This window comes from Lacerta agilis, chromosome 2 (assembly GCF_009819535.1).
Source record: "Lacerta agilis isolate rLacAgi1 chromosome 2, rLacAgi1.pri, whole genome shotgun sequence".
Lineage (NCBI taxonomy): Eukaryota > Metazoa > Chordata > Lepidosauria > Squamata > Lacertidae > Lacerta > Lacerta agilis.
The window spans coordinates 70,762,910-70,834,998 of record NC_046313.1 but is presented as its reverse complement, the minus strand read 5'-3'; the positions used below and the strand labels follow the sequence as shown (position 1 = coordinate 70,834,998).

The following is a 72,089-nucleotide window of genomic DNA, read 5'->3' as shown; positions in this document are numbered from 1 at the left end:
GCGCCACCCGCGTCCCTTCCTATGTTCCTAAGCCAGGGCAAATGTCATGGGGCAAGTTAGCGGGGAGAGAGATACTGCACCATTGTTCTGCTCAGCGAACCACTACTGAAAATCTGTCCTAAATTCAGTATATAAGCAAGAGTGTTTTTAAAAGAAAACTGGCTTATATTTATAACAGGATCCACCTCTTCAAATGGGAGCATTTCCATTTTAAGTAAACAGTGCTGTTGTAGCCAAGCTGTTCTGCCATGTAATGTGGAGAGATTATCATCTCTCCAAGGTATTATTCATCCTGGTAGCTGATGGAGATAATCAAAGTGGATTAAGGGGCAATCAGCTGCAGCAAGATCGCTTCAGCCTTCTTTGGATGCCCTAGTTACACCTAGAATGTGCTTGGCATGTGTCTCTCCTCTCCCTAGAAGCAATGGGTAAAGGGATGTGTGTAAAAACCACACTACGGAGAGACCGTCTGGGCTTGTGCTGGAGACTTTGCCATTGTTTATGCCAGAATTGCTGTGCTTATGCTCTTTCTGTTTGCGTTTCCATAATTTGCAACCTGCTTGATCTGTAGATTAAAAATAAAAAAAGATCATCCTAAAGGTACCATCATTCGGGGTACTTACTCCTCCAATGGCAATTGGTGCCACACAGAGTGCACTGAAATTCCCTGTTGTAATAGGAGGACCATCGATCAGATTGGTAGTAAAAGCAGCAGCAGGACCCAAGTCTTGCAGCTGTCCTGAGTTACTCTTATCAAGAACAGAGATCTGAAATGTAAGAAGAAGACACTTAGAGTCCTCCCCTTTAAAAAGGTCACCCGTCCCTAGTGTTCCTCTCCCTCCCTCTGCTTCATTGCAAGTTGTATTGTCAAAATCTCCTCTTCAGTATAGAGGTGGGTGCTATCTGTCTCATCCAGGGAAGATAATATCTGCAGATACTGATGCTGCCAGATTGAAGTGCTTCAAACAAGCAGCTTGGGGGTGGAATCCCAATTGAGTTTATATCAACTTTTAATGACTTTGGAAATCTTGTGCAGTTTGGCAACAGCTTGGTCTACTGTGATTGCAGGAGGGAGCCTGGCCGCTGCTTATTTCATGGATGCTACTAAAATTGAGAATGAACAGAAATAGGAAGAAAATGCAAATCTCTTGCCGCTTGCATTCTCTACGTTGCCTAGAAGCTGCTAAATCCCCAAGAGCAAAAAAAAAATCAGCAATCATTGTGCAAACCCCGTAAGACAGAACTGACTAAGAGATTGAGCTGTGAATCAGGAAGAGCCTGGTTTGAGTCTTATCTCTTCCATGAACTCACTAGGTAGCCTTAGGCAAGCGGCTCTCTTTCAGCCCCAGTTCTCCCTCACCCCAGCATGCAATCATGGGGAGACAAATATTAATATAGACTTACTGCTGGATTGTTGCAAGGATTACAACTGGATAATGCACATGGAGTCCTTTGGAACTGTGAAAGCGCTGTATGGGCAATATGGTGATGGTGGTTACTATCGTTAGGGGAAACATGGTTTTAACTGGGTATAGTACACACACTGTTAACATTTTCCATGGAATGTAGGACAAATATAGGCTTTCATGGCATGTCAGGACTGTGGTCATCTACCATTTCCACTCAGGCAGGAATTCAGTGCTCCACATCTTTGCCATGTCACTCAGTTTAAAATGCACTCTGATTGGCCAGAGTTTGGTGGTGGTGGGTTAATTCTCATGATTTGAGCAAGACTTCCATTTTCTGAAGAGATCCTTCTTTTCAACTATGTCTTCCTTGACTCTGCTCGTTAACTATGCTTGCATCCTCCTGTATTTGTTGGTAGGTTGTGGATTTGATGTGTACCTAATTTGTGGCATACATGGTAGCTGAACATATAATACTATGGTTTCATATCACTTCAGTTCTTGGAATTGCCCCCTCAACTTCCTTTTGACGAATCCATTCATTTTAGAAGTTTCCTATTTTGAAACCAAACGTTACTGCATTGGACATTCTTGGCAACTTTTCGCTCACATAAAGGTAAAGGTACCCCTGACCGTTAGGTCCAGTCGCAGACAACTCTGGGGTTCTATAGGCCGAGGGAGCTGGTGTTTGTCCGCAGACAGCTTCCAGGTCATGTGGCCAGCATGACTAAGCTGCTTCTGGCGAACTAGAGCAGTACATGGAAATGCCGTTTACCTTCCCGCTGGAGCAGTACCTATTTATCTACTTGCACTTTGACGTGCTTTTGAACTGCTAGGTTGGCAGGAGCAGGGACCGAACAACAGGAGCTCACCCTGTTGCGGGGATTCGAACAGCCGACCTTCTGATCGGCAAGCCTTAGGCTCTGTGGTTTAGACCACAGCACCACCCGCTTCGCTTACATAGACGCTGAATTTTCACAGCACCAGAGTCGCCGTTCCCAATCAGTTCAGCAACATTTACACTTAGGGCTTCTCCTCGCTCACTCTTGGCCTGTCCCTAGAAAGTGTGGGTCTGAGAGGTTTTCTGATTGCCCCATGCTTTCCAGGCACTGGTCTGAGTGGGTTTCATTTTCCATTTGCAAGAAAACATGCTCTTTACCATTGAATCGGAGCAAATGTCAGTTGGGTTTCCTGCAGGTTGATGTTTGCTCCAGTTCAGCGCTAGAGCATGGGCTTTCAGAGGGAAAGTAGTGGGGCAAACAGAAAACTGCTTGGACCCATGCCCAGAAAGCATGGGCAAGTGGAAAACCTCTCAGACCTATGCTTCTAGGCATGGGAAAAGCACAGTAGATGAGCTGTTAGTGATGGAATTACCTGCTTCCAAGAACCCCCTGCATGATATCTGTTTGTTATGTGAGGAATGAGTCCCTACTAAAGTATTATTTCCTGCTTCCCTAAAATGTCAGCCTGCCTTGAGACCTACTTCCCTATGACAACATGACTGTCTCCAGTCCTTGTTAGAGTAAAGACCACATTGTAGTAGCAAATGAGCTAGGGATTAACCCAAGGATGGGACTGTGGTTCCATATCCTCCAACATTTTTCCAATGAAAATAGGGACATCCTATTCCATAGTGATCATAATTTTATTATTTATACCATGCCCATCTGATTGGGTTTCCCCAGCCACTCTGGGCAGCTTCCAACATAAAACATAATAAAACATTAAACATTAAAAGACTTCTCTATACAGATCTGCCTTCAGATGTCTTCTAAAGGTTGTATAGTTACTTATCTCCGTGGCTCAGGGATCGCAAGACTCCATACCCTCCGACATTTCTCTGAATAAAATAGTAACATCCTAAGGAAAAGCAGGGCATTCTGGAATCAAATCAGAAACTGGGACAGCTTCTGTGAATCTGGGACTGTCCCTGGAAAATGGGGACACTTGGAGGGTCTGCAGTTCAGTGCTAGAACATGTGCACTGAATACTGAAGGTATTCGATTCAACCCTAGCATCTCTTTTTAGAAGGATAAGTTAGCGAATGTTGTCAAAGACCTTTGCCTGAGAGTCACTGAGCTGGAAGAGACAACACTAGGCAAGTGGAACAAATAGGCTGAACTGGTATTAAGGCAAATTCCTAAGAGGTTCCTGGTTTCCAGCACAGCCCTTTCATATTGAAATAGGAAAGCCCAACCTACATATTTAATTCGAATGTTTAATTGGATATACATTTTCTACCATGGCTGAAGGGGCCAGATCTTGCCTAGGTTAGTATCATTAGTGTGCCCAGTTTTCTCTCTCCCCCACCCCTCTCCTTTTAGAGGGTGATGAGATATTGGAAGTATGAAAAAAAAAAACCTATGGTATGAATCTTAATGAAAGCGCTTATGCTGTCACCAGGGAGATGTGTGAAATTTGGAAACCTAATTCCATCTGGTGAAACACCCAGCATCAGAACACAGAGGACTAAGCCCACAGACAGCTAGTGGGGCTCTGCACAGAAGCAGCACTGTAGGTGATAGCAGCGGGGTGGGGGATTCCTGGCTCCTGCAATCCCCAGACCAGGTCCTCCCTATTGTCAGCTAGCCAAGCTCCCTGATTAAGGATGCAGGAAAGTTGAAACTGCCTGGCTGGGTGGAAGGAGCCAGGCACAGGCGCTCCATCCATCAGGGCTCTCGCTTTCTGCCAAGCACATTAGGGGATAATTAAGTAAAAATAGGCCTTCCGACCAGTGTAGCTCATTAAGGGCTAATTAAGTTAATTAGTGCCAGGTGTGGATTGCGGCTCTCGCTTTCGCTTGGCTGTTGTTTGCTGTAATTGCATTTTCTCAGAAGCTTCCTCCCTTCGGCTGGAATACTGCCAAAGGGAAAGGTATTCAATGCCTCACACTGTTGATGCAACAGTGACTAGCTAATGGCTGCCTAATGACGGCCACATGGGAAATGGGGACACTTAACCCTTTCAGCTATGTAATCTGCCACACACACACACACACACACACACACACACACACAGAGTGAGAGAGAGACCTGGGGCCTAAGCCAAAGCACTGAGTCCAGTCCAAAATGCAGCTCCCAGTCGCTGTCATATATCCACACAGCTCAGACTTTTGCACACAAGTTTAAGGAGGTCATTATCCCTGACCACTGGTCCTGCTAGCTAGGAATGATAGGAGTTGTGGTCCAACAACATCTGGGGACCCAAGGTTGAGCATGGCTCCCCTAGAGTGATTAAGATGGAAGATGGCAACCTTAATGTGTTGGCGCAATATGAATTTAGATAGGTACGGTATCTTCCTCCAATGAGCTAGCCATTAAGGCAAACAGCTGGGCACGGGATTCCCTTAAAAGATGTGGGGACTGAGGGACAATTAATTATTCAAGATGCATTCTACAAGAAAGGAGATTCTGACCAAACATCAGGAAGAGCTTTCTGATGGTAAGAGCTCTTCAACACTGCAACAAACTCCCTCAGGAGCCTGTGGACTCTCCTTCCTTGGAGGTTTTTAAACAGAGGTTAGGCGACCATCTGTCACGGATGCTTCTGTTGAGATTCCTGCATTGCAGGGGGTTGGACTAGATGACCCTTGGGGTCCCTTCCAACTCTACGATTCTATGGTTCTATGCTCATTTTAATATGAAATGTTGGCCAGAGATACAACAATGGGGTAGAGAGGGTTAAGCAAGATTTTAGAACACATCATTACCTGCGTTCATCAGATTTTTAAAACTTTTTTTTTAATGCTACAAAAGAGTGTTTGTTAGGTTGCTTGTTTTAGTTATGCATTTCTTATTCCTGGTGATAAGAAGGTATTGCTTTGGGTGTTGCTTGATAAGTTCCTTGGCAGAGATCTTTCTATGACATATAGATGCCTTCCAGATTGCACCCCTTTCCTTCCTTGCAGCATGCTGAGTGGCAGAGTTGGCTTTGTAGGTGATATGGGGAGGGGGGCGCTAGCCCTCCCCCCTCATTGTCCCTGCCTGTTCACCTCCTGCTCTTTCTGAGTCAGCAGGCAGTGACAGGGGTAAGTAGGAGTAGCAGCTTCTGCTCATCTCAGCCTCTTCCTCTGGGTAGCCATGCAAAGGAAGAGGGCAAGGAATGGGCTCGTGTGACAGTTGCATGGAGGATGATGCTTTCTGAGGGAGCCTGCAACCAGCACTGCTAACTGACCCCATAGCTGCCATCACATGAGCTGTGTGTGTGTGTATGAATTAAGGCAGGCAAGAAAAGAAAGCCAACCCTCCGCTCCATTCTGCCTTCCTTCCACTCTCTATTGGCAATGAGCAATTGTGGGTGGCCACTTTGAAGGACCAAGGCCAACAAATGCGGATAGAACATGGCACCAGTACACTGCCTTGTAATTAGTTATATTTATTCTTGTCCACTCTTGTCCACTGCTCTCCCCACTTTTTTTGTATTTGCTCAGGGGAAGACCAGATGTCAGCGGCAGCAGGACTCTCAATTTAGATGCCCCTAGAAAATAACCAGCTGGTGGTCTGTGCTAATACATCATATTGGCTCCGTGTGCATTCATCTGGGACTCAAGCGGATCTCTGTGTCCAGCTATATGGAATCGTAGCAAGCGCTTAGGACACTGCGGAGCAGAAGAAAAACCTGTATCTCACTGGCATGTTCTCAGCAATCCCAGCTTAACTTTGTGGCTTTGACACGAAACCACTGGAGGATAAGCCCTGCCAGTCTAGACTGTTGGAATCTGCTCAGCTCACTTCACAGCAGAGATACAATCTTCCATCCGGGAGCCGGTCGTGGCACTGCTCAAAATGTCACATCAGATGCCTCCCTTTATCTGCCAGGAATCATCCAGCAAATGTCACCAGCCACATGATGACATTGGGAAGGTTCTGGGGAAGGAGGAAGAGGGAGATGGGTGCTCAAGACTAAAAGGAATGCATCTGTGGTGGGCATGGGATCCTCTGGGAATTTGATTTCTACGTAGGTATGTTGTTTGTGGGTCCTGTGTCAACATCAAGTGAAGGCTTGTCTGTGGGAAAGAGGTGAACCATCACAGGCAGTGGTTTCCCATTAGCTCAAAATCATTTCATTGAAAGCCGTTCGCATGTTCAGCCAGGAGCCATCAAGTGGAGCATATGCATGTGCAATAGTTAACTGGCCCCTACTTTCTTTCAAGGAAAGAAGGCAAATATCAGCATATGGGTCCTTGAAATATGTTTTGCACCTATATGTGGGTCAGCATGCAAGAATGGATTGCAGCACTGGACATAGCTCAGCTAAGAGCTGTCAAATAGATGAGCTATGCGCGCGCGCGCGCACACACACACACAAACACAATATCTGTTCCTTTCTCTTTCTTTTCCTTGCTCCACACTTTGTCCTATTTAGTGAGTGGGTGCCTGCCCAACATCTAGTTACCCACCTGCTGGTAAACATAAGGCTAGCAGCTTAATCAGGTCACAAGATGGGACTGTTTTCTGGCTCTGAAATCTCCGAATCCACTAGGAATATAACTGAAGGGTAACTTCTTATCAACAAGGGACTGTGGGTTTGCTATAGCAGAAAAGGGGCTGAGGTAGGAGAGACTTGCGCTTGATTAAAGCACAATAAATGACAATTATTTTAAAAAAGGTACAGGCACCTAAGCAATTAATATTCACAGGTAACAAGTGTTCTCTCACATGGGAACATAATGCATAAATTGGGGTTTATAGATCTGATTCTCCTCTCAACCTGAAAGAGTTTCTGGAATAGTTGAAGTCAGCAAAGTCGTCCTGGATCTATATTCCACTGATTGCAACGTCAAGTCTGGCATCTTAAATATTTTAACAGCTGTCAAGTGACCATTGTTTGTATACTTGATTGCTTGCAAATGTTCAGTGCTGAGCCACTGATACTTCCTCCATGGTTACTAATGGATGGAAGATGTTTCTTAGGGTGGCTGGTTTCCAACCAAGTTGTGGCTGAAACTGGTGCTCTGTTCTCTGTGTTTGTTTACATGTGTGTTAGGGTAGAACTTTCAATCTGTGACACTTCCTCCCTCCCCCCAGTGTGTGTGTGTGTGTGTGTGTGTGTGTGTTAACACAAACAAAAAAACAACATGGCTGCTGAGGGAGCAATTTGAGGAAGACTGATACAGAGCCTAGTGCCTGACCTAACATTTTCAGGAAGGAATTCTGAGGAACTGAGGCTGACAAAAGATGACGTTCTGGGCCTAACATACAAAACAAAAACTTACAAATTGCCAGGACTGGATGTCATCTATAAATGGCCCATCTAATCCAAAATCCTCTTCTCAAAGTGGCCAACCCACAAGCAAGACCCAAGCACAACAGCATTCTCCTCTTGTGTGGTTTCCAGCAATTGGTATCTTGGAAGCATTACTGCCTCTGCCTATGTAGGCAAAGCAGAGCCATTGTGGCTAGTGGCCATTGAGAGCCTTGTCTTCCAAGTTGGTGGTCATCATTTCCACCTGTGGGAGCAAGTTCTTTGTACAGTTTTAGTCGCCTCATCTCAAAAAGGATATTGCTGAGTTGGAAAAGGTTCAGAAAAGGGCAGCCAGATTAATCAAAGGGGTGGAGCGATAGAAGTTTATAAAATTATGCACGGCATGGGGAAAGTGGATGGAGAAAAGTTTTTCTCCCTCTCTCATAACTTGTGGATACGCAGTGAATAATGTTGGGAGATTCGGGACAGATAAAAGAATGGGCTTCTTTCTTTTATCCGTCCTGAATGGCACATAGTTAAACTTTCGAACTCCGTCTCACAGGACACAGCGATGGTCACCAACTTGGGCAACTTTAAAAGGGGATTAGACAAAATCATGGGGAATAAGGCTATCAAAGGATACTAGCCATGATGGCAATGTTCCACCTCCATGGTCAGGATTCTGCTGGAAATTGCAGGTAGGCAGAGTCCTGCTTGCAGGCTTCCCGTAGGCATCTGGTTGTATGCTGAACTTGATGAGCAATTTGGCCTGATCCAGGAGCCTCATCCTACATTCTTATGTTGCAGCCACAGTGGCTGCATTGTGTTTGAAATGGCGGCCGGGGGGGGGGGGGGTTTGGAGTCTGATAAATGTGAAGCTCCAGCCTCAGAGAGGAAACAGTTTAGGTTTGGGGTAGGAGACATGCAGTGTTGTCAGCTATTTTGAAGGTGGTTGGCAGGAGATGCAATATAGTTTGCTTGCACTTGGGGGAACTAAGAACTCCCCCCAGCCCCGTGAACTGCAAAATGTTTCTCTGGCGCTCCATTCCTGTCTGTTCCTGTTCCCTTTAACCTTTGGGGATGGAGGCGAGGATATGAAAGCTGAGCTTCTCCGAATTCAGCACCAAAGTATTCCCTTCCCTCTGCCTTTGCCCAGTGGACTGAGATCCTTTTAAAACATGCACATGCATCAGGGAGCCGATGAGTATTCAGCGCTAACTCCTGTTTCTGAAAATGAGTCTGGCTGACCTATCTGGAAAATCTGAAATAAAATTGGGTTCCATCCCCGTAATCTATATAAACTGCCCCTTTCAGCTTTAATGGCCCTCTCCAGGCACCACCCCAAAATTTGTCCTCATCTAGGGCGCAGCTTGTTAAAATGCAGCGAGCCAGGTATCGCCGACCACCAGCCCGTCCTCTTAAGTGGAGAGAATCGGGAAAAGGATCCTTTGAAATACTGGTGCGAGCCGCGGATGAGGCAGGCAAGGGTGCCACTTATTCATCAGCATTCTGCAGCTCTCTCCCCCATTATTCCTGCAATGAATCAGAGCGAGATGAGGCAGGAGTCTAGCCGAGAGCTTCATCCATAATCTGCACTCCGATGCCAGCACACACAATGGCATCCCAAAGGGACAACTAGTCTCCACATTTGGGCCAGTGGAAAGTTACTGCTTCTTTTGCAGGCATGGCAGTGACAGTCCTGTAAGATGGGGGGTGGGGGTGGGTGGGAGGCAGCTATGGAGTGAGCGGGGAGGGGGGCAGGGAGGAGAGGGGGAGGCCCTCATTGGATTGTTACACTTGCGGGCCGCTATTTCTCAGCAGCAAGATAATTGCCTTCCAGTGACAACCGAGGTCAGGCGTGACTGGCATCTCAGGGAGTATCTGTCTGCTACGGGGCTCTGACAGCCCTGCCTGTCATTGCTTTGTTTTACAGCTACAACAACTGGGGGAAGGGGAGGGGGGGAGGAACCCCACAAAGCCATTGCTTGATGGAAAACAACCCAGAAATTCGGTGTTATGTGAGCTCTTTAATTAGAACCCTACACAGATAAGACGCTGCTTCTGGTGTTCCGCTGGAGACACCTTTGGTGTGGGGCAGAACCCGCGATATTTTGGGGCAGGCCCCAGGGGGGGAGAGGGATACCTATCCTTCTCTGTACTCTTACCCCCCCTTCTCTTTTCTTCTGTGCACCGGACGTGGTTTAATTTGTGCCCCAAACTGCTTCCTACTACTGAGCCCTCGGGAGTAATGATAATGAAGAGGGGTGCCCCGGAGCATATGCAGATTGTTGGCATCCCTCTGTCTCGGGAGAAAATGGAGGAGCACACCTTGCGGGGTGAGGTCAAACTGCTGGAAGGTTGCAGCGCCTGCTGTGGCTGTAGAGACGGATGCGGACGAGACCTGTTTCATTGCAACTGGGGCAGATGAAGTCATGCAGTTGTGCTGCTGCAGATGCCCCATGGCGTTTCTTCTCTCTGCACTCCTCCCAGTGGTCATTTCTCCTCTGGCCACTGCTGTGATAATATCATAGGCACAAAGGAAGCTTCCTTATGCTGAGTCAGACCCTTCGGTCCATCTCACTCAAAATGGTTTACGCCAGCCACACCCAATTTAGAATCAGAGAATGGTAGAGTTGGGATGGACCCCCAAAGTTTGCCTAGTCCAAAACCCTGCAATGCAGGACTCACTCAGAGATTATGAAGCAGAGGTATAAGAGCAGCTTTCACAGCAAAGCGTAGGATGCATAGGGCTACTTGCGTCCCAATTTGTCCTTGAAAAAGAAAATCCACCCCATCACCCATATTGAGCAGGGATAGTTCAGTCAGGAGAACATAATCGAAAATTCTTTCTAGTAGCACCTTAGAGACCAACTGAGTTTGTTCCTGGTATGAGCTTTCGTGTGCATGCACACTTCTTCAGATACACGAAAGCTCATACCAGGAACAAACTCAGTTGGTCTCTAAGGTGCTACTAGAAAGAATTTTCGATTTTGTTTTGACTATGGCAGACCAACACGGCTACCCACCTGTATCAGGAGAACATGAGACTCTTAATCTCAGGGTCGTGGGTTCAAGCCCCACGTCGGGCAAAAGATTCCTGCATTGCAGGGGGTTGGACTAGATGACCCATGTGGTCCCTTCCAACTCTACAGCTCTATGATTGTATGATTCTATTCCTTTTCTGCCCGTCTCTACATACTGCTAAGATATGCACCAACTGTCCCTGTTTTCTGGTGTCTGCCACTCTTAAGACACTGTATCTGTCTTTCAGAAAGACGTTGGGGGTATCTGTTAAAACATTTTTGTCCACGCCCACATCTGGGGTGCTACATCAGTGGTTCTCAACCTTTACGAGTACGAAGAACCCTTTGTAACCTAATGTATGAGACCCCACACACTAATTGTCCTGGCCTCTCCAGTCACAGTTTAACACATAGCGGGGGGCGGGGGAGAGCCTTCAGCAGTGGGGCATCTCAGAAAGGAGCCCTTGGAGGGAGAATAGGGATGTTAAAAGAAAAAAACGCGCACCCCCACTTTTGTCTGAGGTTGGAGGGGGTGTGCTAGAAGAGCCATATCTCAGCTCTACGTAGTGACGTCTATTTGAGTCACAAGTGCATTTGTTGACTGCAGTGACCTCGTCTCCACTGTTCAGGGATGCAAAAGTCCTCTGCTGATTTGGGCTTTCTCTCCCCGCCCCCCCCCCCGCTCCAAATCTAAATGTACAAACTAGATGCAAAACCATGTCTGCCCCCAGCGATGTTTCTCCTCCAGGTCAGTTTCTTAGCTCTGTTGCAATCAATATACACCACCCCCCACCCACCCACCGACATCATCCTTGATTGCAGAAATACTTCAGTCACCATGAAAGGATAGTTGTGCATCCTTGCTGCGATCACCAGCACTTGCCCTACCACCAGCCCTGACCTCGAAAGGCCACCTCCTTTTCTCCCCTGGGTAGAAGGGGTTCATAGCTCAGTTGGAATCAATATTCTCTCTTGTTTGTGATTCTATACAAAGCCTCTCGTGAGGAGCAGCAGTGTGTGTGTGTGTGTGTGTGTGTGTGTGTGTGTGAGAGAGAGAGAGAGAGAGAGAGAGAGAGAGAGAGAGAGAGAGTTCGAATCTGCACTCATGGATTGATTTCTTGCTAACAATCAGAAGGAGGTTGCTACATATCCAACATCTGTTAGAAGCCTTCTTCCATATGGGGCAAGTGAGGGATGAGGCCTCACCCTACTCTTTTGCTGCTTGCATGTGCAGAGGTGAGCAGGTAACGCCAGCAAGGAGGGGCAGCAGTGCCAGAAGGCTGCAGGGGTCAGCAATGGATGCCCCACAGGAAGATGGGCCTCCTCAGTAAGTGCCCGATGATGCCGGCCCCTGGTGGCATGGGCTGAGTTTGTACAGGGATCTGGTGGGATTAAAGTCAGTCAACAGTTAGAATTACCGCCCCACCACTACGCCATGCGCAACTGTGGTGCTTGAAGGAAAGACAGAGTTCCCCGAAGTGCATCAGTCCAAAGGCTCCCAAGCCTTTTAAAATATCATGTGGAATTCCCAAGTCAAGGCCTAATGCTGGGTATGGAGTCAGTTCCTCCATACAGTTTATTTGGAGAAGCAGAATCCTTTCATCTTCCTGCTTCCCTATTGCAAACAGATAAGGACATTGGCAGGGTTATTGTAACAACCTGCAGTTTCATGAGAGTATATAATTAAAGCAGATGAATAAAAGAGTGAGTTATTTTAGAATATGCAGGAAATGATAAAAATAATTTTAAGGAACCACAGAAAGAGGAAGGAAGTTGAGTTTTGAAATGTTAAAATGACTATAAAACTATTGAATGGGGGGGATAGCAATGGTTTCTGTAAGTCCTCGCCCCTGAACAGCTCCGTTTCTGTTCAACCTTCATTCACCTTGAATTATGATCCAGTTCTTGTCCCATAACCCCAGTTTTACGAAAGGATTCCTGTGGGAAGCAGTAGCACTCTGCAGGCTGACTGATACAGCAGCTGAATGCCCTGCTTCTTTTACTGTAATAGCTGAATTCAGAAACTGGTCCATCTTTGAACAGATGGTCTTACCTCATGCTTCCTTCCTTCCATGCTAATGAAATCATGCACTTTTTGCAGCTATTAAAGGTAAATGTGAGCCGATCGACAAGAGAATTCCTTGTGTGGAGGAGATGGTTACAGGGCATATTGCCACAAAACTTTTTTTCGGGTGGAGGGAAGGATTTTGGCATGGAGATTCATTCCATCAGTTCTCTCTGACACAGGTTGAAATTGCAGCTTCCCATTTCCTGGCCTAAAGCCCATTTCAAAGTTATGTCCAGCTGCTGATTGGACATGTCAGAATACAGACTTGCATGGGTTAAGACAGATAGAGTTAAGGAACTCCAGATTCCCAAGACTATCCCTGCATCTTTAACCTCTTGAGCTGACCTCTATATCTCTCTGATGGTTAGGCTGATGCTTCTGAGGTTGCATCCTGCTTACAACTTCCTCCTCCTCCTCCTCCTCCTCCTCCTCCTCCTCCTCCTCCTCCTCACAGTTCTCTCTTGAAGCTCAAGATAAGAGGGCGCACTGGAACTGTTAATTAATAATTTCTACTCAGTATGATGGAGTTTTATTTCATACAGCTTAGTTTCAGATTTATGGGTATCTCTCCACGTTCCATCTAGGGAACTGTGGATGTCATGATCTTAGATTGGGTGTTATCATTTAATACGTTTAGGTTTTGTATGCCCTGTCTTTAGTTGGATATATTAAGAAATCTTTTGCTGTTGCTCGTTTGTCTTTGTGGTTCTATAATAATTTGAAAACCAATAAGAATAAACCAGTGCTTTTTTCTGGGGGGACGCAGGGGTACACATACCCCTAAACATTTTGTGAATCTAATGGGAGAAGAAACTTTAAAAAATAAAAATTTTAGTTTCTTCTCTAGCACGGTGAATCGTGAGTTCCATTGCTATCCCCGATGGCAGCCTCATTTTCTGTCATGGTGTTTCCTGAGTCTCAGATGGAAGCGAGCGCTTGATGTGTGATTTGGAGTTGGCCACATGATCTGGAAGCTGTCTGCAGACAAATGCCGGCTCCCTCGGCCTATAGAGCGAGATGACCGCCACAGCCCCAGAGTCATCTGTGACTGGACCTTACGGTCAGGGGTACCTTTACCTTTACATTTAGGAGTTGGAATCTAGCACGGTGATTGGTCAGTTTAGTTGTTACCACCTCCAACTGACACCAACAGCAAGCAAAGGAATCGGGAAACTGTTAGTACACACAACCTCATGCCAATGTGGAAGTTACTGTGAGCTGTCAGCTGTGTAATATGAGGTAATGCATGTTCTCTGTACTTTTGTCCATTTACTGTATTTATTTCCCCTGATTTGAACTATAAAATGGTGATTTTCCTGAGTCAAAATGAGAGTACCCCTAAACATTTTTTGTAGAAAAAAAGCACTGGAATAAACTAACTAACTAAATATGTGGATGCCCAGAGAAGGGTTGTTAGCATATGTTTCTCTCATAGAACATTGATCAGCTTGGGGTGGGGTGTGGACTTTCTCATGGCGCTGTTTTAATGCTGCACCACCACAAGAGAAAGCCTAGGAAACTACTTGTTGATACATGCCCTGAGTAGCCCTCACACCTGGCTTCCCTCGGTTGCCTTGACGCTCTGATTATCTCTTCTTTCACTGGCAGGGATATTCAGGGAAGACTCATAAGGAAGTCACTGTGGGATGGATTTACAGAGGGCCCACCATTAAATAGCGCTCCCCTGATTAATTACCTCAGACCAGCGGGAGAGCTCAGCCGCTGATCATACCACTATTATCTGCCATCATTCTTCACTGATCAAAGGCAGTCCTTTCTTCTCTTCATTCTTCTTTTAGACTCAAGTAATGAGATTTAGCTGCAGTGAAAGGATCCGAGCTGCATTCCTCGGCTTTCTCCTGTGATATAATGCTGAGGAGGAGTGAAGCTGCCCTGCCCTGCGTACCAGCTGGTATCAAGGAAACACCTGTCAGTGGCAATTCCCAGCTCTATGTCATCTCTGGATTTACCACTTTGCAACATCAGCACGGCATGTGCAGTGAGGCAGGGGCCACTGGGAGCTCACGTTGCTAGGCTAGCGCTGGGCAAAGTGAGCAGCAAATTTAATTGCATGGGGTTGGGCTGGGGGTGATGTTCCCTTCCTTCCATCACCGTCACGGCGGATGTCCCAGTTTCTCAAAATCTGCACGCAAGTATGCTGAGCTGGTGTATTTTCCAACACAGCTGGCAGTTGATATCGGCAGACGTTGGGAAATGATGGATGAATGCTATGCAGAGGGATGCCACTGGGAACCCGAGATGAGGGTGTTGAGGTGAGAATCAGCTGGAGCACAGGAGACCAACAGTTCTCCCACCATAAAAGTAGAACAGCTACCAAAAAGGCCTCTCTTCATCCCTGTGACATTCAGACCTAGTGCATGCTCATGGTTGACCTTAGCAACTGCAGAGGTACAGGAGAACCCAGAGGAATGGGCAGCAATGCTGTATAACTGCTACCAAGGTTATTGATTGAGGTTTGCTCAGTAACCTTTCCTGGACCTCAAGCAGCTGCAGTCTGGACGTTGTAGCCAATGTTAATTCTACTCAGGTTAGAGCTGTTGAAATGAATGGCCATGACTAACTTGGGTTCATTGGTTTTGATGGGTCTACTCTGAGTAGAACTTTGTTGCATACAACCCTGGATTCTTGAAGGCCTGGGAACTGCATGTTGCATAGATGAGACTGTGGTTGCTTCAAAAGAAGGTCTTAATATCATTCAGATAGTACAAATGGGTCATAGTTGTTGTTTTTTAAATCCACATACTGTACCCAAATTTCCTTCATAAAGAGTAAATGTAGATTAAATTGGGGCGGGGGGGATACAGGCTGGCATTTTGATGCTGCCAATGCCATGTAGACAATGCAAAAAAACTTGTATGCATGAGCAGCAATCGATTGCCATACATCTGGAATTTCCTGGACATATGTATGGCAACCCATGTCAGAAGTGGTGTAGATTTTGACGAAAAGAAACTCAACAACTTTAGCCCATACCCCACCCCCAAAAAACCACCAGCTTTGCCAAAAATAACTTTTGTGTCCGGATTCTCCCTTTCTGAAAAATGGCAACCCTAAGCAGCAATCATACAACAAACACCTGATTGGAAGTACCCTTGAGTTGGGGGATGTCCGTTATGAATCCAGTTTTTCAAGCTTGCATTAAAAAACAACAACACCCCAATGTCATCTTGTTTCTTCATTTACTGTGGAGTTGCTCACATATATTTAACAGTACAGGGGGAAGATTTTAAATGTTAGCTATGAAATATTGGAACACAGGCTGAAGTGAAGCTTTTTGAATTTATTAAAAGATATAACACTAGACCCAGAGATAGAATATGGCTGGGAAATGTACTGGTAGCTGTAATAAAACTAAACCCAGGAAGCTGCATGATCTTGCACCAGACTGTTGTTCTCCCTAGGCTAGTATTGTATAGTCTACTCCAGCCTTTCGAAGGACAAACCCCTCTTGGGATGTAAATGCTGTGAAGTCTGTCTCCATAAAACTTAATTGCATGGGGTTGGGCTGGGGGTGATGTTCCCTTCCTTCCATCACCGTCACGGCGGATGTCCCAGTTTCTCAAAATCTGCACGCAAGTATGCTGAGCTGGTGTATTTTCCAACACAGCTGGCAGTTGATATCGGCAGACGTTGGGAAATGATGGATGAATGCTATGCAGAGGGATGCCACTGGGAACCCGAGATGAGGGTGTTGAGGTGAGAATCAGCTGGAGCACAGGAGACCAACAGTTCTCCCACCATAAAAGTAGAACAGCTACCAAAAAGGCCTCTCTTCATCCCTGTGACATTCAGACCTAGTGCATGCTCATGGTTGACCTTAGCAACTGCAGAGGTACAGGAGAACCCAGAGGAATGGGCAGCAATGCTGTATAACTGCTACCAAGGTTATTGATTGAGGTTTGCTCAGTAACCTTTCCTGGACCTCAAGCAGCTGCAGTCTGGACGTTGTAGCCAATGTTAATTCTACTCAGGTTAGAGCCGTTGAAATGAATGGCCATGACTAACTTGGGTTCATTGGTTTTGATGGGTCTACTCTGAGTAGAACTTTGTTGCATACAACCCTGGATTCTTGAAGGCCTGGGAACTGCATGTTGCATAGATGAGACTGTGGTTGCTTCAAAAGAAGGTCTTAATATCATTCAGATAGTACAAATGGGTCATAGTTGTTGTTTTTTAAATCCACATACTGTACCCAAATTTCCTTCATAAAGAGTAAATGTAGATTAAATTGGGGCGGGGGGGATACAGGCTGGCATTTTGATGCTGCCAATGCCATGTAGACAATGCAAAAAAACTTGTATGCATGAGCAGCAATCGATTGCCATACATCTGGAATTTCCTGGACATATGTATGGCAACCCATGTCAGAAGTGGTGTAGATTTTGACGAAAAGAAACTCAACAACTTTAGCCCATACCCCACCCCCAAAAAACCACCAGCTTTGCCAAAAATAACTTTTGTGTCCGGATTCTCCCTTTCTGAAAAATGGCAACCCTAAGCAGCAATCATACAACAAACACCTGATTGGAAGTACCCTTGAGTTGGGGGATGTCCGTTATGAATCCAGTTTTTCAAGCTTGCATTAAAAAACAACAACACCCCAATGTCATCTTGTTTCTTCATTTACTGTGGAGTTGCTCACATATATTTAACAGTACAGGGGGAAGATTTTAAATGTTAGCTATGAAATATTGGAACACAGGCTGAAGTGAAGCTTTTTGAATTTATTAAAAGATATAACACTAGACCCAGAGATAGAATATGGCTGGGAAATGTACTGGTAGCTGTAATAAAACTAAACCCAGGAAGCTGCATGATCTTGCACCAGACTGTTGTTCTCCCTAGGCTAGTATTGTATAGTCTACTCCAGCCTTTCGAAGGACAAACCCCTCTTGGGATGTAAATGCTGTGAAGTCTGTCTCCATAAAACTCAGGTATAAATATATGTGAATAAACCACATTTCTTAAAGGAACACAAACCCTGGTTAAGTGCCAAGACCCCTGCAATCTTGCTACCGCTCGGCAGAGATTGGGGTGGCTTGTAACAATATATACCTAGTCATTAGTCTTTGGGCAGGAGATATAGAAACATGATAAGCCGCACCAACAGGTTAAAGAACAGTTTCTACCCATGAGCTGTGAGGCTGCTAAATGAAAGACAGCAACATTGCAGCTGACGTTTGGGGTTGGTGGTAGTACGACAGCACATAGAGTGTGACAAGGACTGAGATTGGGGGGGGGGGGGGCTCGTTTAAACTCACTGTAAACATGTGATACAGTGACAATAAAGTATTTCTATTTTGTCTGGCAGTTGACATCTTTCCTACCAAAGATGGTTACATGTATGTTGTCTATCTTGCAGTGAAAGCGCACTTTTTGGATGAGTTTGAAGCAGAGATACTGAGCAGGTAGCTCCAGTCGCTATCTAAACCGTAAAGGTAAAGGGACCCCTGACCGTTAGGTCCAGTCGCAGACGACTCTGGGGTTGCGGCGCTCATCTCGCTTTATTGGCCAAGGGAGCCGGCGTACAACTTCTGGGTCATGTGGCCAGCATGACTAAGCTGCTTCTGGTGAACCAGAGCATCACACAGAAATGACGTTTACCTTACTGCTGGAGCGGTACCTATTTATCTACTTGCACTTTGACGTGCTTTCTAACTGCTAGGTTGGCAGGAGCAGGGACCGAGCAACGGGAGCTCACCCCTTCGTGGGGATTCGAACCGCCGACCTTCTGATCGGCAAGCCCTAGGCTCTGTGGTTTAACCCACAGTGCCACCCGCGTCTAAACCTTACCCTCTACCAATCCATGACTCTGTAAATATTATGTCTCTTTCCATCCCAGTCTCCCTGGAACATGGATGCTGACAGGATTGTTACAGTCTCTAGCTGGGGTCCTTATCCTCCTGCCCATCCTTCCAACCCCCCCTCACTCTCTTCTCCTTTTGCATAATGGATCAGCTGTGAGTAATGGGAAATGGCAGGGCATCCGAGCTGGCTGGCAGGCCCTTAATGAAGAATATGGAAATCTCATCAGTCCAATCAGGCCAGCAAATGAAACTGCTTCCCCACCGCCGCCACTGATGTGAGCAGAAGGCTAAAGACATGCGCGTCTCTGCTCAGTTCCTCTCCTGGGGTGCTTCTGCCTTTTGTGTTGACAACTGAGCTGTGAACTTCATTTCTGGAACAAGCACAGCCTTTGCCCCTATTTCTCTCTCTTAGTGGTTCACCAGCAATTAGGGCAAGCGGGATACTTCTGCTACCCGCTCTCTTCCTAAGGCAACCGGGGGCTGCTTTTCCTGTTCCCTTTGTTGGGGTGGCTTCTTAACACAGATATTGTGAGGGAAGCTCACAGCCTTATAGCCCCCTCTGTCAAATTTACATGTGTTTTCCCCTCTGGACACAGGTAGTTCTAGTTGCTCCAGGAGAAAAAAGCAATATGAATACAGGTCTTTTGTCACCGAGGCAGCAGTTTACAAAATAGCAAGAAGCAGGCAAAGCTACAGAGTACATAGGTCTGAGCAAAAATGGCTCCCCAGATTTATCTGTGCTATTTGTGGGTGGCAGAATTGGAGGTCATTTATTTATTTTATTCTTTTACCAATTCTTTTTCCAAGGGGAGATCTGAAATTCTCACAAGGTCTCAGGAGAAACTTGGAAAATAAAATGAGCAGATTTCTACTTGTGCAATAGGACTTCACCTTCCTCCCCTTTTCCCGGCACTCCGCAATCCTGTTCCCAGAGGATCTCTCAACCTCCTGGATCAGATGTTGGCTGAAGTAGGCTAAAGCAGGTAGGAGATGGAGGTGAAGCAGGGGGCTAAGAGAGGAGGACTGGAAGGAGTAGAGGCCAAGCCCATGGCTTCCTTCAGCAATATCTGCTGCAATTTGTTGTATGTGGGGCTGCCTTTGAAGATGACTTGCAACATGGTGCAAAATGAGGCTGCCAGAGTCCTTATGGCGGTGAGGGAGTCAGTGGTAGTGCCATTGTCATATCGCTGGTTTCCTGTGTGTTTCTGGGCTCCGTTTAACGTGCTGCTTTTTACTTTTAAACCATTTGGGCTCAAGTGATTTATTGGACTTGGTGCACCTGTATACTTGTTTGAAGGTTTTTCATTTCGCTTGGGAAAATATGATGTAGGTGAATATAGGACAGCAGCTCTGAGCAGGGCATGGTATGATCGAAGATTATAAAATTAGGTGTGTTGTGAAGAAATTGGATAGAGATCTTCTCTTTCTTGTCAAAACACTACAATTTAGGGTCATCCGATGGAATTGAAAATTTGGCAGTAGATTCAGAACACACACACACACACACACACACACACACAATTAGCCTGTGGAATATACAGCCACAAGATAGGCCCCACAAATAACCCAGAAATGCATTTTAAATAAAAGGACACATTCTACTCATGTAAAAACACGCTGATTCCTGGAACGTCCGTGGGCCGGATTGAGAAGGCAATTGGGCAAGATCCGGCCCCTGGGCCTTAGTTTGCCTACCCATGCCCATGACAATCAATGGAATAGGCCTGTTGCCTTCACAAATTGCACACCACTCTCCCAGAAACAATTGGTTGACCATTGTAGGGGACAGGTCTAGACTGAAACTAGATTCCCCCCAGTCTACAATCCAACAGGACTCTTTGTATATTAGTTGGAGACGTGGTGAAACTCATTCCCACCAAGGGGCATATCTTTATTTTGTTGTTTGCAATATTTGTAGGCTGCCCTATAACAGAGTTCTGAGAGCAACTCACAAGAAATAAAACAATTTTAATATTTAATAATGAAAAATGAAAAATATAATACACCATAAAAATGCAAGGCATAGGGAAAGCTTTAACCTGCAGTTTCGTAATATGCAATTAATATTTCTGTCAGTTAAGTGCAAGATGAAGGCAGCAATCCCATGCACATTTACCTGGTTGGAAGTAAACATCCTTGTACTCCGAGGGGATTACTTACATAGGATTTGCATTGTACAGTAATTGATTAGAAAGTGTCCCCTTCTCTTTTATGTGGACATACACAAAAAGAATTACTTCCAAAGTTGGCAGAGTTTATTGCAATGTATGCTGCCTCCCAAAACTGCATACTGTATTTGTTAGATGTTAATTGGGTCACATGCAAAGTGGTTTCCTCTGCTTACACTGCAGCTAAGATTAGGGGGTGGCAAGCTTTGAGAGCCAGATTCCCTAAATATTGTTATCTAAACAGTATTCTGTATTCACACTTTAATTAAATTTAGGTTGAATAGGCGGCAAATAATTGTTAAATATTGTTTGCCTTTGTGCATTATTATTCTTGATTTTAATTTCCATCTGATTTTTTGCTTAATTAAAAAAAAAAGATTCATTTGGCATTTCATGTGAAACGTCTCTAATTGCTTAAAGCTCACAGTTCCAGCCACAATACAACTAGGATATATGACACAACAAAAAATAAGGAGGAGATATGGTCACCTGCAGTAGTATATACCGGTACATACACAATGTTGGAGTTACAGGGGAAGTAACAACTTTGTTTCTGAGGTGCAGGAGGTAACAGGCAGGTTGCAGCTTAGGCAAGGAGTTTTTGAATCGGCTGCAAATCTGGCAGAGTTTCCATTCAATCTAGTTGGGGGAGCTTTCTGGCCAGCATCACTTCACCTTGACCTCTATGGTTTGTCTGCCTGGGTTGAGGCTGGTGATGGCTTGCATAGTTCCCTGGTCTTCCTCTGAAAGGAAAGCCAGCCAGTCAGGTGATGCTGGGCAGTGCAGAGAATTTAATGTCAGACACCCATCCTATCTTTGGGGGGTAAAGCTGGGGGAGTGGGAAATAGAATTGCCCACAGGGTCAGCTGCAGAAACTAATCCAGAAACATTTCTACAAGAGGATTGCCCTGGCACATCTGTGGCTCAAGGAGGCTGTGTTGCCCTCCTCTGACTCTAGCTCAGAAGCCCTTGTGGAACCACAGCAGAGGTGGATATAGGGTGGTCGCGACTTGTGTGCCCTCACTGGGTGCCGAGCCAAGAGGGCGCCACAGGTGGCACCAGAACAATGATTTAGAACAGAAGGCAAAAGGCAGGAGTGCACTGAATTTTGGCATCACACAGGGCGCCACTGAAAAGGCCGCCACGGATCACAGTCTCCCCTGCGCCATCAGAATCGATGACTGGTTATGCACCCCTCATGGAAGGCAGAGCTAGCTACTCAGAGCTGCAACCAGGGCCGGCCCTATCATTAGGCTGAGGCAACCATCTTAGATGGATGATGGAGTGCAGGACAGCTACAGAAGCCCCCCAGCTCTTTCTCCTGAACCCCACCCCTACAGAGCTTTTAAAGGTGCTGAAGCTCTCTCCTTTTGTTTCGCCTGACTACCCTGAGATTTTTGGTATAAGCAGCCTGCTCCATTTTCAAGATGGTGGCGGGAGCTCCTCTTTGTTTTAACTGCTGAGCTATGGACAGAACCTCCTCCTCTTTTTAGTTGGGCCTAAATGATGCCTCCCCTTCATGTGTTTCCATGAATCTGTAGTCTGTACTTGATGCCGAGATAATAGCAAGCAACTCTATTAACACTGTCAGCAGACTCTACGGCTAGGTCACTGTTCCCATTTGAACCCTATTTCCAGAGGTCTGTAGCTCACTTTGGTGCATTTATGAATTGCAGCCCAATTGGGGAGTTTCTTTGTGTTTTGTAAAGGAAAAATGGAGGGTAAATCATGTTTTATTTTCCTTCCCATTATCTCTTGGTGATTGTGGCAACATAACCACCAAAGGGCTTGAATAGAAGCTAAATGGATCTAAATGGTTGACCCTGACCTGCGCAGGCCTTAACCTTTGCTTTGTGAATCTTCTCTTTGTCCCTTCCCAAAAGCCAGGGCTCTACCATTAGGCAGAGTACAGGAGTTGCCTCAGGCAGTATATGTTGAAAGTTATGAAAAGGCAACAAATGGTTAGCTGTTCAGCTTATTGTTGCATTTTTACTGCCAAGTGAGATGGTTGTAGGGTTGGTTTTTCTTTTTTTCCTTTCTTTTTGCCTCCAGTGCCAAAATAAATTTGAAGTTGTAGCTCTGTGAGGACATTTCCTACCAACTCTCAGCACACTTACCGGTAACTACAGGTTCCAGCCTGTTAAAGTGGTGCTTTAAATGTATGACCCTGGATGGCCTTAGATACCTCGCACCTTGATTCGGAGTGGGGGTGCCGTTTGCTACGCTTCCTCAAGCAGCAAAATGTTTTGGGGCTGGTCCTGTCACAAACTCATTTCTCGTTTATAGGTCTTCAAGGGGACGACACTTACAAATTTGACACTCTCAAGAGGACCAATTCTCATAACTTTGAAAACATGCTGACTTCACATGTGGCCTGTCATTGAGGGTAGACCTGTTCTGCTGACATGTATGTTCTACTGAATTTAATGTAACTTACCCCCAGGTAAATGGGTAAAGAACTGCAGCCTGAGTAAACGAATGTGCATGGGGTGCCGCAAAAGTGAGCAGCATGCATTGACAGACCCTTCTGGTTTTCCCAGTAAAATGTAGGGATGAATGGAATACCTGGAACTTAGGGTGCACTTCGAAGCAATTATATATAAACACTTTATTGCAGGGGTGGGGAACCTGGTGGCCCTCCGAATACCATTGGACTACAACTCCCATAATCCTTGACCATTGGACACGTAACACACATTGGCTGTGGCTGACGGGAGTTGGAGTCCAACAGCATCTGGAGGGGCACAGTTTTCTTGCCTCCACTTTAATGCATACCCAAAATGAGCCAACCCACCCTAGAAAATCAGCCCACAGTCCAGTGCATAAGGAGCAAGCGATCTGGATTGCCTTGCAGTTTAGCAGTGCCTTGCAGTCAGCACACACAAGTTCAGAATGTCAACTGTATGTTACCTTTGGGCCACCATGCATCTGCAAGAATCTTGATATTTCCAGTTTTAAAAGTAAGATTTTGGCTCTCATAGAACAATCTCTAGCTTGGCTGTCTATAATAAGCTTGAAATATCGAGGCCACAGTAAATGGATAATTAGCCCAGAAAGAAAAAATATGTTTCATTATATAATTTCCCAAAACAAATGGCTTCAAAAGCTTTATTGACTAAGTTTCGACCCATCCTCTTAAATTGTATAACTGCTGTCCCATCATCAGTTTCTCTGAAAACATTGCAGACTCACTGAGCCCAAAGGACTCCATACTCATCCACTCTTACTAGAACATTATTAAGCCAGCTTGCACATTGCCATACTGTTTCATAGCCATTGCTGCGGACTTGGAGAAGTCCTCATTTTCTTTGTCTTTATCAGAGTGATTCTGGCAATAATCAACAAGTGTTGTATTACAAGTTCAGTCCTGAGACTTCAGAGTGATGAAAATATGTGAGTGGTTGCTTAGGCATTGGTTCAGACTATATGTCCCACTGGGGACAGAACTGACATCCACCCACCTGTGGAAGTCAGTAAAGGGAAAACACTTTGGGGAGTGAATGGGAGCCGGGGGTCTGACCCTCACCTCTCCCCTAATGCTCCCAGGGGCTCTTGCGTGGGCCCTGGCCCCCAACCGGGGGATATGGACAAGCTTGACAAGCCCCTGGATTCCTTTAACAGAATTCCCCACGCAGCAGCAGCATTGGAGGGGCAACCACAGCCAACCCTGCCCCTTCACCAACCAATTAATAATAACCAATGCCTAACTGACAACCTTACAAGTTGTGATTAATTGCTATGCAGTAGGCGAAAACCAAATGGCACCAGCCAATCAGCCAAATGGAAAAATTCCTACCAGGCCCCTGCCCCAAAAGCAGACGACCCCATGACAGGCATAGCAAGGTCAAACGCAGAGGCCTAATAATAGGGTGGCGGGGGGGCGGGTGATCCAATGCACGCAGCAAAGAGGAAGCTCACTCTGTGTGCAAAGAAATATATAATCTCTGGGCTGTCCATCAACAATTGAAACATAGAAATCTCCCCAGCAACACCCAGAGCCCAATCACAGCAGTGGCCATCTATACAATCCCGCCCAGCAACAGAGGGGTGACTTGCTGGCCCCCACCGCAACACAGGCTCTCCATGAAGGAGAACCCGCTTTCCACAAGATATGAAGAAAGTCTTCCTCCCCACTCCCACCCCCCCAACTGCATCTCCAGTGCCTACGAGAGTGATTACACATCTTCTGCAATCTGTCTGGTATGTAATACCATTTAGATTCACACAGACCAGCTATCATGGGGCATGTTTACGTACAAATTTCCCATCTGTTATCCAAAGTGTTTCTATTTCTAGCATACTCCCACACCTTCCTAACTTTGTCTTTTTAGAGCTAACAGAATAGTTAAGTCAGCCACAGAACCGGGACCTATCGTTCGGCAGAACTCATGTTTTGCATAATATAAATCATGATTAATAAGAGGTCCCAGGTAAAATCCCTGGAGGCATCTCCAGTTAAAAGGATCAGGTAGCAGGTGGTGTTAAAGAGTGATGCCTGGCACCTTGGAGAGTGCGGCTGTGCACACACCATACATTCAAAGCACATGATTTCCCCTCCAAAAAATTCTGGGAGCTGTAGTTTGCACTTCACAGGGATACCATTCCAAGCACCCTCAACAAACTACAGTTCCCAGGATTCTTTGCAGGGCAAGTCGTATGCTTAAATGTACGGTGTGTATGCAGCCCCAGATTCAAATTCCTACCCAACTTACTGGATGATCTTGAGTAAGTCAAACTGTCCCAGCCTGACCTACCTTACAGGGCTGTTGTGAAGATAATGGAAGGGGGCACTAGATGGACAAACAATCTGACCTGGTTTAAGGTACTTTCCTACTCTCCTGTCTTAATCAGAGGAAAAGGCTACTTCACACCGCCTCTCTTGAGTTTTAGTTACAGGTGGGTAGCCGTGTTGGTCTGCCATAGTCGAAACAAAATAGAAAATTCTTTCCAGTAGCACCTTAGAGACCAACTGAGTTTGTTCTTGGTATGAGCTTTCGTGTGCATGCACACGAATCTGAAGAAGTGTGCATGCACACGAAAGCTCATACCAAGAACAAACTCAGTTGGTCTCTAAGGTGCTACTGGAAAGAATTTTCTATTTTGTTTCTCTGAGTTTTGTTTGCTACCAACTCAACTGCAATGTTAAGGGCAGTGCTTGTAGGAACATTATCCAATTTCAGACCTCAGTTGCATGAAATATATGGGGGAGGCCATTGCATACAGAGGAGCTTCATGGACACATTATAGCTGCTGTGTCTGCAGGAGTCCACTGAACAGGAGCTGGTGCTTTTATTGTCCGCAGCATATCTGCAATGTGGAAACAAATACTAATTTCAGTGGCTGACCACCGGTCTCGGGGGACGTGTGACCTGGCATTGCGCATTTTGGCACCTGAGCTAATCTGCCTCTTCTTTGGGTATCACTGTGTACCCAATAAACTGTGTCCTCCTGTTCCTGCATCTTCTGGCTTTAAAGAGAGGTTGCTGGTCCAGTCTGTACATTCAGGTCTTTTCCTGGGGAGAGGGAGAAGTAGGTGCCCAGCCCCCACAAGCTTCAAGAGTGTGTGTGTGTGCTCTGGCACAGTGCCTAACTGCCGGGTCTTGCTGCTGGCACATGTCTTCTAAATTTATGGTGTTTTTAAAGTTTCAAATTTGCCCAGAGCAACTGAGTTGGTATTTCCGAAATGTAATAAATACAGCCCTGCACAAAGATCACAGCTGAGTCAAACTCGTACATCCATGCATGCTCTCCTTTTTCTGTAGGGTACAATGTAGGCTCAGGCTTGGGGAGGCCATTTATCTTCATGAGTTCTAAGATCGAAACGTAAGCCACCTCTAACAAGCAAGGACCCATGCCCTCGCTTGAGGCTCAGCTGCTCCCCTGCACATGTTGTTTATACACAACAGTAATGACAAAAATCAGGCTGCCACTCAACATGCTGATCAAAAGAAAACGATAGAAATTAAAGGCCGAGGGAGGCACAGAGGATTTCGATAAATGCTTATGGCATGCGACGCTGTGTTATTATCAGCTGCCGATCTCGATGCAAAGGAAATGCACAGGCAAAATAATGGGATTTATCAGAGGCAGCTACGAAACTTCCTTAATAAATGCAGATGTAGGCTTTCGTACACACACGCTGCCTAAAATACAAAGCCACCTTACTTGAGAGAACCTGGTGACATTTCAAAACATAATAGTAAAATAAATGGGAATCAATAAAATCCACCAAATAAAAAGAAATCCAGTTTCCCTGGTACATAAGAGCGTGCATTTATTCTAAAATTCCCAACAGGCTTAAGGAGAAGAAATTGCAGTCACAAAAATGCAAAGTATGCCATTTGCTGGAAACGTGGTGTTGTTTATGTGTCTGGATTTTTCATTTGTTTGATGCGTTTGTTACATTTTTATCTGCTTGTCATCAGGCTGAAGAGCAAATCGAGAAACTGATGAGGCTGTTTTGCTGCAGTAGGGCAATTAACTTCATTAATAACAATAATGATCTTACATTTATAGAGCAGAAAGATTTATAAATCATTCCTCCCACCAGTGAAATGCGGGCACCTTCGTTGGATAGGGGGAATTGCAGCAGTTATTTCAGACCAATCTGCAATCTTAAACAATTGCTCAGTGCAAAATATAAAGACTCTTACAGTATCCGGCTGAAAGCATCATCTCGTTGTCTGCGTTAATTTGTGTGTTTTCAATACAAATGTTCTACTAATTGGGAAAAAGAATGAGACAAACCACATGCAAGTAAACTGAGTGAAAATCTCTGCAGTGTTTCGCTTTGAGTGTTGCCAGAAAATTGACATGAATTGGCACCTCTCCTTAGACTTCTCCAATGCATTTTTGTTAAATTTCAACCACTCACAGTTCTATAAGGCATGTGCCTTCTGAACATGAAAGGCTGTGCAAAATCGTTATGAATAAACAATAATGCAATCATTATCTTATAAATAATATGCAGCTTAGTGTTAAATTGTTTTGTTTTGCCAGCCACCCCCCCATCAGCCTCTCAGATATTTTATGCAAACATCTATACTTTGCACTATAACTGCAGTTCTTGAAAAGTTGGCTGCTTCTAGAGAAAGTTGGCTTAGAAAGTCAGACCCTTGGTCCACGTATCTTGCTCAGTAGTCTGCACTGGCTGGCAGTGGCTCTCCAGGGTTCAGACCAGGGTCTCTCAGATGGAGATGCCAGAATTTGAACCTGGAACCTTCTGCATGCAAAGCAGATGGTCTACCACTGTGCCACAGCCCTTCCCCAAAGGGCCTGTGCTTTGTTGCTGTTGTTTATAACCGTCTGAGCATTTCCAGCCCCTTCTTACACCAGAGAGCAGGACTTAGGACCACTCTTGGTCCCACCTCTTAGACCTAAAGAGCCCCAGCTCATCAGCCAGGTTTATAAATGACAAAGCTCTAAGATCCCTTTAAAATGTCCCTTCTGGGAGGGGGATATAATCCAAGTCCTAAACATGCCTCCATTCTTATAAATCACACTAATACTGATGGGGTAGCAAGATGCAATTAATTTATGATTTGGAGTTCTGGTTGTACAGAAGACCTTCTACAACAGTAAACTATTTTGGACCTTAAGCTGCCTCTATGTAGTGGCTGTAACCGGGGCAGAGTCCCAACACTGTAAACTTAGGCAGATCATGTACATAAGCATATGGAACTGGATTGTACAAAGTTAGACCACCGGGTCCATCTGCTTCAATACTGTCTACTCTGAATGACAGTGTCACCTGAAAGTCTTACCTGCAGGTTTTTTCCACCCCTGCTATCTGAGGTCATTTTAACTGAAGGTACTGGACATGTCCATTGTAGTCCTGTCTTGAGTTACATGCTTGGTCCTATACAGTCCGTTAAGGATACCTCTGTACTCTGGCATAAGCTAGGCCAGAACAGTGCTGCTTCCATATTCGCTACATCTGCACACGGGATTTGGGAGTGGCCCCAATCAGCCTTGCATCTATAGGACCGAAGTCTGACATACATAGTGTTCTGAAGAAAAGTTGTCTGCTTCGAAAAATGAATTATTTAAGGTTGATGTCACCTGATGCAGTCCTCCTGCAGAAGTTAGCAGGACTGGCCCTGTTGGATGGTTGGAAGAACTGGGTGTTCAGTGCAATAAATCAATCAATAGATTACTTAGGGCATGTTCACCCATGCAGTTTAATTTGCTTTTGGGCCTCTCTCATGCTAGTTATGTGAGTGCCTGATTGGTCATATGAAAGAGTAAATGGAGGAGAGGAATTTGTAATGCAAATGAACATTCTGCCTACTGTCGGTTCTATGTTTGCACTATAAACCCAAGTAAAGCAAGAGGTGCTCTCAGCCTCATGTGTAAAAACGACCTCACTTGAGAATAGCTTCAATGAAATGCCATTCCCTAGTATCTTAAAGAAAATACCCAAACCACATCTGGCAGTGGTGACACAATTGTTTATTGGCAAATCTCGTGAATAATTCTTCTTTCTTCTTTGGCGATCACTCGTAGCCAAGTAAGATTGTCTTCCATGAAAATAGTCTTCACAGTGAGTCCGTAAGTGACTGTAGAAGCAAATTCTGGATCCACACATCCTTCCACAGTAGGGGCATAGGTTTCCAGGTGGGAGTTGATCACAGTGAGGGTTTGCCAAACATGCCTTCCTTTTAGCTCGTTTCTCCTTTTCGCCCTAAGTTTGTGTTTCTTGGTAAAGGCTGTTCTCCAATTGGAGCGCTCTCAGGCCCGTGTTTCCCAGTTATCAGTGCTTATACTACATTTTAAAAATATTTGCCTTGAGAGCGTATTTAAACCTCTTTTGTTGTCCACCAGTATTTCGCTTTCCATTCTTAAGTTTGGAATAGAGTAGTTAGTTGCTTTGGAAGATGATAATCAGGCATCTGAACATGACCAGTCCAACAAAGGTGATGTTGAAGAATCATTGCTTCACCACTGGTGATCTTTGCTTCTTCCAGTATACTGGCATTAGTTCACCTGTCTTCCCAAGTAATGTGTAAAATTTTATTTTAATCATTTAGCTAATGTGTCATCATTTATTCAGGCAGACTGTGCCCTGATCTTTGGGTGAAAGGTATAACAACAACAGTAACAGTAACAGTAACAGTAACAACAACAACAACAACAACAACAACAACAACAACAACAACAACATCATCATCTTAGGTTGGTTGCCGAATATGGGGAAAAGGATGTGAATATGCTTGAATGATTTGTCTGGTTGACAACTCCCTGAACTCAGGGAGATGTGAGATAAGGAATATGAGATATGTTTTCCAGGTGCATTTTTATGTGGATAGGGAGGCAGAAGGTAGAAAGAGAGAGGAAACATTATTATTTCTTCTTCTTCCTTAAGCCTGAAGAGTTTTCTCCTGCTGGCTTCAGTCCCTACATGGGGCTTTCTTGGTCAATAACATCCGATGCTCTCCTTGCTGAAGGAGATGGTCCAAGTGACATGCCACTGCATGAAATTACTCTCACCTCACCCCTGAAATATCCCAAGAGTCTGGCTCCATTATGACTGTGTACAAAGTCTGGGTCCGCAGCCAAACAAAGGGATGAGGAAAGAAAGTGTAAGTTACCATAGCAACACTATCCAGGCAGGCTGGTTTTATCAGCAAGGGGCCTGGCTTTCTGCCTGAGTTACAGGAATCTGAAGCAATTTATTTGCACTGCAAGACAGAAGGATTGGAGAAGAGCAAAGGGAGGGGTGGAAGAGCTTTTGCCTATGTGCACGGTCTGTTGGCATTTTCAGTGGGAAAGGCTGGTTCGCCTAATCCACAGATCCTGCTACAGGATGACAGAAAATACTTGAGCCTCCTGTATAGCAGTTTGGGGTTGGGGTTGAGTCCTAGCATTCCACTGGAGTTAGGTGAACAGGAATGAAACTTTGTGTCTTGCCCATGATGTAGATTTTTTTTTTTTTTTTTTTTGCACATAGTGGCTGGTGGGAGTCATAGATCCAAACAACTGGAAGGCATCAGATTGGTAAATCTCATATAGAGTAATTCATTCTTCCTTCTTCACAAATTATACCTACCAGTTTACCTGTGGTTATCATCTCGGATTCCTTGCTATCAAGTCCCTGGTTGGAGTGCCTTTAATTTAAAAGCTTTCCTTTATTTAGAAGTATATTGTTCTTTGTTCAAGAGCATCACAGGCGGTATCTTACAGCACCACGGTACTCCATAAAAGAGATAACAGAGCTAAATCTGTTGTTGGCTGAATAAGAAAGCTGGTTATGTGCAATATGTCCTGCTTCGTGATTGTCACCTTACAATCAGCCTTCCTAATACTCTCTGGCTTGGTGCTTTGGAAGCATACTTTTCTGCATCGGGCCCAGCCTGGATCAGCTTCCCTGTGCCAATGTTCTCTTCTCTCCTGCTTTTGAATTTCCCACAGGCATCTGGTTGGCCATGGGATGCTGGGCTAGATAGGTCTTTGGTATGATCTATCAGGGTTCTTCTTAGGTTCTCCCCCAGCCCTGTCATATCATTTAGTGCAATGCCTGCCCGTCTGGTGCCTGTAGGTGCCATCATGACTGGCCCATGCATGAGGCAGGGTGAGGCTGCTGCCTCGAGCGGCAGAAGCCCCAGAGGCATTCCCCCCCCCCGCCCACCACACCCCCGCCGCTGCCAGTGGAGAAGTGATGCTGACTTCCGGCGAGGTGGCAGCACTGAAACCTGGCAAGATCCAGTGGAGCACCTGAGATCTTGCTGGAAGTCAGCACCACTGTTGCCACTTTGCAATCACCACTGCCAGGTAAGGGAGGCTGCAGTGGTGGTGTGATGCGGCGGCAGGGTGGCAGCAAGGCACAGCGGCACCTTCCTGTTTCATCTCAGGCACCCAAAAAGGACATGTTGCCCCACATGCCATGGGGCCCACATAGGCTTTCATTGGCCCTTTTAGGCAAAAGCCCCAGACTCTGTGCTTTCATTTAAATAAACAATAAAAAGTAGGTCTCTAACCTGCTAGAAAGAAAATTATGAAGTAGAATGTGCAGATATCTTTTTTGTTTTGTTATAATTTTGTGTTATACCATGCTCGCCATAGTGGTCATTTTATGACTGGTACCCCTAGTACTTAATCAAAATATAAAATGTGGGCCGTTGTCCCAAAGAATTGGCAACCCCTGATTTAGCAGAACTTACAATGTGGTGTCATTATAATTTCCCCCAAATCATACTACTGGCTCCCATTGACATGGTGGAAAAACTATTTGGTGGGCAGGATTGCAGAGTGGCCATGTGCCCCACTTTACAGAGAAGTGTCCTCTGTTTGAAGAGATGTCCAGTCTGAGTCTGGTTGAAAGATTAAAAACCATAACTAGAGAGAAAGCAAAGGCCTTGAGATTACCCTCCAGATACCCTGTTCATAAGGGAGATGTATTGTATAGTAAGCCCGCAACTTACATGGGGGTTACATTCTGGGGGTTTCACCTAAGGCCAAAAGCATGTATAGTCAAAACACATTGGGTGCAATGGTGGGTGAGGTTGCCAAAGTCATTTTCCCCAGAACCCTGTCTCCTTTTTGCAAGTTAAGAACTGCTCAGGAGCCTTTGAATAGATGGAATATTAGAAGATGTAGGAAAGTTAACTGGACCCTTCCAATAGCCAAGTATATTGACTTGAAGGTTCTGTCTCCTTAGAGGCACTTGTTGGAATGAAGGCAGCATGGTTTTTACCATGATAAAATTCCTTCATTTGTTAAAGAAAAAGATTGTTCTTCCAAAGTGAACTTGGATGGATGCTTCCTCACAGGGCTTTGCAAAAACACAACTGGATCTGATGAGAACCTGGCCATTCTGCTACCAAAGTGCCCATTGAATCTTACATCAATATTCATGTATGTCTGCACACTCAGATTTATGCATACTTGTGAACTTTGCAAGGCACACGATTACCTTTGCACCAGTCTTGCTTTCTTGTTTACAAGTCCGCCTGTAAGCTGTTTGGGTCAGGGAAACTGTCTATGCATTTCTCTGCGGAGTTCCTCACACGGTGTCAAATTTTAAACTAATTAGTTGTGGAATAGCAATACCATGCAAGCAGAGGCTTGACCCAGGACTCTCTACATTCCACTGAGGCTTCAAGTGGATGTGTTTTCACTCATTTCCCAGTTTAGCAATTCTTAACAGTTTGGCAGACTTGGAGTAGTTTAGATGGCAGCTGGGCCCGACCTCCTAAGGGTGCTTCAGAAAGTGCCCCTCTCTACAGCTAGGGCAGACTCTTCTGCAGACCGTCAAATTGTGCTGCCAATTACACCCAAGAAATGTTTTTTTTTCTGTGGATCATCTCAGTTGCTTTGCCACATCGTATAGCTAACTGGCTAACATTTCATTTGCAGACTTTTAGAATCTCACTGGAAGAGAAACAGTACACAAATATATGGCATTAATGAAAAAGGCAGGAAGAAATCTGATTTTTTTTTTTTTAGATGACCTTGGTGTCGCTCTGTAATTATATTAAATGAAACAAGGCAAACACAAAAGAGCTATTGGGTGTATAAAGAAAGAAGAGTGATGGGGATAATTGAGCCCTCCAATTCTTGAATTAGCATTCAGAATAAGGAAGTTAATTCCTTTTGGAAGGCAGCAGCTTAAGACGCCCCTTCCAGACTCCAGACCTTTAGACTCTGGACTTAATGGTCTTGCAGGCACCAGGAATGGGAAACTGTTCATCAGGTAAAGTGTATTACTTTGCTTGCTTCAGAATGTGGTGAGAAAACCCTGCTGCACTTGGGGGGGCTCTGTTGCTCATTCTGCCGAGTGGAGCCCTGGAATTCTTCCTTAAAGTCCTGCACTGACAGCACCACCACATTCATGTCATGACCTCAGAGTCCAGCAGCAAACAAGACTCAGAACTGAGGCTGCAGAATCTCTAGCTAAAGAAACACACAAGGAGCCAGACCAAGTTCAGGTTGTGGAGACCACTGAGCCAAAGGCTGGCTGATAGGAGGCCCTCCCCACCCCCCAGACCCTTGTGTACTAACTGGGCCTGAAGGGTCCCTGAACAACCAAATGCACCCCACAATGTTTTGTGGTTCAGGTGGCACACTGAGTGTACAATGCAGGAGGCTATGGGATGGAGGAAGCATCATTGGACCAGAGGGTTGGCTCTTTGAAAATCCGAAGTTATCCATAAACCTGGGAGAAGTATTCTGGGGACCAAGGTGTAAAAAGACTAGGTTGTGCTCTCAACTTTTGTTGGAGCAAGTTGTTTACTCAGAGCTGTCCGTGGTCCTGCAATTCCTGACCTGTGGGATTCAGCATCAAACCAGAACATGAAGGCTCCTTTCCAGCATTTGTCTAATGGTTCGGCACCAGTGTCCTGCACACCCACCATGAAAATGACTGATCTAGGCAGCAGAAATACCTTGCCTACACAGTCCACATCTGCTCTTCTCTTAGAACAAGGATAATCAATGTGGTGTCTTCTAAATGATGTTGTCCATCACATCCAGCAACCATGGTCAATTGTCAGGGATGGTGGGATCTGGAGGGCTACCCTTGCCTTACAAGATCAGTGGGTGGGTAAGGATAAGGGTGACTATACCTTTAAGGGAACTTCCCCTGTGTGGATTAGAAGCCTAGCCTTCCTCATCCTGGTGCCCTCCATGTTGTTGGTCTACAGCAGCCAACATCTCAGTTCATTGGCCATGCTAGCTGGGGCTAATGAGAGTTGTAGCTCAACTACAGGGCACCAGGGTAGGGCAATCTGACTAGTTTTCACCAGTGCCACCTGCCCTAGTTGCAGAAAGGGATCCTACTATTCTTAGAAATGTTCATGTAGGCATTACTTGTGGTTCCTTCATTAAATAGGGCGAGGTAACATGTGAATTGACCCTAGAACTGGCATATAACAAATCAGTCAATTATGTTTAAAGTGTTTTATGATGCCATAGTCTCGGAAATGATTTACAGGGGAAGCTGATCCCTGGAAGCTACCTTATGCCAAGTCAAGACATTTGTCCATTTAGCTCAGTATTGTCACTCTGCACAAACAGGCAGTGGTTTTCCAGGGTTTGAGAGAGAGGTCTTCTCCAGTCCTACCTAGAGATGCTGGGGATTGAACGGAGGCTCTTCTGTGTGTATAGCAGGTGCTTTACTGCTGAGCTATGGCCTTTCATATTCATGTTTCACATCACGAGTGTCTGTTGAGGCCAGAGTTTGCTTTGGGCTCTCTGGTGGATATTGTGCACTTGAAACCCTAAGTCCATCTGAGCCACTGGGAGTGTTGCCTTGGCTTCATAACCTTTGCTTGGTTTAGAATCACATTTTGACTTTCATTAGTTCAATTTTGAACAATGTAATTGAACTAATCAAAGTCAAAGTTTTGCCTACATTAAAATGCAAATGGAGCAAATTATTCCAAGTCAGAGTTCACCGAGGTACTCAAAGGAGGTAAATTTGAATTTGAGGGCTTGTCAAAGGAAATTAATACTCGCATTTGATTTATGGATTTTAATAGCACTCTGTTCGTTTAATCTCCTGTATATGAATATACTGACAGCTGCATGTTTGAGTGCATCATGATAGCATACACAAATCTGCTGTGTGTTTCTTTGAGCATGCATGCACAGATTCTGCGTCTGTGTATGCAAGCACTTAGGGAACTATACATTTGTATGTATATGCATGATTGTACTCTGGCCTCTGACTCTCATTTATTGGGTGAAAATGGGATTAATTTCTAGACTCTTTGGTTGCCATGGCACCTGAGCATCCACAATATATAGTGCTGGGGGATTGACTCTCTGCTTATCCCAAGAGTTTGGGGACACTCTATAAACCAGAAGAATAAAGGCTTCTTTCCTCTTTGTGTGGAGCAAAGAGGAAAAGTCAATGACAGCAGATTACTCATTTGTGGCCCATTCTTTCTACGGTTGGGAACAATGAAAAAAGACCTATAGGAGCACGTTTCTGTTGAAACCACTCAATAAAAAATGTACACGAGATATTCATCATTGTTCATAATAATATTAACATTAATATTCAACATTTCTATAATTATAATAATTATACAATAGTGATTGCAAGTGTTTGAAGTGCTTCACAAGCATTATTTAGTTGCAATAGTTACCCTGTAAGATTTTTATCTCTTGTTTTTCTGCAATCAAGCAGCATACAAATGTTGTTAAATAACAATAAATGAAAGATAAAACAGTATTATTCCCTGAGGCTGAGGCCACCTAGTATGTCCATGAAATTCAAACCAGGGACTTCCTGATTCATAGCTTAGCCATTACATTGCATCTATCGTCATGGTTGTTCAGTGGTTGTTCAGCAACATAGCACAATATAGTCTTGTACACTAAGAGGGGTGGCTACATGGCTCGTTCTGCTCTCTAAATAAAATAAGCGAGAGTGGGCTATGTTAATTGGATTCCAGATATCTACCTAATCTGCCTGTTTGAAAAGAAGTGATAGTAATAATTAATGCCATGATTGGTTAGAAAATTCTGTTAAAGCCATTGCTTGTTCCTTTGGGCTACATCAAAAAAGATGGCAGCAGGGGACGATGGATGATTAATTGGACTGAGATAGCACCCAAATGAAAAACCAATATTATTGGCTTAAAGACTATAGAATACACATTTTAATGGCAAGACTAGCATGTTCAGTGAATGAAAGATGTGGAGGGATATACATTAACTGGAGGCTAAAGGAGTGTCATTCTTAAATTTCTGGAATCGGAGATGATTATGTAGACAAACTTGGTTTTTTAAGAGAGATTTAAGGCTATTGAGAGCAAAACATGTATCTATAGTTGTTTTTTAAAGTGTGGCAAGAAGCATATGGATAGTGGTGATTCAATAAACACCGTGTACCTTTGGACAAATTTCCAGAGGCATGGCACACATCCTGGGGGCGGGGCGCACCGCCTGCGGGGGTGGGGCGCCCAGCGCGGGGGGGGGGCAGCCGCAATGGCACCTGCCGGGATCGCGCTGCCGGGGGCGGTGCGCTCCCCCCGCACTCCTCTTCCTCCGCCAGTGCTCCCATCAGCCAGCACAGGCATGAAGTTGGCAAAGGCTGGGTTAAGTCAACATGTAACCATCAAAATGCAGCAGCAGGTAATAATGTTGGGAAAAGAGACCCCTTGGTTCTCCTAGCAACCAGCTCTCTAACCTCTTGAGGAACTGGGTACCTTTACTGAAGCTCCAGACTTTATAACCATTTGTTTGTTTCCCTAATCCTACTCAATTTCCCCTGCAGTTTCTACCTGGCCCATGCTATAGGACTAAGCCACATAAATCATTCATCCAGGTAGGAGCAGTTCTGTATGCCCACTGAATGGGGCCTTCCAATTACTTCACCACCAGCACAAATTAAAGGGCCCCCACAACTCTGCAAACCTCTGAATAACGACAGAGTGATCCACAATCTGTGTCTTGATGGAGCAATTAGAGAGCCATTCTGATGCAAATCCAGTGATGAGAACACAGTCCCAGTTTGTTTTGAAGTCTTGGCCAAATAATTGAATCTCACCCTCCCCTCCCCTGCTCCAAGCCTCTATAAGGTGATATTGACCTCTGCTGGTTGAAATGCTCCACTGAAGCAGAGCATCTGGAATTCAGAATTAAATCTCCAAAATTTTGCAGTGAGGAAGCCTACATTCCATGTTTCGAATATATCAGAGAATTTACACATTGGGTTAATTGGCAGACTTTGCTACAGGAGTATAGTTTGGAGGGGAGAGTGAAGTTTGGCAGAATCTGATGTTTTGTTCACAGTTCCCCCACCCCCAAAAAATGTATTTCCATGAACCCCATGGAGCTTTAAATTGTGTGTGTGTTTTGGCGAGTTTAATTCCCTCCCCAAGCTGAAAGTCTCCCCTGTTGCTGCATTGTCTTTTCCCACTCCCCTAAAGACGGAGGCGTCCACTGAGCAGCTTGATGTGGGTGTGTTTTATATAGCTGAAGGGGTGAGCAGGTGGCCATTACTATGCTATGCAGGTGGCCGCATAAAGCCGAGTGATATAACATTTGGGGATGGCATTGTAGCAACTCTCAGGGGGAATCATGCTTCCATCGACTAGGGCAGGCATGTGGGGCTATGGTTGTTAGCCAAGATTTCAGTGCATATTGTTAAAGGGTTACTACCATGGCAGTTTCCAGTTTTCTTTGTGAGAGATATCGGGGAGAGAGGCTGGGAGGAGAGGAATAAAACGTCAAAGCAGACACAAGAGAAACAAGCTTGGAGTCAAAGAGGCAGGGCAGAACCATTTGTAACTCTCACCTGCTTACCTGCAATTGCTGCTCGGTGGGAGCTGGCTGCTCTGTTGGGCATAATTTATTGAGTGTAATTAACTCCTGCTCCAGTTTTCAAATTGGCACTGTTATTACTTATTTCTGCTGCAGAGGTGCCTGGAGAGTGTGGAAGGAGCCCCATTGCGCTACATGCATATACATAACAAATGGAACAGCTGACCCTTTCCGGAAAAAGGCTGCAGCCAAACATGGGAGGTGATTTGAGTGGCTCCTACAAGATGTTGGTCTGAAGCTCAACATCAACATCCAAAAAACTAACATCATGGCCACTGGTCCCATCACCTCCTGGCAAACAGAAGGGGAAGAAATGGAGGCAGTGAGAGATTTTACTTTTTTGGGTTCCATGATCACTGCAGATGGTGACAGCAGCCATGAAATTAGAAGACGCCTGCTTCTTGGGAGAAAAGCAATGACAAACCTAGACAGCATCTTAAAAAGCAGAGACATCACCTAGCCGACAAAGGTCCGTATACTTAAAGCTATGGTTTTCCCAGTAGTAATGTATGGAAGTGAGAGCTAGACTATAAAGAAGGCTGATTGGCGAAGAATTGATGCTTTTGAATTATGGTGCTGGAGGAGACTCTTGAGAGTCCCATGGACTGCAAAAAGATCAAACCTATCCATTCTTAAGGAAATCAGCCCTGAGTGCTCACTGGAAGGACAGATCCTGAAGCTGAGGCTCCAATACTTTGGACACCTCATGAGAAGAGAAGACTCCCTGGAAAAGACCCTGATGTTGGGAAAGATGGAGGGCACAAGGAGAAGGGGACGACAGAGGACGAGATGGTTGGACAGTGTTCTCAAAGCTACCAACATGAGTCTGACCAAACTGCGGGATGCAGTGGAAGACAGGAGTGCCTGGTGTGCTCTGGTCCATGGGGTCACGAAGAGTCGGACACAACTAAACGACTAAACAACAACAGCCAGCATGGTTGGAGGGCCAAACACCAGTCCTGTATGAAGAACAGATTTGACTTTATGTATTATCTTTCTGCATTAGATGTGCTCAGAACCAAGTGGGTACAGCTCATTGGAAGCCACAGGCGACGTGGGATGTGATATAGATCTGGTGATCTGCAGAGCAAGATTACTTCTGCTATGCATTACTGTCTGTACAGTGGAACCCTGGTTTTCAAGTGTCTCGGAACCCAAACACCGAAAACCTGGAAGTAATTGTTTCCGTTGTCGAACGCGTCTCGGAAGTTGAATGGCTTCCGCTGCACGTTTTCCCATTTTTTCAATGGATTTTGCCAGCTGCCCATTGATCCTCAGTTTTTGATTTACGGATTATGTTTGAAAACAGAGGTTCCACTGTACTTTCCTACAGTTGCTGTTGCTGTTATTAAAAGGTACTTAGCACTAAGAGCAAGTCACGAGTACAGAACACAAAAGCTATAGAATCTATAAGGAGAGAATTTATGTGTAATTTTTTCTATGTGCAGGGAATTCCCATGGGGAAACAATTCAGGCATCCAACCCCACTCCTCCAACACATACATATATTACCTGGACACTTGAAGAAAAAGCTTTCCGATTTGTTTTTACTGATTGTATACAGTGAATGTTTTTACAGATTGTATAAAATGGCCCTAAGATGCATGGCAAGTAGGAGAGGCAGAGAAAGAATAAAGAGGCATGGAGAAAGGGCCAGCTTGGTGTAGCAGAGTGCTGAACTAGGACCAGGGAGGTCCATTCAACCTCTCCTGACCTCACCTATCTTACAGGGCTATGGTGTAGGCTGGGGAAGAGAGAAAGAAAATAATGTATGTATACCACCTTAGAGTTCCTTGGAAGAATGGCAGACTATAAATGGAAAACAAATGAATACTGGCACAGAAAGGGTCAATACCAACAAGAAATGCTCCTTGTGTGTTCTGGTCTCTTCCCTGCTTGCTTTCCCTTTCCTGGCTTGCTTTCCCTCCCCACCCCCCTTTTCTGGCTCTGTTCACTGCTTTGGGCAGAGCTGTGGACATTTAAAAGGTGTGGGGCTGGTTTGGGAGCAAGGGGAGGGAGTAGAAATTTGTGAAATGTCATGTAGAACTTGCTTTAGCCAGGCGTTGGATAGAAGGGACAGGAGGAGAATGAAAAGAAGGTGCTGCTGGGTGCAGTTTGTATGCCTGGTTAGATCATAAATTTTTTTAAAGAAAGAAAGACTTAATTTTTTTAAAAAAAGTGGACGAGGAGAAACCAAACAATGGCCTGGAATTTGCCCAGATGGGAAGGGAATTTGCCCAGATGGCCACCCGCAACATTAAGCGCCATGGCTGCAGTAAGATTAGCACCTGGCTTAAGAAGTAATTATTTTAACACTAAGGAGGAAAGTTGGAAGTGGAACATTAATTAGGGCAAGGCATGCGCTTAAATGCAGAATACACAACCTGTTCACAAACACCGCATATATTGACTGGCCAGATGTACCCTAAACGGAGGCAGCCCCTGGAAAGCAGAGGCTCTGGAGAAGTTTTGCTGAAAAAGTAGATTTTGTCAAAAGGAGGAGCTGACTTTATGACCACCAAGAATGAGCTTTTCAGATATTGGGTGTAGTGTGGTGGAACAAGGCACAGAGGCCGGTGGAGTGAGAGAAGGAACAAAAGTGCATGCCTAAAAGGGAAGGGGTAGAGAGTCAGCTGTGGCAGAGAGGGAGGGAGCTTTAAATTTAAGGACTAAGAGCTGAAACTAATATGGTTTTTCTCAGGGAAAGGAGTGTGTGAGCAATAAAAAGTTGATTTTATCAAGAACCTGAAAAGTCGCTTTTCTTTTAAAACATCTCACACTGCACAAATAAGATTTAACACCTGTGACCCATCTATGTGTGCATCTCCCCAAACTGACACTTCAGTATATCGGTAGAAAATACTCATTTTGCACCAGATGTACTTGTACCTGCACACCCACTTTGTTAAGCAACAGAAGTAAATGGTATAGGGAATAATAACCAGAGTGGTTGCCCTCTATTAGCAAATCACTCCCAATTGTCCTCTAGCACAAGCAGCAGTCTTCAGTAAGTTATGCTAGTCAAGTGATTCTGTCTGCACCCTCTATGGTCTTTCCCTGGGTGCCCCCACCCAAACAGGCTCAGAGGGTGGCAACAAAGGCTGTGGGCCTTCCTCATGTGGAATGCAGTCCTGAATGAGGCCTCCCTGGTGCCAACAATGACAGATTAAGACTTTCTGTGCCTGGATAAGACTCTTCTCTTCTTCCGCACATTTGATGCAGCTACATCAACGCTTAATGTTTGCGTCATTCTGCATTGTTGGTGTTCTTTTTATCTGTTTGTTTTCTGTGAAGGCTGGTGTTGCTTTATGTTTAATATACTGATCTCTTGTTAAAATTTGATTGCCTTTGTTTTTCACAATATTTCATGTTTTTAAACTTGATTGTAAGTTGACTAGAGATCTGAAGGTTTATAGGGGGGCAAACCAGAGTAACTTTTTTTGGAGTGGGGATTTCCCCCCCAGGGTTTTTTCTTCTTCACTGGAGAGCCAGTGTGGTGTAGTGGTTAAGAGCGGAAGACTCGTTATCTGGGGAACCGGGTTCGCGTCTCCGCTCCTCCGCATGCAGCTGCTGGGTGACCTTGGGCTAGTCACACTTCTCTGAAGTCTCTCAGCCCCACTCACCTCACAGAGTGTTTGTTGTGGGGGAGGAAGGGAAAGGAGAATGTTAGCCGCTTTGAGACTCCTTCGGGTAGTGAAAAGCGGGATATCAAATCCAAACTCTTCTTCTTCTTCTTCTTCTTCTTCTTCTTCTTCTTCTTCTTCTTCTTCTTCTTCTTCTTCTTCATTATTTTGGCTTTGTTCCCCCGCCCCCCTACTCCCGGGCCTTTACATCTCTACTAGAGGTTGCCTTGTGTTAGGCAACCAACCAATCTTAATTATTTGATTAACAGTTAAAGTGTGCCCCTGTTTCTCTTCCAGTTCCTCCTTGCAGTACAGCCCAGAGTTGAACATGGCTTTGAAATCTGAAGGAAATAAGGGAACGTTTGCTTGGAGCCAAAGACAGAAAATCTTCCTTTTTCTCCACCCAGTCCGATGGCCCATCTAGTCCAGCATCCTGTTCTCACAATGGCCACCCTAAAGCCCCTGGGAAGCCTGCGTGCTGGGTTCAAGTGCAACAGCATTCCCCCCTCCTGCAGTTCCCAGAAACTAGTATGCAGAGGCCTAATGCCTTTGACAGTGGAGGTAGACCTAGAAGCTTCTGATCTTTTCCCTCATACTGTATGGTACTCAGAACAATTCTATGATAAGTAACGTAAGTTGGAGGCTGGAATGGAGTTTATTCAGCAGCCAGGCCCCCCTTAGCTGAGCCATAGCAGTGTAATGTGGAGGAACCCATGTGACTGTATTCTGCTCCCGAAGGCATCAAAGGGATAAGCTTAAGATGCCCGATGGAATCCTGCATTTAGGTGAAGCCAAGGTAGCCAGGTTTGGGAAAGTGTCAATTAGCTGCTAATTATCAGCCAACCAAACTGCTGTCAAGGCTGCAGAGGCTTCTCGTAAAAGGGGCTGAAGATTTTTCTTTGGGACCCTCAGTGTTACTCCGTTAACTACAGTTAAGAATGTTACTCTTGTGTTGGGAGCACTTTTTCGACTCCTGGTCCAGCTGGGCTCTCCGGGCTTCCACTGGTATATTGTATTCCCTACCAGCACGTGGATTCTTCTCTGCCACTGCACCGCACAAGGTGGCAAGACCAGGATAGGAAGTTCTGGGATGGCAACGTCGTAGCTCACAGTGCCATCCTTGCTGAGGAAGAAACACTTGTGGGTGCCAGAGATCAGGGCCCTGATTACAGTGCCGGGTGTCTCACGCCGGCTGCTCTCCTCAACAAGCCCGCCGATGACGAAGATCCCATTGTCCATGGTCACAGCTGTGGATTTGTAGCACTGAAAAGCCAGCGGCACCTGATTCCACACATCGGAACCTGTTTCATAAATCAGAATGCCCCTGTGAGCAAGGCCGCTTGCCCTGGTGTGAGAGAAACCTCCAATCAGGTAGAGCTTGTTTTTCAATGTGGCAGAGGCAAAATGACTCACTGCAAATGGCAGGTTGGCAATGGGAGACCAAGACTTCTGCACTAGGTCAAAGCTTTCTGCAGAATCAAGCACACTTCGGCCACTCCGACCCCCCAAAGCATACAGCTTCTGCTTACATGCTAGGAAGCCATGTTCTCGCCGAGGGGTGGACATGGATGGCAGCTGCATCCACTGGCCGGTAAGAGCATCAAACTCATGCAGATTGCCTAAGACGGAGCCATTAAGCCTTTGTCCCCCAGAGACGTAGAGCTTGTGCCCCACAGACAAGAAGCCAGAGGAATCTAGATACATCAGGGGTGGTATCTCCTCCCAGCTTTCTGTCTGCAGGCTGAATCCCAGGAAGTGAGTTTTCAGACGTTCAACTACTCCTCCCTGCATGTTGCTTACAAAAAGGCCCAAGCTCACAATCCAGTCATCGTACATGCCGTGCCTGAGACCCCCACTCTTCTGCAACCTCCCTTCTCCGTCTAGCTGCTCCCACTGCAGGTGAGCATGTCCATATTCTTCAATTATGTCCTTCTGGACTACCGTGATCTCCTCGGAAGTAAGAAGTGGGAGGCGGACTTGTTTCAGCAGCTTCTTGATCAGTGAGAGATGCTCAGCTGGTTGAGACCTCACCCAGCGCTGCACAGCATGGTAGACGATCAGCTCAGACGACACCAGGAGTTTGTCTGAAGAGACAATGCTGATCACCGTGCTGGGATCCAAGCCCGGAAAGGCCTCGTGTTGGGAAAGAGGTTCAAAGTTAATGGTGATGTGGCGTGTGGCCACACGAAGCAAAGGTTGGTGGTTGTGAGCATATGCCAAAGCATAAATCCCCAGGCAGCTGTCCATAGAAATGCTGTCAGCAAGGAATCTGGTAAGAGAAAGAAATTAAATATGGATCAGTGGGGAACTGCAGGGGAATTTCACTCTCCAGATGGTGAAGGAGACAGCTCTTCACACTCAGCAGCAACGGGACTGGCATGCCCACAGGCATTCTGACCTGTTATCCCACCACCAGAGACCAGCACATGCCGGTTAAAATAAGTTTGCCATGGTGTCTGAAAAACAAACATTTTTTATATTTGGCTGGCAACCCGCTCAAAAGCAAGATGGTTCAAGTGGAGCTAGAATTGTTTGTGGCATCTTTCTCCAGGCTCAGGCGGGAAGGGATCACTTTAAAGGATGGGGGAAATGCATTGGAAGGTAGCAGGTCAGGACTTTTGGAGGAGGAAAGCTGAAACAAGCCACAGTAAGGGAAATGTTGGGACACGTGAATGAATGGAACAGAATGGGATAGCCAGAGGGATTGAGTTGTGGATATGGAGGAATGATGCAGCCAAAATATATGTGATTTGCAATAGCAATTGTCAGCTACGAATAAGCCCTTCCATGTTAAATAGCACTTGTGTCAGTATGAAGTTAGGAGTATAGGCAATAGGAAGGATCTGCATGCATCCCATCTTTCATTTTTCATGATCTCTCTTTCCTCCAGGAAAATTCCTTCAGTTACAAAGTGAAATTAATTTAAAGGCAGTAATTGTGGAACCCCAACTGTCCCATAGCAGTTTACTTGCTGCTGAGGGCCCAGTTGAACATTACAACAAGGCACTCAGCTGTTAGTCAACTGCTGTGGGACAGCTGGAGTTCACCCATTATTGTCTTTAAATTAATTTCATTTTGGTTAATGGGTAATGCGGTGGAATTTTTGGAGATTGATATCCTCTGTGAACCCCCAGAATTAAGACAGCACTGTGTGAACCAGTAAATTTTCCATTCTTGTTTAGCTTGCCAGCCAATACACCTGTGTTGTCTGGGGCCCAAGTGAACATAGTCCTTGATTTCTTTGACAAACTAGGCAAAGGTCAAGGTACAGGTGTCTGTCCTTTTAATGAATGAAAACTCAAACTTGCTTTTGACATAAGCTCAGACAATTTACATTTCCCCAGACGCTGGTGCTAGGTTCCTCCCCAATGCCACTGCTTGCCACTGCAAGAAGCAGCAGTAGCAACTGCACTGGGCGCTGTTTCCCACCCCAAACAATACTTCAGACCTGGTGTCATTCAAGGGCATTGTCTGTGTTTAAATTCAGGTCATTGTGGGGCAGGGGAGAAATAACAGCTGCCTCTCCCCCAAAGAAAGTTGGGAAATATTCAGTGGAAATTTGTTTTCTAAAAGAAAAGCCTCAGATATATTATCAGGAAAATGTCTTCTGAGAAATTTCAGCTCAACTCTAGATTGTGCCTCCATCTCTCTTAAGGATTCCACCCACTGACCCAAGGATCCCCAGTCCCAGCTCCAAAACAGGATCTGTTTACCTGCCAATAATCTCCTGCAGTGGGCGGATGACAAGCCTATTGGCAGCTGTGAAGAGATCCTGAGCAGTCTCTGGTGTAAGCAACAGCTCTCCAGTGTAGAGATAATCTAGAATTCTTTGAAGGACAGAAGAGGCCATGTCTTCGAACACAACTTGCCTTTCCCAGCACTCTCTAAAGGGCCTGGTGAACATGGCCCGGAAGTAAGGGCTGAATGAGGCCAACAATGCCCTACAAAGAGAGGCAGCAAAGCGACTACGTCAATAAAACAAAAAGTCAGGCTTATGTTATATATAAAAATGCTAATCTTCTGGGGTTACATGATCCTTCAAAACAGGAATATATATCTGTCACTCAGGATGAAATAATTCTAAGGACACTCATGTGCACTATCTCAGTCATCCCTTACTTGGGAATATTCCTTTTCTTCCATGTACTACTGCTGCGCTCAGTTGATTTGCTCTTTGTGCTTTCATCCCTGTAGCAGGTTTGCTAGTCCAGTTAAAGGCACAGAACCTTCATCCCTTTAAAAAAGAGTCATCAGCCTGTAAGCAGGCCAATATCAGCCCATGTGACAGCCACTGCCAGATCGGCTCAAGACATTTTGCCACCTGAGGCAAACTACAAAATTGCCCCCCCAAGGAAAGAAGGGGTGAGTGAAGTTGTACGTCAAGAACAGGGTGTGAATAAAGGCCACTGCAGAGGTGGCATGGGGAGGGCTGTCAGGGAGGCAGCAGATCTAGCCTCCAAGGAGCGGCTGCAGCAGTGAATGATCCCTTTGTTGGAGGCCAGATCTGCTGCCCCTGTGGATCCTGCCACCCGAGGCAGTTACCTCACCTTGCCTCATGGGTGATCCGGCCCTGGGCACTGTAAGGCCTAGTCTGCACAAACAGCAGAATGGACTGTATCACTTCAGACTGCAGGTGGCCAATTACATTTTGGAAAGTTTCCTTCACAAACTATCTGCATAATTAGCACGGTAAGAATAGTTCTAGAACCCTGGTGCACCCCCCCCCCAATACACACAAATCTTTCCCCCATTTAGATACTTTCAGAAATCCATTTTTTAAAAAAATTGGAACTGAAGGAAATAGCGCTCTCCCAGTTGTCTGCAACAAATGGTACTCAATGTCTCTGAAGGTGAAGGTTTGATTTAGTTATCACGGTCAATGACCATTGAAACCTTATCCTCCGTGAATCTGCCCGATCCTGTTTTAATTTAATATGGTGACCCTCACCAGACTGGATGACAATGAAATCCATATATCAGTTGTGTGTTGTGTGAAAGAAGTACTTTGTTTCGTCTGTCCTGAATCTCCTGCCAAACACTTTAATTGGGAGACCGACACTCCCACAATTCTGGGGACGACGACAACGACACATATTTTCTTTCCACTTCCTCCACACCTTGCATAATTCCATAAATCTCTATAAATCTAAATGATAAACCTCAATTTGTATAAACCTCTCCATGAGTGGGATTTCTGCTAACCTTCCCTCATTCCCACCCCATTAAATGAGCCCATGTCAGATGTGAATTGCAAATGTAAGCTTTTAGAGGCATATGACTAGCTAGCACAAGAACCTGAGCCGTTGGCTTATTCGGAATGGCAGTGATCTGGAGGGATGCATTGTGACAAAGATTATTACACTTGTGTCAGAGGCTGTGTTGCTCCCATAGAGCCGGAACATCTCAATGCTGATGTGCTGATATGCATACTCTGAACTTGGCAAGGCAATTTCACCTCCCTAGGCAAACCATCTGCTTTGCTGGCTATGGATAACATGACCTGCTTCATCAGGCCAATATTCACTAACAGGTTGGAGACCAGCAAAATCCAGGAACTCACCTGTGACAGGAGAAAATCCTTCCTTCGGCCACCAGGGTGGCATCACAGAGCTGACGGGCCTCATAGAGCTGTTTTAAGCCTGTAAGAAAGAGGAGGCAAAACCGAGTTGGTGTGTTAGATCCTGACCAGAAACAACAAGGGCAACAAGAGGTAGACCTATCCGATTGGTCATGGAAGACAAGCACAGAGAATTTGGGGGTTGATATTGAACCTCCTGTTTCCAGCAATGCTCCTGGTTTAAGAGCATATTAAGGCACTATTCTGGACATGTTCAGTTACTGAAATTTGTTAGTCCTGCTAGAAACTCATTGGGTTCTGTTTCAGCTTTGTTTTGCTACAATGAAGGCCAAAAGGACCATTGATACGATACTGAGCTGAACATCTACATTCAAGACAAAAATCCAGGCATCTGTCAAGGGAAGATAAGGGGGGGGGATTAGACTGTATTTCTATGTTCTGCAGTAAACTTACCCTGAATTGTGTAACATCCCAAAGAGGTAGAACTCAAGCTTATGTCATCCATTCCACTGCTATCCTGTTCCTTTTTGGTATCCATAATCCATCTGCAGGTTCAAGAATCTCCAGAAAAAAGGGCTCCTCCGAGACTCACCAACCAGTCATTTCTAGGGAAGAAGAGAGAGCCTCCAATTGGCAATGAGATGTTGGGAGCTAGAATACTCATGGGAGTTAGCCTCGTGACAGTTAGAATACTGATGATGTGGAGCTTCAGGACACACTAACATCAGGCCAAATATATCCTCACAGATACTCTGCTGTCCTGAAACCCATTGTTATATAATACATTGGAAACCTGGAGGACTTTTTAAAACAACAACAACAACAACAAACAACAACAACAACAACAACTGTAGTCTCATGTTGCAGTTCTGAACTACATGGCCATGGCCATAATCACTTTGAGGCCTGACCTAATCCTAGTGCTTTTTTTCTAGAAAAATGTTTAGGGGTACTCTCATTTTCCTACTCATACTGAAATACTGCCCCTCAATGAGGCTGAACAAAATGTTTAGGGGTATGTGTCCCCCCAGAAAAAAGCACTGCCTAATCCCGTCCCTCTTCTTCATATCTCCATTGATTGTGTAGTGTCTTCTCCTCACAGGTACTTAGGAATAATGTTCCCTGGATCAGGTACTTAAGAATGTTTTCCTTCTTTGCTACCTCTTGAATAGTCAACCTTCCCCTGGCCTTGAGCTTAAGAGAGGGGGGAGATCGTAACTCAGTAGCAGAGCACATGCTTGGCATGCAGAATGCCCAGTGTCAGTCCCCAGCATCTCCATTTAAAAATTAAAATGGGAAACAAGCAGTGGGAAAGACTCCTGCCTGAAACCCTAGATAGCTGTAGCCAGTCTGAGCAGACAATACTGAGCTAGGTGGACAAATAGTATAAGACAGACTTTTATGTTCTATGAAAGATGGTGTATCTGTTGCCCTGGAACACTTCAATGACTTACAGCAAGGGTAGGGAACCAGGGGCCCTTTAGGTGTTGCTGGATTACAGCTTCCCTCTCATGCTGGCTAGGACTGATAGGAGGTGGAGTCCAACAACATCCGGAGGGCTACCAGTTCCACACCACTGAGAGATTCCTGTATCCTGTATCTTCCTAACCCTTTTGTTCCCAAATGATGCTCAGAAGGGTCTCCAGTCCATCTGGTTGCTACCCAGAACTGGTTTCAAGATGGTGCCTGTACCTGAGACAGGGATTAGTTGGTTGATAACCACTTTGGGTTATTATAGGGCCTGGAACAAATCCTGGTGGAGAAGCAGTCCCAAAAAAAGCCTGGAAGAAATGCAATCCCAGTGCTACTCAACATGGGTCTCAGCACATAGTATGAGGTGGTTTCACATATAAAGAAGAGGGCTGATGGTTGCTGGCCATTTGGTGAAACCAAGATATTTAGGCCATTTTGCCAGAAGTGTGAATTGCAGAGCACAAGAACAACTCTAAATCCTTAAGTATAGCCAGACCACCCATTATGACTATAAGCCTTGACACAGACAGGCAGCAGCCAATGAGCTGTTACTCTTTTACAATTCCCATTTCTTATTTGCATATGGGAGACCAACAAGGCATATTTTAAAAGCCACTGGCTGGGCTGGTAGATGCAGAGGAAATCGTTTCTTTTTTCATATGTTGCCCCTTTCAAAAGTTTTACCTTTACAAGTGGAGGTCAGATTTTTTAAAAGTCAAAGAAATCAAGCAGCTGCTGCGTTCTGAAAGAAGAAGCATTTGATAGCTGCGGAGCTCAGAGGTACTAATAGCCACATGGTGGGTCAGTTGCCATCCAGTGGAGTACTTGAGAGTGGGTTGCCAAGCTGTTAACAATGGATGTTGGAAACAAAGAGCTAGTGCATGGGTGGCTTTTTAAAAGGAGTGGGGCAAATGGGTGGCTTCTATGTGAGTCAAAATTCTTTGAGGATGGCCCTGCATTAAGGGACTCATCCTTTTAAATATGGAGTATCTACTTATTGTGCCAGCAACATTAGACTGCAGCCTCCAGCTACTTACACTTGCAATGGGTAAACACAGGCAGGTGTGTACATAAAGCTGTAGGGGACAAGATACCTTGGTACTTTAGGGCGCACCTGGAGGCCACTGTGACACACCATAAGGAAACCATTGGTTGGCATCTGTGTCTGTATTGGGAGACAATGGAGGAGTGTGCCTTTGGAAGGTTACAGTGCCCGTTGTGGCTATAGAGACCAATACAAGAGAGAGATGCTTTATTGCAGTTGGGCAGACGAAGGCATACCATGGTGCTGTTGCAGATGTACCATGGTGTTTCTTCTCTCTGCGCTCCTCCCAGCAGTCATTCATCCTCTGGTCACTGCTACGCTCTGTCTTCAGGCACTGCAGTCGTCTGGGATTCCCACATGGTGGGGTTGATGTTGCCCGCCTTCACGTCACATTTGCAGACATCTTCGCAATGCAGAGTTGGTCTGCCAATGGGCCTGGGGAGTAGGAAATTGCCCAGCTATTTGTCCGCAGTAGCAGTTTTGTTCAGATTAGTGTTATCTGCTCTGCTTGTCTCCATTTAATGCTGTTTATTCATTATTATTATTATTTATTGAATTTATATACTGCCCTATACCCGGAGGTCTACTGTTACTGTTGATCATTTAATTAACTTCTATTAGATTTTTTTTATATAAAGCACTGCCTCATGACACCAGCCTCTCCTGGTAGGCAAGATGAAGTTCCCCCGTGCCACAGAAAAAATATATTTACTGGTATTTAGGGGGTTAGATCCAACTAAAATGTTGGACTCTGTTATGTGGTAGCCACTCAAAATGCTCTTACGTAGCTAAGTCACATGGGCTGTAATAATATTTATTTACCATATGGACAGTTCCAAAGCACATGGGGTAACTCTGCGCCATCAGCCCCTTGGAACAGGCAGTGTTGGTTCTAAGACCATCCACACCAAGTCAGGGTCTTCTATGTAGTAAGAGGATTTCAAACATTACAGTCCCTGCCTGGAATGCTGTCATGTGAATTAGGAATGGGCACAGCGTCTTTGCATTATCCGCGCAGGTGATGGCATATAATTATTGTATTATTGCCATCATGTTGTAACAAGGGGGAATTTCAGGTTTGAGCACATTAGCTTGGAGCGCATCCCATGTACATTTTGTCAAATGCTGCAGCCCAAAACACTTAGTTTTCACCTGGAATAAGCCATGCGGTAGATTTAGAAATTCACTTTTTAATTGCAGTCAGCTTTCCTGATCTTCCTGCTGGTGGTTGGCATCTCGTTAAAAAATGCCACCCAGCAGTGTGCAGGCTTGGTGTCAAAGACTGTGTGCACGTCCCCATCTGGCTCCATAATTACTACCTTCACATCAGCAGAGGAATGTTAATAGGTAATATGTAAACACAAAATCTTTTATGTTTACCTAGTAAACATCTGGATGGAGAGCTTTGGATAATCTCCGATTGGGCTAGAAAAACAAGGGTGGAACAGAATCGTGGAGAATGAAAGCAGGACACCAGCAGAGCTCTGCATGGGGGAAGGACTGGAGCGACAAGGAGAAGGAGGCTTCTGAACAACTTTAGGGGCCAGCAGAACTCGAATAAAATAAGTCTATGGATACAGATATATTTTTAAGGCTATATTAGCGACACATCAGAGCAACTCAAGTGTCCTTCTGCATCTTGTTTGCTTCCCGGTTTGCAAACCTATCTTGTGGGGTGCAGGGGGAGAGAAACCTTAGTCTCAGGAATAAGAAACCCTTCAGGCCTTTCCCATTTGCCCTCTAGACTCTCCCTAGGTTGGGTGGAGGATGGGCTGTGTGAGAGTATGTACAAGGTAGTCTACTGTAAAAGGCATATTTGCTCCACCCAGTTTTGTCTCTGGCTTTGCCCAGCATTTTCATGTGGCTGCCCATTGAAGTTAGTCAACATGACTAGCTTAGGTTCATGAATTTCAATGGGTCTAGTCTGAGTATGACATAGTGGAATACAACCCATTAGGTTGGACTAAGGCTTAGCCATGCTTAGAGTTACTAAAAGAAAGGGATCATTTAAGTCCCATTGATTTCAATAGGTCTACTCTAAGCACGACTACATCTGGGTTTATTATCACACTATTAATCATTGTAGTCGGAAATAAATTTATTATGTTTCCCCCCCTTTCCTTTTAATGTTTCTTTTTCCTTTTCTTTTTATGTTTACACAAATGTTTTGCTTCTTTGTATTTAATGTGCTTTTCATTTTAATGTTTCATTGCTTTTTTATTATTTGAGCTCTCTTTTGTAGGGGTGTGTGCGTTCCTCCTACGCTGCAGTTTGGAAATACAAAATACAGTCGAACAAACAAACAAATATTTGATTTTCATCAATAGCGGGAGCTCCCTTGTTCTGCATTTCAACATGCCCATAAGAAACAATATCTCCTAGTTCAGGTAAGTAAATAGTTTTCCTTAAAAAATAAATAAATACGGACTTGGTGACAAAAAGCAGTAAATACATTGGGTTGGGTGGGTTTCAGCTAAGTTGTTGCATGTGTGGAATGAGGTCCACTTGTGCACCGTTCCCCCCTCATGCCCCCTAAAGCTGCTCTGACTTGTTGGCATCCATCTGTCTTGAAAGACAATGGGCAGCTCTGAAGGGTTAAAGGAAACCCCAGAACAGATTTACGGGGGAAGAGGAGAGGGAGGGAAAGTCTTGTTGCATGATTAGACCTTGTTCCTCATGCTCGTACCTCCCTCCTTAGCACTACAGTGAATTCTACCCAATAAATATTATAGTAATAAAATAAATAGCGATCCTAAGGTTTCCATGTGGGGATCTGCGTTTGATCTAGTTTTTCTTTCTACACACCTAAAGGTGAAACAGCACTATAATATTTGCAGTGTTTGATAAATCCCTGTCAGTCACAACTGTATTTAGTTTGCATTGGGAGAGGTCTGAATTACAGAAAATGTCAGAATTATAAATGTCTGTTCAAAATACCAAATGGCTCCAGTAATTCCAATTACGTGCCCAAGTCAGGTCAACCTTGGCATCATCTCTAGGAAGAGATGCTCAGTTCTGGCAAACTTTAAATATGAAACCTGACAGACCAAAATAAATAAATCAATAAATAAACCAGCCATCTCTTCTGTTAGATTCTGCATTTATTTCTTCAGAGCTGATAAATTTAAGGCAAAAAAGAAAAGAAAGAAAAGGGGAAAGCTGAATGCTCAATAGCTTCATGAGACTAATTATGATAAACAGCCCCATCGCAGTTAATATCCGGCCATTAATTCCCAGATGGAGCTGTGGAAAATGTCAGGATTGGAAATGTCAGCTCTTTAAGAGGACCTGGCAGCCACTGAAGTGGGGACTGAAGCATCAGCCTCAGCCTGATATTAGGAAGGGAAGGACAGAGGCACAATTCAGGACAGAGGCGATAAATGGGAGCTGTGCAACTAAGCAGCATCTTCCCACTGGGGTATATGTATCTATTCGCTTTAAAACGGTGCATACGCTCCATTTCTCCTAAGAACAGAATCCATAGTGGCGAGTCACATAATATTAAAACATAAAAAAAACATTTTTTTAAAAAAATGTTTTAAAATGTTTCTATTATTATTATTTCTTTTCATCTTTTTAAGTTTTCTTGTTGTGGGGGTGGGATAGATGTTTAGTGGGGTTTTGAGTTTTGTTTAATTTTGGTTATTTGTAATTTTTATAGTTTTTGCTTTGTATTATTGTGTTTTGTTTTCTGTTTTTATATAGGTTTAATTTTGTTCTTAAGGGGTGGGGTCAGGGCTGCCTGGGAGGGGGTCCCGGCCAACAAAATGGCTGGGGCAGGTTCCACAGGGTGGGATGCACTGGGACAACCGATCTCAGTGATCATGGGCAGGAGGAGGAGTTACGCTAAGACCAGACCATGTCATTGCCGAGGAGGCAGGTTTAGTCGTTGTCTGAGGACTATTCCTGCCTCCGGGTCTGGTCCTGACCGGGCGGATACTGGATTCAGCAAGGGATACCCACATGACCTGAAGATGCTGCTGTGCAATGCCAGGTCAATGTTGAATAAAACCACTGCCATCCATGACTTGATTGTGGATGGTGGACTTGACCTGGCATGTGTAACAGAGACTTGGTTGGACGAGGCAGATGGGCCTGTCCTTGCCGCTGCTTGTCCACCAGGTTTCTCTTATGCACAGCAACCCAGGCCTTGTGGGCGGGGAGGGGGGGTTGCAGTGATTTTTAGGAAGTCATTAGTTTGCACCAGGCGTCCTATTGGGAAGACCCAGTTCTCTGAGTGCATGTTCTGGAAGTTGGGCAATAGGGGCAGTACAGGATTCCTTTTGGTGTACCGACCTCCCCGCTGCACCAAGGATTCCCTGCCCGAGCTGCTTCAGGTCGTGGCGGATGTTCTCCTGGAGTCACCTAGTTTGGTCGTCCTAGGGGATTTTAACATCCATGCCGACACGACCTTACAAGGGGCCGCTCGGGACTTCGTGGAAAGCATGGCCTCCATGGGGCTGACCCTGAATAAGTCTGGTCCAACTCATAGCCGAGGACATGCCTTAGACCTGGTATTCACCTCTATGGATGTTGGTGATCTGACATTAAAAAAAAAGTGAAACTAAAGAAGTGCCATGGTCAGATCACTTCCTGGTGCAACTGGACTTCTCCGCAACCCTTCCCCTCTGCAGGGAGGTGGGACCAATTCGGATGGTCCGCCCCCGCCACTTAATGGATCCAAATGGTTTCCAGAGAGTGGTAGGGGATACTTTATCCCATGTTGATGGCCTTTCAGCCGATTCCCTGGTGGCCCGCTGGAATGTGGAGCTAACCAGGGCTATTGACTGTTTGGCTCCGAAGCGCCCTCTCCGGTTGCATGGAGCCCGGACAGCCCCGTGGTTTTCCCCGGAGCTGAGGGCGATGAAACAATCGTTGAGACGGCTAGAGCGCCGGTGGCAGAAAACCCATTCTGAATCCGACCGAACACAGGTTAGAGCTCAACGTCGAGCCTACCAAGTGGCGATAGCGACGGCAAAGAAGACTTTCTTCACCGCCTCTATTGCATCTGCGGAAAATAGCAGCAGGAGACTCTTTCAGGTGGTTCGGAATCTATCGGAGCCACCTTCGTCATCGGGGCCTGGTAGGGACCCCAAGATCTCCTGCAATGCGTTTGCAAAGTTTTTTGCGGATAAAATCGCTCAGATTCGGAAAGAGATAGACTCCACCGTGGGAGCAGGGCCAGGGCGGGAGAGTGCCAGAGTCCTGTCTAGTCCAGTTGCGTGGGATCAATTTCAGTCTGTTACCTCCGAGGATGTGGACAGGCTGCTTGGACGAGTGAAACCAACCACCTGTCTCCTTGATCCTTGCCCATCCTGGCTTATAAAAGCTAGCCGGGAGGGGCTGGGCGATGGGCTGCGCGGGGTGGTGAATGCTTCCCTCTGTGAGGGAGCCTTCCCAGCCCCGCTGAAAGAGGCGGTCATTAAACCGCTTCTTAAAAAAACATCTTTAGACCCAGCCAATATGGCCAACTATCGCCCAGTCTCAAATCTACCATTCTTGGGCAAGGTGATTGAGCGAGTGGTTGCTGAACAACTCCAGGCACGCCTGGAAGAAGCAGACCATTTGGATCCCTTCCAATCGGGATTCAGGCCTCACCATGGGACTGAAACCGCCTTGGTCGCGCTGGTCGATGATCTCCGGCGGGCTAGGGACAAAGGTGAGAGCTGTTTCCTAGTTCTGCTGGATCTCTCAGCGGCCTTTGACACCATCGACCATAACATCCTTCTAGACCGGCTAGAGGGGTTGGGAGCTGGAGGCACTGTTATACAGTGGTTCCGCTCCTTCCTCCTGGGCCGTGTTCAGAAAGTGGTGGTGGGGGATGAGTGTTCAGACCCCTGGGCTCTCACTTGTGGGGTGCCTCAGGGTTCTGTCCTCTCCCCCATGCTTTTTAATATCTATATGAAGCCGCTGGGAGAGATCATCAGGGGGTTTGGGCTGGGTGTTCATCAGTATGCAGATGATACCCAGCTCTACCTCTCTTTCAAATCAGAACCAGTGAAGGCCGTGAAGGTCCTGTGTGAGTGCCTGGAGGCGGTTGGAGGATGGATGGCGGCTAACAGATTGAGGTTGAATCCTGACAAGACAGAAGTACTGTTTTTGGGGGACAGGAGGAGGGCAGGTGTGGAGGATTCCCTGGTCCTGAATGGGGTAACTGTGCCCCTGAAGGACCAGGTGCGCAGCCTGGGGGTCATTTTGGACTCACAGCTGTCCATGGAAGCGCAGGTTAATTCTGTATCCAGGGCAGCTGTCTACCAGCTCCACCTGGTACGCAGGCCTGAGACCCTACCTGCCCGCGGACTGTCTCACCAAGGTGGTGCTTGCTCTGGTTATCTCCCGCTTGGACTACTGCAATGCGCTCTATGTGGGGCTACCTTTGAAGGTGACCCGGAAACTGCAATTAATCCAAAATGCGGCAGCTAGACTGGTGACTGGGAGTGGCCGTCGGGACCACATAACACCGGTCCTGAGAGATCTGCATTGGTTCCCAGTACGTTTCCGAGCACAATTCAAAGTGTTGGTGCTGACCTTTAAAGCCCTAAACGGCCTCGGTCCTGTATACCTGAAGGAGCGTCTCCACCCCCATCATTCAGCCCGGACACTGAGATCCAGCGCAGAGGGCCTTCTGTCGGTTCCCTCACTGCGAGAAGCAAAACTACAGGGAACCAGGCAGAGGGCCTTCTCGGTAGTGGCGCCCGCCCTGTGGAACGCCCTCCCATCACAGGTCAGGGAAATAAACAACTACCTGACATTCAGAAAAAACCTGAAGGCAGCCCTTTTTAGGGAAGTTTTTAATGTTTGATATTTTTGTATTTGATTTCTGTTGGAAGCCGCCCAGAGTGGCTGGGGAAATCCAGCCAGATGGGCGGGGTACAAATAATAAATATTATTATTATTATTATTATTATTATTATTATTATTATTATTATTATTATTATTTTTAAATTCCCACTACCACAATTTAAAAACCAGCCCGGAAAACATTTAATGTAACATGAGGAGCCCCCAGCGGCACAATGGGTCAATGCATCTGGCTGTTAACTGCAGGTTTGGTGGTTCGAACCCACCTAGGGACTGATGTGGTCAGGATTCCTACATTGCAGTGATCCCTTCCAACTCTACAACCCTATGATTCAATGATTTAAAACACTAATAAAGGCAGAGTGAGAACACTGCAACAAATGAAATTCCCACCAAAGAGGAAAGTATGCAAGTGAAGAGGGCAGGCTTGCCTGACACTCAAAAGTTAACAATGAAGGTGACATGTGGATCTCATTTTGGGATGGAGTTCTGTTGCCAGAGTACGATAGAAATGACTCTCTCCCCTTTTGGCACTTCTCTGATGTCTGCAGGTAGGGTCACTGGAGGAGAGGCAGTGATGACCGTCTCAAACGCTGGGTGCTCTCATGTGACAAGGTTCTTCTTGACAGAGTGTCAGGCCTTGGTCAACCTCCAAGACAAGCTGTCGATGGAGGCTCTGGTACTGGTATCAGCTGACCAGGGTTCAAAGACTCTGAATGAAAGGGATCTGTACGGCTCTTCAGTGGGACATGTCACAAGGAACCAGGTTTGGAGCAACCATGATATAGAGCTAGCTCCTCAGGTCACCTGGGCTGGCTGAGCTGATGAACCCCAAAGTGGCTGGGGAAACCCAGCCAGATGGGTGGGGTATAAATAATAAAAGTGTTGCTGTTGTTGCTGCTGTTGTTGTTACTACTACTACTACTATTTTACCATCTCTGGCCAATGTATGGGTGGTGCTCAAGCATGGAAAAGGTTGGACCAGTGGTGGCTCCTTTAGGTTGTGTGCTAGCTTGGTGTTGTAGAGAGCAAGTCAGCTGGGCCCTGTTCCCTGAGTCCCCTGTTTGACCCCAGTGGTACCTTACATTAGTGCTTGAAAGGTCCAATGGAGTAGGCAGTGCTGGCTGGCGGCTAATCCAGTGTACAGTGGTTATGAACAGTCCTGCTTACGAACGCTTCAGGTTACGAACTCCACAAACCCAGAAGTAGGTGTTCCGGGTTGCGAACTTTGCCCCAGGATACGAACGCAATCCGGGGCCGTGGGAGGCCTATGTATGGAATGCGTGCCTTGGGTTAAGAACACTTTGGGTTAAGAATGGACTTCTGGAACAAATTAAGTTTGAACCTGAGGTACCACTGTAATGGGCCTGGATAACAAAATGCTGTTTTCTGAAGGATTGAAATGCCTAGGCCTCAATCAGTCAGTGTCGCTGACTCAGAAAAGCAATCAGGACTGGCCTAGTGTGAGCTTTTGTTCTGCGGATATTTGAAAGGTGGAAAGGGAACCTTTCCTCTCCATATCCTCCTGCTGATTGCATGGAAATCAGATGTCAGAAAGGTGAGTGAGGATTTGTATTGAGGTACACTGATTATGTTATGCCTAAGGAAAGCATCAAAGCGGGACGGCCAGTTTTTGATGGCGTTTGGGCAGAATACTTCTGATCTGCCAAGTGTTGCTCCCTCACGAAGAGAAGCAGATTCTGTTTACAGAAACAGCTCTTGCTCTCAGAAAGCACTGTGAGAGACAGAAAAGCAACGGGAGCAAGAAATGAGAGAAGCTGCACATGAGCAGCGTTCTCCTTTCCACACAATCCTTAAAGATACAAGATCCCCTTTGAAGGTGCAGGATCCACATGCATCAAAGGGACAATTTCTGCCAGGTGAAGCTTTTATAGCTACAGTGGAACTACCAAGAGGGACCTCAAGAGGGTCTGTAGGGTAGGAAGTGAGCTTTCGGGTATTTTTGGCTTGTGTCATTCAGTGCTTTAAACACTAATATGAATGGGTCCCAGAAACAAACTGGCAGCCAGCACAGCTCTGTTTAAAATGACTTATATGGGATTTAATTGGAACCCCAGCCAGTAACCTGGCTACTGCATTTTGGACTAATTGAAGTTTCTGAGTCATCTTCAAGGGCAGCTCCACATTGCAATAATCCAATCCGGAAGTTACCAGAGCATGGAGTACAGTGGCCAAGCCATTGATATCCAAAAGGGGCCACAGCTGGCAGACCAGCTGGAAAAGGGCACTGCTAACCACCAAGGCCACCTGAGCCTCAGTGACAGTGTTGAATCCAGCTGTGTGGGGAACACGATGAAGATTTGAGTATCCCTCCTTCTGCCTGCCACTTCTCTGCTTCAAACTGTGCCCTCCCCAAACCCCTATTTGGATTTTTGGTAATGAGCTGGGTTCCTAAACCTGGATTTCCTCAATATGTATTCTCAGACAATCAGAGGGATTAGGCGTGATGAGGGAATAAACCAGCACTCTGTAATTCAGCAGCAAGGCAGGCACAGAAACACACAAGATGTAGGCAGGGAACACACGGAGAAGCATCAGATGCAGAGGCAACAGTCTTCAGGGCATTACATTTCCCTTTAGCTGAACAGTTCAAGCAAGAGAGCTAGAGTCAAAGAACAAGAAGTTAACAAGCGATAATCATCCTTCATTGCTTGCACCTTGCCCAGTTCCTTGTTAGCACCATTCCTGGCCCAGAGGTTCCTGCCACAAATCCACCTGATGCCTGAGCTTCTGCTTGGGGTGGATTAGCAGGAGTTCTGCTGTTTTGACTTACAAGCTTGGCAATTCAGGAAGCAGGCATCTTTGTTTATTGGTGCGCAGTTGTTGGCAGGTATCACAATTGTACACAGGCACCTCAGATGGACACCCCATCAAACGAAATGCACGATTTGACAAGGGTGGGAGGTGAATTGTTTCTTCCCAGTCATAGAGTTGAGAGGGACTCTGGAAGTCATTTGATTCACCCCCCTCTCAGTGCAGGACTTGCAATACAGGATTCAACCACAGCAGGGGTAGGAAACCAGTGGTCCTCCAGAAGTTGTTGGACTACAACTCACACCATTTCTGTCCACTGGCCATGCTGGCTGGGGCTGATGGGAGTTGGAGTCCAACAATGCTTTGAGGACCATGGGTTCCCCACCCCTGAACTACAGCATATCTGGCAGCTGAGCATCCAGCCTGTTTCAATGCCGTCCAGCAAATGAGGACCTACCATCTCTTCCTGCTGCAGTCAGTTCCTCTGTCACACAGCTTTTGCCCCTAGGAAAAACTCCTTAACATGCTGATCACTCTTGCACCCGGAAATGGTCCGTGGCACCCGTTGCAGTTCTCTGGCACCCTCTATTGTGCCTTTATTTAGGCATGGCTTATGGGGAGTATGGAGGGTGAGAAAAGTCCTAACAGTATGCCCTCGGAAATCTGCCAAATGAAAAGAGGCACACTTGTTCTATGGGAGTGTAGCTCCTCATAGTGGGGGAGAAAGCAAGTGATATGAACAATCCAATTCCATTGTGGTTGCTGGTATACTAAATCAAAGCCCTTGGGCAGACTTTGCTTTAAATTGTGCATGGCTCTACCATATATTTATTTGTTGATTTACTGATAGGACAGGTTTCCTTTCTGTTTTTCAGCATTTCATTTTTTTTTTAAAGTCCTCGAGCCCTAACCATTTTTGTAGTAAAGTTTTCAAATTCAGCAACAGGATTTAGGGAAGATTCAGGAGAAAGAAAGAAAGAAAGAAAGAAAGAAAGAAAGAAAGAAAGACCACACGTCGCTAGTAAATAGGATCATTTTGGAGGATGAGCTCTAGTGTTAGGCATGCAAAGGAATAATAGTCTCCTCTGGCTCCCCATTTACTGTTGGTTGGGAAACAGGTAACAACCAAGGATGGGGCTTATTCACCACATGCAATCTCTACGATGTGCCCTCAGCTGAATCCATGCTGGTCTCCTGCTTGATTTTTTTCTGCGCAACAGAAAGGAACCAGAGCAGGGATCACTCAGGGCCCATTGCCTGCATGAAGAAAGGTGCAAAGTTGGCAGAAAGTTCCCTCCCATGACTCACACTTTTTCAGAGAACTCATTCAAAACTTCCAGTTTGGCTCTAAAGTGACAAGCCAGTTACCACTGCAGTGTCATCCTCTCTTCCACGGTGCAGGAGGAGGGAATGTCAGGCTACTACACATTAGCTGTTTAAAACACAACAAGATCACCTTCCAACACACACTGCATTCCAAGTCGCATTTAGATGTTGCTGTAAACACCAGAGGGAGGGCAGGCATGTATTCATCCAATGCACATGACCTGTTGGGTTTCTGCAATGCTCCCAAACTACTATTCATAAGGGTGTCCCCTGCACATGTGCAATGACTGTCTCAAATGGACACCCTTCAAGTTAACTGTGAAGCGAATGTGAACTAAGCTTTTGATTCACATTGAAGCTGGTTTGAGGGGGAAACACACCAAACAGCAGTATTTCTCAAGAAATCACAGGATAGCTCTGCATTGTGGATAATGGTGGGTGTACATGCATTCAAAAGCCAGTTTTAGGTTGATGTGGACCATGACTATGTAGGGAGACAAAATAGGAAATTCTTTCCAGTAGCACCTTAGAGACCAACTGAGTTTGTTCTTGGTATGAGCTTTCGTGTGCATGCACACTTCTTCAGATACTCAGATACTTCTTCAGGTATCTGAAGAAGTGTGCATGCACACGAAAGCTCATACCAAGAACAAACTCAGTTGGTCTCTAAGGTGCTACTGGAAAGAATTTCCTATTTTGTTTCGACTATGGCAGACCAACATGGCTACCCACCTGTAACTGGAACTATGTAGGGAGAGTGTTGATAGCTCACAAGTCAAGCACCAGCACAGAAATCCATAAGCCCCATGTTTAAAAATAAGCAGTAATTACCAGCAGGCTTATAATCTACTGTATGCTAAGGACTAGGCCTGGGAGACCAGGGTTCAAATCCCCGCTTGGCCACAAAACCCATTGGGTGACCTTGGACTAGTCACTTGCCACATAGAACCACCTATGCCACACTGAGCTGCTTGGAGAGAAAGGTGGTGATATAAATGCATAAAAATAAAGAAATAAACAAATGTGGACCACAACTCCCATCAGCCCTAGCCAGCATGGTCGAGGGTCACAGATGATGGGAGTTGTGTTCCATAACACCTGGCGGGCACCACATTGTCTATGTCTGATCTAAGGGATCTGGGAAATGGAAGGCAAGACGTTGATGCAAATCAAGTGGGGAAAGGAAGCACGGCCTTGTTGCTTCCCTCTCCCATGTCACAGCCAACTATACAGGTTACCTATCCCTGATGTCATGATTTCAGCTAGAGAAAGATGGCTTTTAATTAGAAGGAACACAGCGTAACTTCTATAAATAGCTTCCTCTTGCTACCCACGAAACACTAGACTATTTTTATAATGCCACATTTTGAAATATGATTAAGTGATTTGTCATATATATTTTAAGGCTGTTGCCATAACATGTGACATTTACTCTGGATCGACACAACATCATGTGGCTAAGGAGGTGGGTGTAGCGACAGAAATGGAAAGCCCGCTACTCAACAGCCCAGGCGGTCACACACACACCTCTGCAGAGAGAATCATTGGTGGGACCTAAAATGTCAGCCTTCCCGTTTGGTACAGCTTCACTCCTACTACATCAATATAAATGGAGACACAAGACCATGACAATGTTACCCAGAATGTCAGCGTGTACATTTTAAAGCACGTGGAATTAGATGTCAAACAGCCAATTTCTATTTGATCTTCTTTCTGCAGCTTTTGAGAATCCTTGAAAGCTCTTCTGTATTTTCAGTGATATTTTGAATGGGGGTTGATAAAACACCTATAAGGGGTGGAGGTTTCCTATTCATGCGATATCGAACTCCCCTGTTCTGTCAGCGCAAGGATCTCCAGTTGTGCAACCGTGTGTGCCCACGTTCCTCTTCAAATCTGTTCCAGAGAGTTGGGGAAACCCTCAGAGCAGATTTAGGCAGGATGCATGTGAGGAGGAGAGGGGGGACATTCTGTTGTGCAAATGGAAATCTTGTGTTCACAGAACAAGGGAGCTAGCACCCTATAGTCACAAAATCTGGGCTAAATGCTACACAGAAATACTGAGGTAATACATCACTTCCAAAAGCATGTAATCTGAAGTTTCTAAATTTTGCAGGTTGCGTACAAATTTTCATTTTCTAAGCTTTTCATTTTTTTGTATCCTTGTATTTCACCTTTGTATTCATGGTAAGGTCAAATTCCATTCCTTTAACATGGCTGTATAAATATGGCAAATGCATTTTTTGGCACTATAGCCATTAGGTTGGCTTCATAACAAGGTAGGAAATACAGTATATTATTTATTTTATCTTTCTTTACCATGAATTTTGTGTTTTTTTAGAGCTCTGACCAGGGCCGGATTTAGTTTTGATGAGGCTCTAAGCTACTGAAGGTAATGGGACCCTTTATATGTCCAGCTATGTCCAGGTGTCCTTTGTCAACAACAAATTGTCGCTGTTTTTTGTGTTGAATATATGCTGTATGGTAGGCTAATTTATGAACCTAATATGTATCTAAAGCCATTTGCACATAGCAAAATATGTACTTTATCAAAGTAAATGTACATCAAGTTTTTTTTCCTTTAATTTTTTTTTGGGGCCCCCAAGAGAATGGGGCTCTAAGCTGTAGCTTGTTTAGGTTATATGTAAAGCTGGCACTGGCTCTGACAGTGGAGAAGGAATGGGCTCCAAGGGTGGAAGGACGGCCTTCTCTCCTTGCAAACCTGTTTTCCTACCTAATATCCTGTGGCTCCTTGGACTCAAGGATTGGGCCTAGAAAGGCCTTGCCTATTGGTCGCTCCTTGCTTGATCTCAGACAACAGCAGCATTTGGAGAAGGGCCTCTTAATGCACATACAGGTTCCTGTGCAGGCATGTTGAACGTTGAAAGTTAAAATTAACACTTTGAATTGTACTGTGAGGTGAAGTTACAGGGTCTCTACCTCTCTCATACCTGGCATCACATACAATGTAAGGTGTGGGGAATGTGGCTGTGGTATGGGGGAAATGGCCTCATGGGTCAAAATGGGAGCCATGCTGGGCCTAATTTGGGCCATGGCCAGAGGTTCCCTACCCCTGGGCCATGACCCACAATGGTGCCATTATTAGACTATTAATTCAGAATAAACTATTTTAAGACTCTCATTTAGTAGAATTACATGACTAGTAATGAAGGGGGAAACCCAGTCCCTTTTGGAGAAAAATAATGAATAGCCACAGCTTGTTGGTACTTGTGGATCTTTTCAGTGTCCACCTGAGGCTCATATCTTGTGGGACATTATGTTTCAGATCTCTGTAAAGGCTGAAGGGTATGGAGACCAAATCAAAGGCGCAGACACTTATTTGCCTGTCAATCACAAAACTGTCTGGTCTGCCATGGCTCAGTAGCTTCTTGAACTCCCTGCTAGTTAAACTTCTGTGCTTTAATCTTCTGACTCACTGAAGCATTTTGTCTCAAGCCTTGAAACACACAGTAAAAATTAGATGAGATGAACCACAAAGACAGAGGAGGCTTGCTGTGAATTCAGGCTTTGAAGGGCCTTGGAATAAATCACCTGGATTTTCCACAGGGAATATACTCAGCTGGGGTTCATCTTACCATCCTTTACTACCTTTCAGGTGGGGAATCTATTTCAGGTTGCATTGAAACTGAGAGAATTACAGAAAGTAAAGGCATTGCGCATTCTCTTATGCGTTATGCTCTTGCTAAGTAGAAAGAAATGCTTGCGGGATTCATAGGGAACGTTCAGGTCAACAGTTCAGCTTGGAAAGTTTCAGACACTAGGAAAAACCTATCTGACACTGGGGAGCTAATCACAACATTTGTTGCTGTTGTTCAGTCGTGTCCGACTCTTCGTGACCCCATGGACCAGAGCACGCCAGGCACGCCTATCTTTCACTGCCTCTCGCAGTTTGGCCAAACTCATGTTAGTAGCTTCGAGAACACTGTCCAACCATCTCATCCTCTGTCGTCCCCTTCTCCTTGTGCCCTCCATCTTTCCCAACATCAGGGTCTTTTCCAGGGTCTTTTAGTGCGCACTAAAGAGTGACCCTGAGTCCTTGGAAGGGTGCTTGCCTACAACAAACTTTTGCATTCCTGATCTCAGGTGCAGCTTCCCTTTTGCTGTAGGAAACCTGGATATTTTCTTCTTTGCAAGTTTCGTTAAGACAAGCACTTCACTTTCTGATTCATGGCCACTGAGGGAGGACCCAGAAGAAGATGGTCATTGCCTGTGGTTCATTGGGTAATCTCCACTGCCCCCTTGTGGCCAAGCTGCTGGCCCCTGTTTATCAGAATATCAAAAGTATTTACGGTATTTACTTACACTAGTTTTCTGACCACCGTGGGATTCAGAAGCTATTCATTAACAAACACTGCCATGCCTAGGTTAAAATCACAAAAGACTCAGATTTGTGTTGTTTCTTAATTATTATTTTTTCTCATTTGCATCAGTTGATACTGAAGCTGAACCTTTGGGCACATTTTGGGTTGTATACAAAGGCAAACTTTTTTTAAAAAAGCAAAACAAAAGGGACATGTGCAGAGCAAACCTATGTTGGTTTTTTCAGACACAAAATACATTCTATAGGATTTACCATTTATATATATGGATACTACATTCCCAACCCACTTTGTACAACCTTCAAAGCATAGCTCATGAAGATGTTTAATTTATTTTATTGATGATGTAGAAATATTTTGTAGGAAGCGATTCAAAATTGGAATTAAACAAACCAATGTCATAACAACACTGCGACCCTGTACATGACACTCACACAGAAGTCCAATTAAATTCAGTGGGGTTTACTTTAGAGTAGGGATGTACCGTATAGAATTGTGCCTAATGTGCAGGGCATGGTTGGTTATCTTTAGTTGGCTGCGGTGATGTTTGTTCGTGGGGAGTGGGGTTTGTTGGGTCAGGTCAGCCCAGATGCTCACTGTTCAATAACCCTAAAGGTAAAGTTACAGGTAGGTAGCCGTGTTGGTCTGCCGTAGTTGAAACAAAATAAAAAATAAAAAAATTCCTTCCAGTAGCACCTTAGACCAACTAAGTTTGTTCTTGGTATGAGCTTTCGTGTGCATGCACACTTCTTCAGATACACTGAAACAGAAGTCACCAGACCCTTATATATAGTGAGAGGGTGGGGAGGGGTATTACTCAAAAGGGTGGTGGGAATGGGTGATTGGCTGATAGGTGTGGTAAACCTGTTGACGACTGTTAACAACCGCAATTGGTCTTACAGGAAAAGGCAAGGGGTAAGATGGCTAAAAATAGCATTATCATGTATAATGAGTAATCCCGAGCAACGGGAGCTCACCCTGTCAACCCCCAACCTTCTGATCGGCAAGCCCTAGGCTCTGTGGTTTAACCCCCAGCACCACCCACGTCCCATTCAATAACCCTAAGTAAAGGTAAAGCGACCCCTGGCCATTAGGTCCAGTTGTGTCTGTCTCTGGGGTTGTGGTGCTCATCTCACTTTACTGGCCGAGGGAGCCAGTGTACAGCTTCTGGGTCATGTGGCCAGCATGACTAAGCCGCTTCTGGTGAACCAGAGCAGCGCACGGAAACAGTGTTTTACCTTCCCGCTGGAGCGGTACCTATTTATCTACTTGCACTTTGACATGCTTTCGAACTGCTAGGTGGGCAGGAGCTGGGACCAAGCAACGGGAGCTCACCCCGTCGCGGGGATTCGAATTGCCAACCTTCTGATCAGCAAGCCCTAGGCTCTGTGGTTTAACCCACAGCGCCACCCGCGTCCCTAGAGCAGACCTCATCCATCTTCTCACATGCTCCAAATCCATAGCTGCCCTGAGATCTACAAATTAATAATAAGAATAATAGCAATAACAATAATGGGAGACAACTTTGCAGCATAGTGGGGATAAGGCACCTTGCTTAGAAACACACCCACTCATTTCAACCAAAAACACTTCCAGCTGGGGTTTGCCTGGGCTTCCGCGCATTGTTATATTGGACACAAATACTGTAACTCCTCTGATTTCCCCCCCGATTTCAGTGCACTTTGCTTATTTATATACACAAGCATGCACCTCTCTATTCCGGACGAAGCGCAACTGCCCTCACTGCTTATCGCCCCGCTCCTGGCTCGAGACTGCAGGGCAGCCAAGCGACCTTCCGGCCGAATAAAAGAAACTTCTTCCCGCTCTTCTCTCACAGCAGCCGACGAGTGTTGGTTCACTACGGGCGAGACCAATTTCTGGGTTTGTGGGGGGGGCGCGCGGAGAGAGAATAGCAGGAGGCAGAGAAAAATGCAGCGAAGTGAGATGGCGAGAAGTCAGACGAGGAAGGGGGGGGGGAATCTAGGGAGTATCAAAGAAGGCTGCTTGCTTGGGGTAAAGAGGGAGCTGTGTGTCTCACCGCAGCGGTCCGGAATGGTTCGGTCCCCTTAGCAACCGTTCCCGGCGTCTGTGGCTTGGAGACCAAAGCGGTTTCCCGGCGCAGGAGGAGGGGGAGGCCGGGCAGATTGGTGCGTACACCTGCGCGCTTACTGGGTGGGACTGGGGGAAGTGGGCAGCCGGGGGAGGGGGTCCAAAATGGGATGGGTGGAGGACGGGGATAATGGGGGGTGGGAATGCACATAAGGGGGCGCGCGCTTTGGCTCTGGGGTCCTGCTTGCAAGTGTCCCACAGGCACCTGAGTTGGCAGGTGGGTGGGCCCAAGTTGGCAGGCTCTTCTCATGCTCTTCATTGCTGAAGCACCTGCTTTCCCCCAGCCTCTGTGCTTCTGGAGGCCTTTGCTTGGAATCACAAGCTGGCAGGGGTGCCAACTTGAATAAAATAGAGGGGGGCAGGTAAGGCCCGCCCTGCATAATTAGGGTTGCCATATTTCAAAAATTAAAAACCAGGACATCCCAAAAGTTAGGAAGCCCACAACTGTTGAGCCCAATTGTTCCCCCCGGACGTCAATTCTGCCTTTGGACATCCGGACGTATGGCAGCCCTGTGTATAATCAGTTGCATAATGTGGTGCACACACACCATTTGAATGGTGGGGGGGGGCAGCCCCCTTCAATATTTTATGGTGGGGGACTGACGACCCCTTGGCCCATAGGAGTTGGCTGCTATTCAAGCTGGGGGAAAGCATTGCTACACTGGGGGGGGGGCATTGCTTGAGGGCTTCCAATGGGCGTCTAGGAGACAGAACAGGATGCTGCAATGGATGGGCCATTGGCCTGATGCAGCAGGCCTCTTTTGTATGTTTCTCTGGTTTACCCAGCCAGAGCTGAAAAGCAGGACAGGTCCGTATCCATTTGCTGAGCCGTTACAACCTAATGCGTTGGTCAGAAGATGCTGTAGTTATCTAACCTGACCTGGCCAGCGAGGGCATTTCTGGGCCTCTGAAAGATCCCCCTATGGAAGTTTCTGAAGTCATCACACTACTGTAATAAAGCACCTAGGTGTATTTCAGCAAGGATACAATGTGCACTTTGACTTGGCCTACGTTAGCCAGTGAATTGGCTGGGTTTTACTTTAATGTCACCATGCAGTTTTCCATCTTTGGGCAAAAGATTCCTGCATCACGGGGTTGGACTAGATGACCCTTGTGCTCCCTTCCAACTCTACAATTCTATGTTTGTATGAAATACTGTAATGAAGCAGTCCCAGCTCCCTTTAAATTAAATGTCAGAATCCTGTATTGTAACGTATTACAGCGGGCAGAAACTCCACGCCATAGGACATTGAACTAAGCTTCCTCTGGTAGTTGTGGTATCGTTTTCCTTGAAGATTTTGTGTTATTGTTTCATTTTCATGAAAGGGTGGCACCTGAAAGAGTTCATTGGGCGAAGTGCATCCTAAGTCAGATCAGATGGTTGGGCGGGGTGACTTGGAAAGTCTCTTCCAGTGGTTGGAGGAACTGGACCAACGATGGTCGGTCTTTAATAAAAGAGAAGTTGTCAAAGCACTGTAGTAGTATACCTTAGGATGTGGGAAATACTTTTTAAATTCAGTTGCTTTAAAACAGTTTGTGAGCAAAGATTGCACAGTTAAATACGAACTTTTTCTTCATATAGAGTGTCTTCTGTTAGTAATTAAAATTTGAACAGAATATATTGGTTTAAGGCTTAGATGAGGTTCTCTAGAATCAAATATGGTTTTACATTCACTGATTTCATAGGACATTCAATCATACATCTAGAACTACTTAATGAGGCTGCAATCATGTCCACTTTCCTGGGAGTGAGCTACATTGAGCTCAGTGGGACAGTTCTGAGTAAACTTGCATAGATTTGTGCTGCACATGTATTTTTGTGTCTTTTTCAGCACTCCCAAAGGGACAAGAGAAAGTTGCACTGTTCTTGTACTAATATTGTTTTTACACCATATTATCATCCTAATGTTATCATAAATTCTTTAAAATTGCATTAATTGGAGATCTAAGATATAAAGATACTACAAAAGATAAAACATTCCTGTGATATTTATCCTATTTTTGTTTGTTTGTTAACAATATGTTGGGAATCTGTTTTCCTGTTTGGCTTGTTTCTTATGCTTCCTTCATTAAGTTTCTCATACCTAGAGCAATTTTCCTGGCAATTTTTTTGTTTTTGTTTTTGCTCTAGGAATGAAAAGTAGAAGGACTTTTTGACAGTAGGTTTTCATGTTTCCAGTTCAGTGTTATATTTACCTATATTGACCCTGCCTTAATCCCCTGCACATCTGTATGGACAAGTTTGATTCATTGGAAAGGTAATGCTGACAGGGGGATCTTCTATGCAATTATACTACAGTATTGGTTCTTCAGGGACCTGCTTTTGTATCAGAACATTTATGCTTTATCTTTTACCGTAGTGTATGAATTGATAGTCCATAATATCTGAGAGGAGAGTTTTCAGGGTTCAGTATCACCTGGAAGCTATTTTCTAAAATTCCAAATGTTTTGGGGACTGGTTGCAGTTACTCAGGACTGACAGAAACTCACTCAGCCTATCTTTAAGCCACATTGTGGCTACTTTCTGTGTCCTTGGACTAAACCCTGACATTAAAACATGTTCTGAGATTGAATCCTGATACATTCAGCCATGCATGGCTTATATTTAGAGAAAACCTTTGTGCTCTTTGGTTCTCAAAGGCAAGCTAGATGTCATTTTCAAATATTCTTTCAAGCATATCTAAGGCTAGCTGGGGAAATAGCATCTTCTGTGATATCACAGGAGCTTTATCACAATAGTTTATGTTATTTAGAACTAGGATTTTGAGTTGTGGGTGCAGAGGTTTTGGGGTTTTAAAAAAAATCAACCACATCTTGCTTATTCCCCTGATGAATGGGGCACTAGGAATGCATAAGCAGACAGAGAATATTATTCTCCCTCAGATATTTATCTATCAGCCAATCTGATGTTGCTCCTTTCAGAGTTTTATTGTTATTTGGATTGCTTTTAAAAGTATTTTTTTCTTTGCCCGTTAAAACAATCGAGTCATTTTGAACCCTATTTTAAAAAAAACCAATGGTTTTCCTTGCCCATTTGGCTGAATATTGAATGAAAGAGTTGAAGCTACAGCACTAGATCAAAAGCTCATCCAGAGAGTAAGAAAAATGAGTGGTTATTCAGTGTCTTGGATATGTAATTGTGGCTTTGACTGAGGAATTGATATTGTCATCATGGCACATGTGATTTATATTGTGTCAGCATTTCTATTATAGCATGATCTCATTTTTCTTAGTACCATTACACAGCTCTTGCCTTGAATAATGTTGCAGACTTATCCAGAAAATGTGCTTTTGAGATGTTGAAGAACTTGTGGTATATCTTGATGAATGTTTTTGTTTCTGCAATGTATGGATGATCAGGTAGTAGCAAATATTAGTGTCAGTGAAATGTTTTAAAAACAATTCTTTCCTGAATAAGATCGTAGTTTATTTCATAAAATATGGAAGCATTTACTAACCTGCTTTAGGTAAGGAAGAGATTACTCTTTGACCTTTCTTCTTCTTTGGCGATGGAAGAAAAATATATTATTTGGATGTAAAATAAAATTATGCAGCCCAATCATATAAAATATAATTAGAAGCCATCCACTTATATAAAAAGTGTTATATAAAAAGTGTACAAAAAGCCAGTGTACAACAATATATTCATTATCAGTTTTGAAGCCCAACTGCATGAAATTCTTATAAGCAATAGAATGACACATGTGAAGAAGAACTAATATTTGTTGAACAGTAGAAAGGAACTCTTATTTTCCATCCCTTCTATTAAGAGAATTGCTCGGCACAATAAAGAAGTCAACAACTCTTCCCTTGAGTAAGGAGAACTTTGGCTTAGGACTTTGAGGAAGGAGCAGATTTCACATGGATCCAAAAATCATGATTGCAGCAGGGTTGCCACATCTTAACTGGCACTGGCTCCAGCAAAACAAAAAAATTCCAGCAGATCTTGAATAACAGCTGTGGTGGCAACCCTGCATCAAGGACTTCCCCCATGCCCCACAACCCTACATCAAGGACTTCCCCCATGCCCCACAACCTCCCCAGATCTGCTCTAGAGGACTGGGGGGAACCCCTAGAACAGATTTAAGGGGTGCATGGGAGGAAGGAGAGGGGAGTCACATTGCGCAAGTGGAAATTATTCTTCTAATGAGACCATGACATAGCACTACGTTAGATACAACCCTTGGGCTTACTCTGTTTTGTTTTTCTTTTTTAAAACCTCATTCTATGTAGTTGGTTTAGTGAGCAGATTGTCAAGAGTTAAATAAACAGGTGTTTGGTAAATTGTTTTCAAGCCAGGTTTTCTTTTCCTATACTCTGGAAAGACTCTGCCAATTTCACAATAGTCAAAACTTAGTATGAGTACTTCCTTCTGTGCATCTGACAGATGGACATTCCTTTGATCAGCATACCGAGCAGGAGTTTATTTTAATTGGTGGATAGATTTTGTTGATTGCACAGAACTCCAGCAAAGTGCCGATGACTGTACCAGCTGCACAGCGGTTGAGATTCAGTTGAATCCATAATGCATAGGTGAATTGCTCACTCTCCGTTTCTCACGACTGTCAGTGGACTTCAGCTCTGTCCTGCTCAGCGTATGTACCCCAAGCAGTGGGGAAGCTTGAATTAACCACAGCATAGCTTACCATGCCTTATCCATATTGTCTAAATACCATACTTTTCTGTGTATAAGACAAACTTTTATTATGTGAAAATAACATTAAAAAATTGGGCTCATCTTAGACACGGGTAGTGCAGAGGGGGGAAGGGGGATTGTTTGCTGCCGTGAGCAGTATATTGTCACTGGCGTTAGTGCGGGTGATTGGTGGCTGCGGCAATGGCTGCTATCGATTGGCCACTGCTGCGGCAATTCAGCGTGTGATTGGTGTGTGATGTCTGCGAGCGGTAAAACGATAGGTTGCTTCTGCGTCGCATGCGATGGGAATTGTTGTCCAGGCGGGTGAGAGGTCTTAGGCATCCCCCCCTCCAAAAATAGCTCAACAACTTTGCGCAATCCCCCTCTTTAATTAGTCCCCCAAAATAGGGCCCATCTTATACACGGGGGCGTCTTATAC

The 72,089-nt window shown here is 45.2% G+C and overlaps 1 protein-coding gene across 3 annotated transcripts; it reads right to left on the bottom strand.

Moving 5' to 3' along the window:
• Positions 1–42,316: 42,316 nt before the first annotated feature.
• Positions 42,317–49,018, bottom strand: LOC117041668 (kelch-like protein 6). Of its 3 annotated transcripts, none has more exons than XM_033140667.1 (5): positions 48,841–49,018; positions 47,602–47,772; positions 47,131–47,209; positions 45,284–45,511; positions 42,317–43,839 (listed from the first exon to the last, which is right to left on the bottom strand). In XM_033140667.1, the coding sequence occupies exons 2-5, from the start codon at positions 47,684–47,686 to the stop codon at positions 42,399–42,401; spliced, it is 1,833 nt and encodes a 610-aa protein (XP_032996558.1). In that variant the 5' UTR covers positions 47,687–47,772; positions 48,841–49,018; the 3' UTR covers positions 42,317–42,398. The 3 variants fall into 3 exon arrangements, with proteins under 3 accessions (XP_032996558.1, XP_032996557.1, XP_032996559.1); XM_033140666.1 differs by having other exon boundaries at positions 47,602–47,753; XM_033140668.1 differs by lacking the exon at positions 48,841–49,018 and adding an exon at positions 48,603–48,709 and having other exon boundaries at positions 47,602–47,753.
• Between the last annotated feature and the right edge of the window lie 23,071 nt (positions 49,019–72,089).

Bases quoted from the DNA above. Each gene is read 5' to 3' on its own strand.
- LOC117041668 (XM_033140667.1), bottom strand. From the start codon at position 47,686: ATGGATACCAAAAAGGAACAGGATAGCAGTGGAATGGATGACATAAGC. The intron at 47,210-47,601 runs GTAAGTTTACTG...TCTTTCTTACAG, and splicing joins GGGATGTTACACAATTCAGG to GCTTAAAACAGCTCTATGAG. The intron at 43,840-45,283 runs GTAAACAGATCC...TTCTCTTACCAG, and splicing joins CTGCAGGAGATTATTGGCAG to ATTCCTTGCTGACAGCATTT.